The sequence below is a fragment of the Miniopterus schreibersii genome (genome assembly GCF_964146895.1).
Source record: "Miniopterus schreibersii genome assembly, chromosome: 10".
Classification (NCBI taxonomy): Eukaryota; Metazoa; Chordata; class Mammalia; order Chiroptera; family Miniopteridae; genus Miniopterus; species Miniopterus schreibersii.
Window position 1 is genome coordinate 49,687,547 of NC_138110.1, and position 64,904 is coordinate 49,752,450.

The 64,904-nt window shown below is 44.2% G+C and overlaps 2 protein-coding genes and 1 pseudogene across 6 annotated transcripts; all 3 read left to right on the forward strand.

Moving 5' to 3' along the window:
* The first annotated feature begins 1,767 nt into the window (after positions 1–1,767).
* Positions 1,768–35,904, forward strand: KBTBD12 (kelch repeat and BTB domain containing 12). Of its 4 annotated transcripts, none has more exons than XR_013999779.1 (7): positions 1,768–2,043; positions 7,187–8,368; positions 12,376–12,646; positions 13,479–13,629; positions 23,440–23,637; positions 26,389–27,010; positions 34,184–34,532. XR_013999779.1 is itself a non-coding variant. In XM_081150267.1 (7 exons), exons 2-6 carry the CDS (start codon positions 7,299–7,301, stop codon positions 26,568–26,570), a joined length of 1,872 nt encoding a protein of 623 aa, XP_081006393.1. In that variant the 5' UTR covers positions 1,768–2,043; positions 7,187–7,298; the 3' UTR covers position 26,571; positions 34,184–35,904. The 4 variants fall into 4 exon arrangements, 3 of the variants coding, with proteins under 3 accessions (XP_081006393.1, XP_081006394.1, XP_081006395.1); XM_081150267.1 differs by having other exon boundaries at positions 26,389–26,571; positions 34,184–35,904; XM_081150269.1 differs by lacking the exons at positions 23,440–23,637; positions 34,184–34,532 and having other exon boundaries at positions 1,928–2,043; positions 7,187–7,237; positions 7,324–8,368; positions 26,389–29,477.
* Positions 35,905–38,314: 2,410 nt separating this feature from the next.
* On the forward strand, positions 38,315–54,078 carry SEC61A1 (SEC61 translocon subunit alpha 1). The gene is made up of 12 exons (XM_081148564.1): positions 38,315–38,550; positions 38,801–38,868; positions 41,599–41,664; positions 41,754–41,832; positions 42,781–42,912; positions 46,029–46,138; positions 46,426–46,579; positions 48,679–48,839; positions 50,104–50,301; positions 50,577–50,768; positions 51,111–51,187; positions 51,854–54,078. Exons 1-12 carry the CDS (start codon positions 38,544–38,546, stop codon positions 52,038–52,040), a joined length of 1,431 nt encoding a protein of 476 aa, XP_081004690.1. The 5' UTR covers positions 38,315–38,543; the 3' UTR covers positions 52,041–54,078.
* On the forward strand, positions 43,209–43,862 carry LOC308562452 (chromobox protein homolog 1 pseudogene; annotated as a pseudogene). Its single transcript has one exon. The product of its transcript is annotated as a chromobox protein homolog 1 pseudogene (transcript).
* Positions 54,079–64,904: the final 10,826 nt, after the last annotated feature.

Below are 64,904 nucleotides of genomic sequence, written 5' to 3' on the forward strand. Positions count from 1 at the left end.
TTGAACATTAAGATGTGTGAAGTAAGTCATTCACATGACACTGTATGATTCCACTTATATGAGGTACCTGGAAGAGGAAAATTCACAGAGACAGAAAGTAACATGGAGGTTACCAGGTGCTGGGCTCGGAGGGGCAGGAATAACGAGTTGTTGTTTAATGGCTACGGAGCTTCTGTTTGGGATGCTGAAAAAATATCTGAAAGTGGGTAGCAATGATGGGTGCACTCTGTTGTCAATATACTTAATGCTGCTGAATTATCCACTTAAAAATGGTTAAAATGGTAAATTTTATGTTATGTATATTTTACCATAATAATAAAAAAGCGGAAGAAGGAAGCAAAAGAAAAGTTAATGTCAACGTGATGCATTGTAAGGAAGACTTAGCTCTATGTTTCTGACTTTGAAGATGGAGGAAGGGACCATGAGCTAGAAAATAAGGACAGTTAACAGAAGCTGGAAAGGGCAAGGAAACGGATTCTCCCCTAGAGGCTTCAGAAATGAATGCAGCCCTGGGACACCTTGAGTTTAGCCCAGCAAGACCCATTTTGGACTTCTGGCCTCCAGAACTATAAGAAATAAATTTGTGCAAGGTAAAGCAAATTGTCACCACCACGAAAAACAAATTTTGTTTTAAACAAGCCATTCTAATACTACTGCCTTATCCACAGAGGAGAGTGAAGATTAACAGGCAGAAACCTCATTTAAATGGGAGTTGGGAGAGCCTGCAGGGGAGCTCTCAGTCGCTATCACTCACCCTCAATTTCCACCAAACAGCAAGAGAGTGCTTTCGGTCCGCACCAGGGCGATGTTTTCCCACCCTACTGCTCCAGCAGGAAGGGAGCCCACATCTCTTCACCTCCTGGGAACCCCTGGGCCAAGAGAGACTGTTGCAACTCAGCCAATGAAAAGCCACTACACTTAGGACTCCCGGTTACCTCCAATGGACTCGTTGCTTGTAACAGCCCCTCGGCGCTCCCCGTCCGCTTTAAGAGGGTGGCGCTCCCTTTTGGCCTTGTGGGTGGCTCAGCATTAGACTACATGCCCTGAGTTGCAGTTGGTGGTTGTTCCAGAATAAACCCATTTTGCTGGAGAAATAGCTTGTTGTCTACATGTATTTGTTTAAGGTCAACAGTAGATACTCTGGTGGCACGTCCCTCAAGAAAACCATCCTTCCCTTCCCTGCACCACCCGACCCTGAACCTAGCTCACCTCCTACCTGAGGGTAAGGGCCCTGGAGCTGATGGTAGAATTGCGGGATGTAGCAAATGAAAATACAGAACCCCAAACAAACAAAAGACCTACAACCAGTTCCATGTGAACTGACCATGCGATATTTGGGACATATACTAGAACACTATGGGTTGTTTATCCAAAATTGACATTTCACTGGATGTTGGTATTTTCCCATTCAATGAGACCACACACTGGGATTTTGGGTAGTTTTGAAATTTTTTTTTTTTTTAAAGGTTAAACAGATAGATTTATCATTTTAAAAAATCCGACTTCCAGATTCTCTTTAAAAATGTGTCCTCGCCCCCTCCAGGCCCACCCTCAGCCGCCCAGACGCGCGGGCGACGCGCGCAGGTGCAGAGCGGCCTCGGAAGCCGAGCGTGGGCGTCGGGACGGGGCGCGGGAAGCCCCCGGCGGGCGGGCGGGGCGGGGCCCGGCTGGGGGGCGTGGTCCCGGCCTGGGGGCGTGGTCCTGGGCCTGGGGGCGTGGTCCCGGCCTGGGGGCGTGGTCCCGGCCTGGGGCGCGTGGTCCCTGCCTGGGGGGCGTGGTCCCCGCGCCTGGGGCGCGACGCCCGCAGCTGTCACCTCGGAGGACCTGCGGGTGCCCTCCCTCCTTCCCTGCCCTCCGCAGGTCTGGACGTGGTCCGCCGCCCTCCCCGAGCAGCCTATTTATACCGCCGGCCGCACAGGCCCATATTAGGCAGCGCGGGTCCGTGCGGCCCGCCGCCCGCCAGCCCCGCGCCCTGCGGACTCCCGAGCGTCCTGACAGCCACCGGGCCGCGTGGCCCTGCGGAGCCGGCGGGGCCAGCACTCCGTAAGTAACAGCGCCAGGGAACCGTGGGGCTCTAAAGCCTTGTCTTAGGTGCGGCACTTCCCGTGCGTGGCCCTGGGGCCAGCTCTGGCCCGCAGGGCTCAGCCCAGCAGGGGCCTCCTCCCAGAGACCATCTCCAACCGGCCGGGGCCCTCTTCCCCGCTTCCTGTCACATTTTTCAGTTTGGTAGCCTTCCTGGTGCTGTCATTCTCTGAACTATCTGACTACTTGATCGTTTGCCTCTCTTACTAGACTGTAAGCAGCAGAAAGGTAGAACCACGCCGCCTCTCTGCTCCAGGGTGTCTTGCTAGGATCCTGAACAGTGCCTGACACTTTAAAAAGTTTCTCTAAACATCCAAGTATCCCCAGGGCAACTCTCTTAACTTTAAAGCCAGGAATATAATTGCCCTGCATTCCCCCTCCCCCTCCACACTCGTGATTCTTAAGCAGAGCTAATGAGCTGTAATGCATCTTAAAGGTCTTTGAGAAGTATAAAGCATGGTGAGAATACAAAGCATTATGAACTCCTCAAGGAAAGAAAAAAGGAGCCTGTCTTATTTAGCTTTGTCATTCATACGCCGGGCCATTATTAAACACCTAGTGCGAGGGATGATTATTACTATTAAATGAATCGGGCATTTGTCCATACCAGTGGGAGACTCGGAGTGCATTTAGGGTGGTGCAAGCCATTTTCTACCAGTGTCTGCACAAGATGGTGATGCTGAAACAAATTTGGGGTATGGGGATGTAATAGTAAAAACCAGAGTTCACAAACTTAAATGGCTGTAGGATAACTAAAGGAGCAGGGATGAGAAAAGCAACAGCATAGGAAGAGTTATAAATTATAACTGATACTCAGGTCTCAGTAGGGGAAAATGGGAGCTGGGGAACATGAGATTAGATGTGCCATCTGAGAGGCGGCAACTGGCTACTCAAGTCCTGCACACTGTTGTTGCCATGGGAATTAAGGGCTCACTGTTGTCATATTGTCCATTTTTTCTTTATTTTTATTTTCATTGATTTTCAGAGAGAGGGGAAGGGAGACAGGGAGAGTAAGAGAAACATCCATGTGAGAGCAGAACATTGACCCAGCGTGCCCCCTGCAGGGGAGCCAGCGCAACCCAGGCATGTGCCCTGACTGTAATTGAACCATCAACCCTTTGGTGCAGGGGAAGAGGCCCAGCCAACTGAGCCACACTGGCCAGAGCTGTCCATTATTCTCAACAGATGCTGGAATATTTCAACTTTGCTTGTTGACAACTAATTTATAAAAAAGACACGAAAAGAAAAGTCTGTGAGCAGCTAATTTGTGATCTCTGGCTTCAGTTATTCTCTAAGAATGGAAGCCAAATTCCTGAGAGCACATGGTGGCTGGGAATTAACTTTGGGAGTAGGAGTGAGAAGTGGGTGTCACAATGCATCAAGCTATAGGCAAGGAACTCAAGTTGATGGTTCTGTATGATTTATTTAACTTGGGCAAAAGGATGGCAACTCGAAGAATCGAGCACAACTTTTAAATGTAGAAAAAAATTCTTCATAATAGCGATTTATTAACATGTATAAAATGTAAAAGAAAAAAGGTTATGATGAACTTATAATTTAGGACTTATAAATTTAGGACTAAGCAAAGCACTCATTTACTTAACAGAAACTGTATTGAGCAACTCTAATGTGCCAAGCATCATCACAGACAGATGTTAAGAATACAAAAATGAGCCCTAGCCTCCCAGCCATAGTGGTTCAGTGGTTGAGCATCAACCTATGATCCAGGAGATTGTGATTCTATTCCTGGTCAGGGCACATACCCGGGTTTGGGGCTCTATCCCCAGTGGCAGCTGATCAATGACTCTCTCTCGTCATTTATGTTTCCATCTCTCTCTCTCTTTCTCCCTTCCTCTCTCTGAAATCAGTAAAGATAAATTTTTTTAAAAAAGAAATGAAATGAAATGAGCCCTAGCCAGTTTGGCTCAGTGGTTAAAGCATTGGCCCACAGACTGAAGGGTCCTGGGTTCAATTCTGGCCAAGGGCATGTACCTCAGTTGCAGGCTCAATCCCTGGTCCTGGTTGGGGTGTGTGTAGAGGCAACCAATCAATGTGTTTCTCTCTCTCCCTCTCTCCCTTCCACTCTCTCTGAAAAGCAATGGAAAAAAATATCCTAGGCGAGGATTAAAAAAAGAATACAGAAATGATTAAGACATGAGCCCCCTACCTTCAGTGTGCTTATCATTGAAAGGGGAGGCAGCATATGCATAAATAAATAGCAACACTGCAACCACTATGGTCAAGGTAAGGCAAGAAAAGGCAGAGAAGGCTTCACTAAGGAAGCCTTTACATTTTTTCAGGTGCATGTATGCATTGTTAGTAGTTCAGTACTGCTAAAGGTTGAAAAATGTGAGGAAGGAAAGCCAGGAGATGAGGCAGGAAAGGTTAGGAGACGCCAGATTGTGAAGGGCCTAGTAATGCCTGAATGAGATGCAGTGTTGCTGAAAACAGGCTCAGGATAATTTTTTAAAATATGGGTAGTGATTTTATACTTGATAGTGTCAACTGATGGTCACTGGCTCCAATTCAATGCCAACAGGAATCCCCAATTTGGAGTGTGGTGAGGGACACTTTATTCAGGGCGAAACAGCTCAATTGTGATACAGTAGTACTGTGAAAACAGCAGGGCTGTGAGGTAGCCCTGGGGCCAGGCCCCTCTCAGGCTACACAGGCTAGACAGCTCTGCACCTTAATGCTCTGCTTGGTTCTGCTCCTCACCAGTCTACTTTGCACTGCCTTGTTCCGATGTGCTTTGGTCTGTTCCACTCTGTGCCAGCCTGCTGCCCTGTTTCAACTCAGCCAGGCAAACGAGCTCTTCAGTCTTTAGGGGAAAGGGAAAGGGAGCTCTCAGAGCCATAAGGAAGCTGGCTTATATGGATAGAAGTCCCCACCCTCCTGCAAAGGAGGACTCCAAATCCTTGCAGTTTGGTTGGTTGAAAAGGTGCTGTCATAATTGGTCAGAATAGAGCTGCTCTGGTTGGTCAAGCCACACAGCTCTGATTGGATGGGGAAAGTCTGAGTCCTGTGGGTCCAGGACTCCTTTATAAGGGCTGCCACCTGTGTTTTGATTAAAATAGCTTATTCCAAAATGTTTGACAAGGATGGTTTGGTTCCTGCCTTAAAGATATGAAATCCTAGGGGTTTGGTCATAACATCTGGGTCCTCAGCAACTCATTTCTGTCCTAGCAACATCAAGATAAACGTTTTAGGAACTATGAGTCTGAACTCCCTGCAGCATGTTAGATCTAGTGATCGTATCTGGAAGCTGACTTGGCCTTCCAGCATTGTTAGTATTGATATCCTTTGAGGAATTCTTGTATATCACTGCAATACTAAAAATTCTTAACTACTTATTTTCTTATAAGAAAGCTTTTATGCTTTTCAGTTTAAAGTAACAACTGTCATCTGTAAAGTTGATTGATGTTTTTCTGTATAATGTAGCCTACATAATATGATTTGGTCTAGTCATAAGGTGTTATAGGAGAGTTCAGAAAAATAATGACCTCTTTTAACTGGAAACCTTGCAGATAAAGTCTTAAGCTCTTAATGAAATAAAACTGAGCAATTAATGCCAGAAAATCTGGCAAGAAGGGTTTTATTCCTATTTCAAGTGTACAGATTCTGGCTAGTTGTTATAATTCCTTTTTATAGGTCTTATAGTTGCCATTATATAATTAAACATTCCTATCATGCTTAACACTTGTTTCCTGAAAAGAACTTTAATTTAGCACTGAAAAAAAAAAATGCCATGCCGTATTGAGACGTGAGATTTCTAATTCTTTACAGGATCACAGAGATTTAGAAAATGTATAACCTTTACGGCTGAAAAGGTTACATTGCATAAAATGTACTTATCATACAAATGCTTTTACATTGTTGAAATTATCACCTCCCCTTCTTTCTTAACCTCCTAGTACTGATTTTTCTTTTTTCTTTTTTTAATATGTTTTTATTGATTTTTAGAGAAAGAGGGAGAGAAATAGATAGAAACATTGATGAGAGAGAAAAACATCATAGATCAGCTGCTTCCTGCATGCCCCCCACCAGGCATTGAGCCCACAACCCAGGAACTGAACCAGTAACCTCCTGGTTCATGGGCTGATGCTTAACCACTGAGCCACACCGGCTCGGCATCCTAGAACTGACTTTTCTACCATCAACGTTTATTGTTATTGCATGCAACTTATGGCCAAGTACAAACTAGAAAGGGTGACCGATACTTAAGATCCCCTCCTCACATTAAGGTTACTGACTCTAGGAATATCCTTTATAAATCAAAAGAGCTAATTAACTTCCTTGAAACAGACTGTTTCCATTCCTCTGGGGAAGGTGAAGATGAGACATCTAGCTTAAAGAGACTTTTAATTAGACTAGTGCTTTTTAAGTTGAGAAGTGATGCAGTCTCTGCTACTATGAAATAGGGAACAAAAGGAAGCTGAGTAAGCAGGGAGGAGAGAGAAACATAATGACTTCTGTGCGTTTTCTAAGTTTAGGATGATTTAGTTGTAAGTGTCAAGTTTTGTGGAGTCTCAAGTCAGCAGACATTGGGTTGTACTTTCCAAAGCATCTGTTTTGAATTGTTTGCCCCATAGCAAAGTTTGAGCAGGACTTTAGGGGCCTTTTTTTTTTCTTTCTTTTTTTCTTTTCAGCCATACTACAAGGTCCCTGCTGTGATTCTGTGAATTGGCCATTTTAACATTTGGGTGTGTTTTGGGGGAGATGCACATGACCTTTTAGGTGATGTTGCATCGTCTCAGAGAGAATGTTACCTGATGCCTCTGTACCCTCTGCCTGCAAGGCAGCTGTACTTGGTAACTGGAAGTGGAACTGCAAAATGTGCCCATCTTATCACTTCTGTCTTATCTACCATGGGAGAGACAACTTTCCAGCCCCCTAGAAAACTCTCTGGGGCTGATTAGGAAAATAAAAATGTACTGCTCATACAATTGGCATTATTTTTATATATGAAAAAGTAGTTATCTTAAAGTTAAACTATTTTGTTTGAAATGAATAATTTGTAAATATGTCTTAAAACTAATGCTGCATTTTTAATATTATAGAGAATTGTTTCTTAGAGGAAAACGGCTTCTTTTCTCTCCCTCAGGAATGTTATAAGACATCTCTGTTGCTTTGTGAGTAATCTGACATGAAAACAGCCCCTCAAGAATCAAGCTAAATTTAAAGACGACTTACTTAGAAATACTGGAGAGTGTAACATGGAGTGCAAAATTGAGGGGAAAGAAAAATACCAACATAGCTTGAATTTACTGAATAAAATTAAGAACATGAAAGAATTAGCAGAAATGATTGATGTAGTACTCATAGCAGAAGGAGAGAAATTTCCTTGCCACAGATTGGTCCTGGCTGCTTTTAGTCCATATTTCAAAGCTATGTTCACCTGTGGACTAATTGAATGTTCTCAAAGAGAAGTCGTGCTTTATGACATCACAGCAGAAAGTGTGTCAGTTATATTAAATTACATGTACAGTGCAGCTTTGGAGGTCAATAATGCCAATGTACAAACTGTAGCTATGGCTGCCTATTTTATGCAGATGGAAGAAGTCTTTAATGTGTGTCAAAAATATATGATGGACCACATGGATGCCTCCAACTGTGTAGGTATCTATTATTTTGCAAAGCAGATTGGAGCTGAAGATTTATCTGATCAATCGAAGAAATACTTATATCAGCATTTTGCTGAGGTGAGCTTACATGAAGAAATACTAGACATTGAAGTGCACCAATTTCTGACGCTTATTAAATCAGATGACCTTAACATATCCAGAGAGGAGAGCATTCTGGACTTAGTTCTGAGATGGGTCAATCATAACCAAGAACTGCGCAAAGAGCATCTTGTTGAGCTGTTGAAGCAAGTCAGGCTGGAACTTATAAATCCATCTTTTTTAAGACAAGCCCTAAGAAGGAACACGATGCTCCTGTGTGATGCAAATTGCATTGACATAATTCAAAACACATTCAAAGCCTTCAAGACACCCCAACAACACCCTCTGCATCTTCGTTATGGCATGGAGACTACTAGTCTTTTGCTCTGCATTGGCAATAATTCTTCAGGAATCAGGTCAAGACGTAGGAACTATGGGGACGCCAGTTTTTGTTATGATCCCGCATCACGGAAGACCTACTTTATCTCATCTCCCAAGTATGGGGAGGGTTTAGGAACTGTGTGTACTGGTGTTGTCATGGAAAACAATGCCATAATTGTGGCGGGAGAAGCAAGTGCCTCTAAACTCTCTAGACAAAAGAGCAAGAATGTTGAAATCTATAGGTTTGTATCTAGCACTATATTTATGTTTGTTTTAATTACCTTGCTTTGACATTAGCAACAGTAGAAAATACTGCTAAAACAGTGATCACATCTGAAATTACATGTAGTCAAAATTATCCTGTAATTACACATTTTACATATATGTGAAACTCATAATTAAATCACCCATACTTAAAAAGTTGTTTTCTCTCTTTTTGTTAAGAACAATAGTGGAATTTGCATAAGTTAAAAGTACGTTGTGATCCCATTGTACATTTTCATTCTTTCCTTATTTATCAATAGACTTTGTTTTCTAAGAGTTTGCTATAACTTTTAACCAGAAGAAAAATTTATTTCCACTGACTCCTTTGAGCTGACTTATTTTAGTTCCTACTTGGGAGCACTAATTTTTTCTCAAACAAAAATTACTAATTATCTGTCACTTTTTATTCTGTATCCTTCATTTGTGGATCTTCCCTAAACCTCCAGCAGTACAACATGTCTGTAGCCTAAGTAAGAGTGCTTCAGTCCTAGAGTTGTTAGAGGAACAAGTGTCTGCTATGAAGTAGCATATCACCTAGGTCTTGCATGTGAGGACACGTACACTTGTTGACTATTTATTCAGCAAGTATTCGGTAAGTATTCAGCTCTTAAATCTAACTGGGTAAATAATAAATATACACATAGAAAGCTCTCCTTCAATATCTTCTCCTCCCAGTTTCCTCTTACCAAGGTTTGTTAAGACTTTTCAGTCAGAAAGTAATTCTCTGGACAGTGAAGTTGGGACAAAGAAAGAATTAAGAGGTCTGCTCTCTTTCTGCCACCTCTTAGCGTTCAGTTATCTGGTTCAAGCTATAGGCCTGTCCCATTTTCACATTCATCCTTTGCAGACATGTTTCATCTTCCCTAGTAGGGAGAGGGGAGGGAGTGCAGAGCCCTGGATGAGTGACCTGGACCTGTGCCCATCGTGGCAGAGCATGTCACTGAGCAGAAGGAGCAGCCTTCTTCAGAACTGCCAGTAAAGACTAAAGAACCAGGATATCAATTCTTAAAAGATGAGGAAGCTTTGGCTTTCCCAGCGTGATTCTTCTAGCTCCACGCTACTTGTTTTATTTGGTCTTGGTTAGATGCCCGTCTTTCCCTTTGAGAGCCTCTTACTATAAGAGCCTCTTACCTCAGGTTCTTTAAATAGCTCTTATTTCTTTCTGATCAAGATAGTCCACAGAACTGCCAGCAGAATTTATTTTTATTTAGTGTTGACAGTATTACAAATGCCCCTCTCTCTCCTCACCTTTGCCCCCCTCCACACAGCCCCTGTCCCACCCCAGGCCTTCCCCACACTGTCTGTGTCCATGGGTTATGCGGATATGCACATATGCATATATGTTCTTTTAATAAATGTCCAATCCTGTCAAAATGTGTTTCTGTTTTGATCCTCAAACATCTTACCTCTTAACTTTTTTTGAAAGCCTGCTTCCTTTCTTATTGCATCTGTCTGACCATGGACCCTTATCTATCTTGAACCAACCAGGTTCCCATCACCAACAAGCTCCCCCACAGTGGTCAGAATTAGGGTAAAAATAATAGATACCCTCCTCATTCCCTCCAATAATGAAACTGTCAGCAAGGCAAATAATGAAATTACCAGAAGCATTGCTTTGGACTTAAATGAAACTTCCAGCAGATGTCTGGATAGTTAAAATCCTACAGCACTACTGAAGGTCATTTTAGTGCCAGTTTTGTGATATGTATGAGAAATCATCATCTTGTATATTCCTGCTATATTATTTCTGTTTCTAATCCTTTTTATTTTTGCCCAGATGCTCTTCAATTTGTTTCTACTCTATAGTTCATAGATTTTCATGCAGATATATTTCTTTTTGACTTAAAAGAGGAAGTAGACTCTCTAGTTCGTCATTTCTTTTCAAAAACATATACCTTTCTATCTCCTTTACTTATTTCCCATACTTTGATATACAGCTGAGGCTATGTGTTGTTTTTAGACTGTCAACCTCTGAGAACATTGAGTGTTTTGTACTATATTTTCTTTTTTATATCTTACCCATTTTTCTTAATAAATTTTACAGGTTTTTTATTTTTATGAGTTTACTTGAGTCAAAACTGGTAATTGCCAGGAAGCAAGATCACAAATGCTCCCAAATTTTACAGCTTTATCTGGGCATTTTTTCTCCTCATTTTCAGTTCAAAATGTTAAAACAAAAATCAGATTATCAAGTTGCCCAGCAAACATGTACATCCCAACGCTCATGAGATGTATTTCATTCTTGGCCTGCTTTCTTGAATCATGTCTTGGCAACCCAAAATCTGTTTTTCAGTTCTTTGTATATATTCATTCATTGGCTTTACTTCAGTAGCCCCCAGCTGTAGATACCTAATTCTCTTTTCTCTTCTAAAATCCAGGACAGTTTAAAATGGTGAAAATATCACCCATGATTCTAGGGACTCTGGTTTCCTACCTAGCCTTACATAGAAGACAGCCTTCATGAGGTTTGATAAATTTCTGCATTCGGTTTACAAGCCAGGCATTCCCTCTTGGAAAGGAGCATAATCTTCTAACTTACCTGTCAAGCCTAAAGTAAAAAGTTGTCTCTGGGAAAGAATGAAAGAGTTGACCTAAAACAATTGAGGAAAAACTCCTATAAATATAATCAAATGTCAGTGTTTGATGCAAAATAAGTAGCCTATACTTTAAAATTGTACTCTGTATACAACACACACATAATTTCTTCTTTGTTTCCAAACAGAACAGCCTTTTATTTCTTATTTTCTATATTTTACTGTTTTTTGTTTTGTTTTAGCTTTGAATTTCAGGTATACATTCTGGATTTTCTAGGACAGATCTAATATCACATATTTTATCCCACTGTCCCCATAAGTACTTTTGTCCTTCTTAGACCGTGTCCCAAATCATGATTGACTTACCTCTGTCAAGAAGCAAGACAAAAGATAGCCACAAACTCATATATTTAGTTACTATATAATGCTGTACACACACACTCACACAAATTGTCAATTAATGTGTTGGACTTCTGGAAGTATTGAGAGATTATATATCCTAGTGTCCCTATCTCCCTAGATTCTTCTCAGACTGACATAATTATTCATGGAAGAAATTGCTGAAATTACCATATCTGGGGGACTAAAATAGATGTTAAATGCCCAACAGACACCTGCAGGTGAATTTTCATACACCTACAGATGCTCTTGATGCTGTTCTAAGCCAGTGAGAACTGCAAGAACAATCCTTAAAAGTCTACACATTTTAAATCATCCCATTACATGTCTTTGAATTGAGATATTTTCAGATTTTGTCCTCCAAAACTTATTTCTTTAATGTACTATTAAAGAGGAACTTCTAGTCCACAGAATGAGACTTTTTTGTTTTTATTTTTACTTATTATTCTCTGATGGTAAAATTACAAATGATTTGCTAAAAGACTTTCCTATTTTTTTTTTTTAATATATTTTTATTGACTCAGAGAGAAGAAGGGAGAGGAGGAGAGAGAGAGAAACATCAATGACAAGAGTTATTGATCGGCTGCCCCCTGGATGCGCCCCACTGGGGATCGAGCCTGCAACCCGGGCATGTGCCCTGACCGGAACCGAACCGTGATCTCCTGGATCCTAGGTCCACGCTCAACCGCTGAGCCATGCCAGCCGGGCTCCTATTTGTTCTTGATTTTCTTCCCTAGACTTAGGAAATGAAGGCTAGTCCTGAATAATCTGTACTTTTTCGATATATTACTTTTCCTAAAATTCTACAGGTAGGTGTGGTTGATTGGCCCTATGCACATTATGTTTTGTTCGTCAGACCTTGCAAAAAAAAACAACCCAAAAAACAAAAACCTGCAAACCTGTATCACTATCTTATATTTATGTTTTTTCCTTTCCAATTAGAAGAACCAAATCATATTGTTTTTAATTGGAAAAGAAAGTTAAGTGTGTTTCCTGGGTAAACTGTTTTCGTGTTACCTCTAATCCTGAATTCTCTCTCTGTTAATTTACAGGTATCATGATAGAGGAAACCAGTTTTGGGAAAAGTTATGCACAACTGAATTTCGAGAGCTCTATGCTCTGGGCAGTGTCCATAATGACCTCTATGTTATAGGAGGACAGATGAAAATTAAAAACCAGTATCTTATTACAAACTGTGTTGATAAGTACTCTGTAGAACGGGACAATTGGAAAAGGGTGTCTCCCCTTCCACTACAATTGGCGTGTCATGCTGTAGTGACAGTGAATAATAAACTTTATGTGATTGGAGGCTGGACCCCTCAGGTTAAGAAATTTCCTATATACCTACTTGGCATGGCTATGCTGAGCCTGGCTGCTATGTTGAAAAATGTTGTGTTGTTATGACTTACATTTTTGGTAAAATATTTTTTATTTTCTAGAATACTAAACTAGATTTAAAGTGTAAAAGCAGTTTAGGAGAATGACTTTTTAAAGTGTGTTACTCATAGACATGACCTCATTCAGGGTTCATGCTGTATTCTTCATGACCCTTCCCGTCTTGCTAATTATGAAAGATGCTTATGCTGAGGGATTATCCATAGGGAGCATCTAAGGAGGAGGCAGAGGAGCTGGGTTCTCATCCCAGTACTGTGCATAACTGCTGTGCAGCGCGAGGCAAGTAATTATTTTTAGGTCTTTTTCACATTTAAAATTCTTACTCTAAGTGGGAAACCAGAATACTCATTTCCACAAAAGTATATTGTGATTTTAAACACTTTTTGTCTTTGCTGGGCATCAGCAGATATCTCACCACTATAAAGTTTGACAAAATGAAATTATACTTTAAATACTGTTCTAGAAAGCTTGTTTTCATTTTTAAGGGGTTGCAACTGCTTCATTGTTTTTTTTAATGCTGTATTGTATTGTCTCACTACTAAGATCACCAGCACTTTAGCCCCATTATTACAGAAGATAAATTCCTCTGATATTGACAGTGTACTTATAACCCCAAGTCTTGGGATTGGTGTATTTGCGAGTTTGAGTCACTGCATTTAACCTCTGCCTCCTTGGCTTTTTGATTTGATTAATTGCATTTATGTACTCACAGAGATCTTTAAATGGTGTATTATTATATTGGTTGTCATATTTCATGCAGATGGATTTTCCTGATGAAGAGCCTGATCGATTAAGCAACAAACTGTTGCAGTATGACCCCAGCCAAGATCAATGGACAGAGCGGGCACCCATGAAGTACTCTAAGTACCGGTTCAGTACAGCTGTAGTCAACAGTGAAATTTATGTTTTAGGTAAGAAGAAGCAGGTTGCTAAAAGAGTATAACTACTTTTGTTTTTCTCAGCAGTTTGCCTCAGTAAAAGCGAAATATTCTCCCTTCCTCTTGCATTCCAGTTCAAATGTGTACATAACTAGCCAAAATTTTTCTTTTCTTTTTTGTTTTCTAGAGCACAGTCAGATCATATTAAATGAAAATCATTGACTTATTGAAAGCAAAATTAGTTTTAATGGAATTATTAAGTCCCTTGGAATGTAAGAACAGTAGTGATACATGCTTATGTAGACTACCAAGAAAAATATTTTGAAATGGGAGTAAAACTTTGGCTACCTTTAGTCAATGAAATGTAGGCTTTTGCAACCAAATGTGATTATCTGTGCGAGCAGAAGAGAAAGCCACCACAGGTAAGGCGATGCCACAGATCATGCTAATCTCTTCCTTTTGCCTCACCCACCTAATTTCTGTACAGACGTTATCAAATCCTTTTTACCTGAGTGCATTTTTTCTTATTGCTTGAATGTGTATGGTCTTATACTAGCCAGTAGGTGTTGTTGAAAGACTGGTTCATTCCCACAAAACAATCCAGGACATCAGTATATTTCCCCTATTCTCCCTCCTTGTTCTTACTCTTTTATTATTAAGTCCTTTGCTCTTCTAAGCACATTCCATTTCCCTAACGTCATCCTCCGTCACCTTCTCCCCCTCCCCTAATAAATATGGGGAAGAATTAAACTGAGATAAGGAGGCTGACGGGACTGGTAAAATGATAACTATGCCAATTTTTTATTTTGTTCTATCTGCACTGGTGGCTGAGTGGCAAAAACTTGGGGAAGAGAATGGGTATGAAAAAGATGACAAAGAAAAAACATGAAATATGAGATAAAAACAAACCAAGCATTTGAATAGTTTTGTTTTTTGTTGTTGTTTGTTTTACTTAAGAGAAGCCCCGTATACCAAAAGGTGGTGGGTTCAATTCCAGGTCAGGGCACATACACAGGTTGTGGGCTCGATCCCCGGTCGGGGCATGTACAGGAGGCAACTGATGGACTTTTCTCTCTCGCATCAATGTTTCTCTCTCTCTCCCCCTCCCCCTTCCTCTCTCTATAAATCAATGAAAACTTTTTAAAATATATATGCAGTAAAATCTAAATTTCTCATAGCAATATTTTTTTCTGATGTATCTCCTTGGGCAAGGGACACCAAAGAAAAAATAAACAAGTGGGACTACATCAAACTAAAAGTTTTTGTACAGCAAAGGAAACCATCAATAAAATGAAAAGACAACCCACTGAATGGGAGGGCATATTTGCTGATACATCTGATAAGGGGTTAATGCCCAAAATTTATTAAAAACTTATTAAACTCAGCACCAAAAAAACCCAAACAATGGGCAAAGGACCTTAATAGATACTTTTCCAAAGAGGACATACAGATGACCAAGAGACATATGAAAAGATGCCCAGTGTCACTAATCATCAGAGAGATGCAAATTAAAACCACAATGAGGTATCACCTCACACCTGTCAGAATGGCTACTATCTATAAATCAACAAACAACAAGTGCTGGCGAGGGTGTGGAGGGGAGGTAACCCTTGTGCACTGTTGGTGGGGATGCCGATTGGTGTAGCCACTGTGGAAAGCAGTATGGAGTTACCTCAAAAAATTAAAAATGGAACTGCCTTATGACCCAGCAATTCTCCTTCTGGAAATATAGCTGAAGAAACCCAAAACACTAATTCAAAAGAACATATGCACCCATATGTTCATAGCAGCGTTATTTACAACAGCCAAGATCTGGAAACAGCCCAAGTGCCCATCAGTCGAGGAGTGGATAATAAAGCCATGGTACATTTACACCATGGAGTACTACTTGGCTGTAAAAAAGAAGGAACTCTTACCCTTGGTGACAGCATGGATGGACTTGGAAATAAGTTATTTGATTTCTCTGAGCCTCTGTTTCTTCACCTGTAAACTGGGGGTACTAATCATGTCCCCATATTGCACAGGTGTTTTGAGTATGCCTTTATTTTTAATGGCCTCAGTTCATACTTAAAGGGAGTGTCTGTTGACCTGATTTCCCACCATCTTCTCCCATCAGCACACTTTTCAGACTCGGGCCCTGTGCAGATCGTGACCTGGCCTTCCATAACTGCAATATGGATTCTACTGGTTTAAGGAGATTATCACAGTGCTTTGGTTTATTTATTTATTTATTTATTTATTTTATTTTTATTTTTTCCTTTGTCTTGACTTTATTGGAGTGGCGCTGGTTAACAAAATTACACAGGTTTCAGATGCACAATTCTACAACACATCATCTGTACACTGTATTGTGTGTTCACCACCCCAAGTCGAGTCTCGTCCATCACCATTTATCCCCCCCATACCCTTCTCCACCTCCCCTGACCCCTCCTCCACCCAGCAATCACCACGCTGTTGTCCACGTCCATAAGTTTTTTCTTTTTTTTTTCTTCTCAATCCCTCCACCCCCACCCCCACACCCAGCCCTAACCCCGACAGCTATCAGCTGGCTCTCTATCCATGAGTCTGTCTCTATTTTGCTTGTTAGTGCATTTTGTTCATTAGATTCCAAATATGAGTGAAATTATATGGTACTTGTTTTTCTGACTGGCTTATTTCACTTAGCATACAGCGGGTTCCCTTTTCATTTTGTTGATGGTTTCTTTTGCTGTGCAGAAGCTTTTTAGTTTGATGTAGTCCCATTTATTTGTTTTTTCCTTTGTGTCTCTTGCCCTAGGAGATGTATTGGTGAAAATTCTGTTATGTGAGATGTCTGAGATTTTATTGCCTATGTTTTCTTCTAGGATTTTTCTGGTTTCACAACTTATTTTTAAGTCTTTTTCCATTTTGAGTTTATTCTTGTGTATGGTGTAAGTTGGTGGTCTAGTTTCACTTTTTTGCATGTACCTGTCCAGTTTTCCCAAAACCATCAATTGAAGATGCTGTCTTTACTCCACTGTATGCTCTTGCCTCCTTTGTCAAATATTATTTGACCACAATGGCTTGGGTTGATTTCTGGGTTCTCTGTTCCACTGATCTATATGTCTGTTCTTGTGCCAGTGCCAGGCTGTTTTGATTACACTGGCTTTGTAGTATAGTTTGATATCTGGTATTGAGTGAATAATGACAATTTTACTTCCTCCTTTCCAATTTGGATGCCCTTTATCTTTTCTTTTTGTCTGATCTCAGTGGGTAGGACTTCCTGTGCTCTGTTGAATAAGAGTGGTGAAAGCAGACAACCCTGTCTCTTTCCTGTTCTTAAAGGGAAATGCCTTTAGTTTTTGCCCATTGAATATGATGTTGGCTGTAGGTTTGTCGTGTATGGCCTTTATTATTTGCGGTATGATCCCCCTATTCCCACTTTGCTGAGAGTTTGTATAAAAAATGCGTGCTGGATTTTGTCAAATGCTTTTTCTGTGTCTATTATATCAAGGATGGGGAATGTCTGGTCCAAGGGCTGTATACAGCCCACAAAATCACTTGGTCTGTCCCTGCCAAGGCCTCACCAAAGAGAAGCAGTTCCAGGCATCACATTAGGGGTGAGTTAATTAAATGTTTGACCAAATACAGCAGGCTAATTATTTTTAAGTTGATAATTTTGTATGGCCCGGGAATGATGTTATAAATATCCAAATGACCCTTGGCAGAAAAAAGTTTCCCCACCCCTGGTAGGGGAATAGAACTGGCTTTTTTCATATCTGTGTTTCTTCTAAAAGCCAGCACAGGGCCTGGATTACATGATTGATGCTTAGTAAGTGTCTGTTTACTGAATTGAGTTTTCTCATCTCCGTAGCCTGTTTTCTGTCATGTAAAAAGCCACAAAAATAATCTGAGTTACAGGTCTTGTGGAGAGTTTTTTTAAGTAGGGACTTTTTATTTCCATGTGGGGAGTCTTCTGATAATAAGTCTTCCCACGCAGCTAATGACCCAAACTATCGGCGTTGTTTTCTCCAGGAGACCGCCTTGTGCCTCAGTGGCTCACTGAGAGAGCAGCACTGTGTGAGCCTAGCTCTCAGCTGGGGTTCCACTGACAGTGATGAAGGGAAAGTTACACAGAAGGTTGCAGTAGCTATCGTACATTCTTTTCAAATATCACTTTAGAGATGAATTATTTCATATGATGAAAGGACCAAGTTTCATTGTAAGATTTTGCCTTTTTTCTTCTTTTGATAAAATTCTAAGCAATTTTTTAAAAATACAGTGTTTCTCAAATTACCAAGGCTTTTTATTAAGATGGCAGATTCTTGGCCTTCACCCTTGGCAAATTCCGAGTGGTAGGTCTGAAGTAGGGCCTAGGAATCTGAATTGTAGGAAGCGTGCAGGTAGAGTGGGTGTGAATAATCATTGGACCACACTTTGAGGAATACGGGTATTGTGAGGAAAGTGAAGAGGTAATATCATGTTAATGGAGGTATCATATGCTCAAAATACTTACCGAGTATCTGTTACATAAGCCAGACCCTGGGCTAGCTTCGAGAAGAGACACAGACATGAATGAGACCAGGTCTCCCCACGGACAGCACTGTGTACTGGGGAGTATTCTAGGAAGATGGGTATGATTTTTTGATCAAAATATCCTGGCATTCATAAGTTACCAGAGCAGACTGTCGGGTATGTTCTGGTCTAATTCTAGGAGTGTTCTGGGCTTAAATATACAGTTCTCAAGCTCATGCTGAACAAGAAAAGAAATATGCTTTTACAGTGGCTAAAGAAGTCAGATGGTATTCCTGGTGCCTCCTTTTTCTGAGAAAATACTTGGATTTAGAGATTCAACAGCTGAAGTGGCTTTGAACTTAAGTGAATAGCTCATGATGTTTTTTCTGTAAGATCCATGAAATGTATTTCCAATTAATCATATGAAAGATTTTAACCTTGATTATCTGGAACCCTCAGTGGGGAACCCAGAAATAAGTAGTCTAAGAGACCAAAGTCTGCCTGTTGTTCCCAAATTGCAACTTAGCTAGAGTAATTTTTATCATTGATATCCTAAGAATTCACAGAGAGTGGATAGTTAGCAGTTGCACATTTTACTGTGACAATTAGTTATAAATTGCACCCTTTTTCAATCAGCGTATAATTATAATGCTGTAGTACATACAGTTTTGTATTTGCCTTTGATTTCTCAACAGACTGTGTCTTATGGACAAAAATAGACTCTTAAACTTGTTTTCCTCTGACATCTAGTAAAAACATGAGTGAATATCCAAAATATAGATTGCTTAAAATTAACTAGAAGCTTAAGTGGTTTTGATTCTGAAGTCAGAGGCCGTTTGGAAGCTTCTCCAGCGTGAAAGCCCCTGATGAAGGGTGATGACAGTGTTATTGAGAATAGGTGAGAAGTGCCTGAGGAGAACGTCTCAGCCTCTGATTCAGCTTTGTGTATTTGCAGTAGAGCATAATGTTGCACAGCAAAGGGTTGTGTAACTACACAGTATGTACTTTGCTTTTATGAAAAAGAGGTAAGTTGCTAAAAACCACAACAACAGCTAGGATTTGTTCAAGAAAGCAAATCTGAGGCATGTCTTCGTGCAGCCTAATGTATAGAACCATCTATATACCTCTGGCATATTATGAGAACAAGTCATGCTATTACTCATGAATCCTTAATAAAATGTTAAATTATATTCAGTAGCTTCAATTCACTAAGGCAAAAAATAATGTGATATATGTTTTCAAATATAAAAGAGGTGAAACAAAACATGTTGATGCTTTAAAGAGAAAAATACCCGAGAACCCTCTGTTAGACTAAGAAGCTAGGCTCGTGTCTTCTAGGATCTTAGGCTCCAAATCTGGAACTCTAAAATGTTAGAAAAAGTCAGAGAGCAGGAAACTCAAGCGAGAATGAAATTGTCATAAACCCCATCTTAGCAGCGAACAGACTGTATTGGACATGCCCGTCAGCCCAGAAAGTGCCCAGCAGCCCAGAGCTGGCTTCACTCCTGGAAGTGACAGAGTGCGAAATCCCTTTCTACCTTGTATGACGTCACCTGGCAACTCCTACCTCTCGCAAATGTTCATAACTAAATGGGTTCCTCTAAATCACATCAGGGAGCTTTTCTCCCCACTTGAAAGCTGAAAGGAGGGCTCAGCTTATTTCCCAGCCCTTTGACTTCCTGATTGTCTCTATCCAATCTTGAAACTTTTAAGAGAGATATGACCATAGGGTCAGTAAGTCATCAATTATAGACATAGCAAATAATCAAACTGGGAGTAAGCAAATGTAAAATTTTGACAACTTCAGTAAACACTTGTTTACTTATGCAGCGTGCTAGAACGTGAAGGAAAAAGAATTAACATTATTGAGTACCTACTATGTGCTAGCCATTTTGTTTGCATGCAGTACATGAGAATCAATAAAAGAAAATTCCTATAGGAATATTTGTGAATAGGTATACGGCGAATGTGAGTTGTTCCTCACCCCTCTCCACCTTTACATAGTTATCTAATAATTTAATCTTTGCAACAATTTATGAAATTGCTATTATTATCCTTAACTTACAGATGAGAGCACGGAGTCTTAGAGAAAGTATATGGACCAAAGTTGTCCAGCTAGGAAGTGGATACGCAGGCCTATGAACCAGGGCTGTCTGTTTCCAGAAGCTTGCATGCTTTTTCCGTGACACATGGGAACCTACAGCAGTAAATATATTTGCTAAAGCTTGTTTAGCAATATAACCAACTTTAGGAGCTCGTCAGAATGATTACAAAATCCCCCTCCTCTTTTGGATGCAGCCCAAGGGAGAAGAGAGTAAGCTTTCACCTGAAGCAACCCTCCAGGCAGAGGGCACCAACGCCAGCACCTGTCTTCGAGGCACTGTGGATGGCAAGTCCTTAGAGAATGTCAGAGAAGTACCACTCCTCCTCTGCCCTCAGCCAGCTCCCCGCCAGGTTTTGCATGGAGAGAGGTTTCCTCCCCACCTCACAGAAGGGAAAGAATCTGTAGTAGCCAAACACAAGAAGAGCTAGTCTTCATTTCTGTAGAAATCATGAGAGGAGCAGGAGACACATTCTCTCTGTAATCCCTCACACACCAAAAAACACCAAGGTATATATTTTGCATTTGAAGTCCATTTGGGTATGACTTAAAAAGGTAATTTCTATTAATTTGTCTGTTTTTTAATGAAGTTGAGCTCAGGTTCTGATAACATATAAATTAAAGATATGGGGGTATCTCATTGAAATTCTAAAGATGTGCTGATTCTACCCTAGGATTCCTGTAATCAAGAGAGTTCTCTTGCCGTGCTGGTGCTGACTTATTAATAAAGATCATGCTTTTATTTGATTATTTATCTAATCAGGATTCACCTCCAGTTTAAGCTCATTAAGTCTGCTGTTAATAATCTTGCTGAAAGTGTACTTGACTGTAGAATTACATCCAAGTGAGACAGAGAATGTATTCAGGCTTTAATGGTCAGAACAAAGACAGAATGCCTGTAAGCCCATGTTGCCCTCCAGTGGAGCGTGTGAACCGTCTGCCAACCAAATAAAAAGGGCACATATTTAGCCCTGGCTAGGTGACTCAGTTGGTTGGAACATAGTTTCATACATCAAAAGGTTGCAGGTTTGATTCCCGATCAGGGCATATACCTAGGTTGTAGGTTCTATCCCAGTTGGGGTGTGTACAGGAGGCAACCAATTGACGTTTCTCTCATATTAATGTTTCTCTCTCTCTCTTCCTTCTCTCTCTAAAAATCAATTAAAACATATCCTCAGGTGGGGATTTGAAAAAAAAAGGGCACATATTTAAAAGGTTGGTTTTGTAGAGTAAGGGTTGACATTATATTTAAATACACTTAGTAACAGAGAATCAAAATGACAAGCATTCTAGTTATCCAAAAACCAAGAGATTAATACCTATTCTTTGTATGCATTATGTTGGGGGAGCTTTTCTAATGGGCTTTTATGTGAAACTTCTGAATTACATTCAGAATGTTGGCTGCTCAATGTTTCCTGGCCTGACTCCCAGTAACTTTCATTTAACCTGTTTGCTTACACTTTTACAAGTGTAATAATAAAACAGCCTAATCATATGGTTGTAATATGAAACAGCCTAATCATATCTCTCCTGGATCTTGCAGAACAGGTAACTAAATCATCTCATTCTTACCTGATGGGTGGTTGCCAGGTTGAACTGCTACAGCTAAATCTTCTTCTTTAAGGCCACTGTGCCCCACTTTTTGGTGGACTGAGACTTCTAGCTGCCACAGTACCACACTGAAAGAGGGCCCATGAACAACAGCAGAGCTTTGCAGTTAACTAAGGAAAGCATGTCCTTGCCTTGGGAACGCTCAGACTCGGCACAATAATGGGCCAAATTATTGGGATAAATATCCGGCAAGATAAGAGAGAAAGTAGCTAAAACTTCCTGAGTTTATAGCCTCAGTCCCTAAATTTATACTGAGACAGTAAACAGGCCAGGCTCCGCCAGCAGAGAGGAAAAAAAGACTTCCTCTAAAGTCTCTTCCATCACCTCTTAGGCCTGGCATAAGTCCCAACCGTGGTGAAAATAAGCTGCTCTCGTGTGTCAGGCACTGTGAAATCTAAGATGTATAAAAAGTGACCTTTGTGTTGAATGAGCTTACAAATACATCCACTTGGACAGACTGAGAAAGCATAGGAAAAGTTAAAATTTCCCATTCATTCATTCATTCATTCATTCCAGACACACATGTCAAGTACTGTACTAGGTATTGAGGACTCGGTACTGAAGAAAGATTAAAACACAGGTGATAATGCAGATGTTTTATCTGTTTTAAGGTACCTGTCATGATCTCCATGTATTTGCATACATGGCTCTTTCCAGTCCATTAATTTCCTTTTTAAAATATTTTCTGTTTTATTAATAATATCATAAATGATAACTTTTGTAAAAGAAAACATTATTTGAATAAGTTCCTACTAATAATTTATAAGTTCTAGTTGAATGAAAACAGAGAACTTCACACCAGATGATGTCATGTGAGGGGAGTAATAACAATATCAGTAGTTAGTATTTAACTACTAACTACATGTATCATACTTCTGCATGGTGCTTATACTTTGCATTTATTTGGTTGGTTTTTTTTAAATTTATTCCTCACAGTAACCCTATAAAATTGGTAGTATGTGTAATTGTTAATGGTTTATAGATTTTTTTAGATGACAGCCCATTACTTTCTTAATGGCAAGAAACATGTCCCATTCGTCTCTCTAAACTCATCACTTAGCACATCGCCTTGCATATATCAGGCTATCAGTGAATATCTGTAGAATGAACCATATCATCCAAAAGTGGAAGATACACTGGGCATTTGAGTTTGGCGGCTTTCCTTTGACTCCCAAACCTTAAATTTACCAAATAATGGTCCCTACCTAATGAGGAAAAATTCATGCAACTTAAGAAGAGAGGAAAAGACAGGCTTGCGATGTGGAAGAATGGAAAGGACACATCCCTAGCTAGCAGGATCAGTGAAACCATTGCTGATGATAACAGGAAGGCAGACGTCAGTCAAGTGACCCTCACGTTCAAACCTGGAGCTGTCATTCTAAAGGGAGAGCTCATTGTGTCGACCAATGTTGGATACTGTAGGATATAAAGCCTGCAATACAATCAGCCTCATGCCTAAGGACAAGAAGATGGAACACTGTGAATAAAAATGACATTAAATTTGGCTACGGAGCACCTAGTTGGCATCACTGTTGCTTAGAAGTAGTGCCAGGCAAGAAAGAGAAAGCTCAGAGTCCTGTGAATCTCTGCTACACACCCCACGGCAGGAAGGGGTGTCTGTTCTGAGTCATCTCATTTCTGTGGGTCATTCCCTGTAGGTGGAATTGGCTGCGTAGGTCGAGACAGGGGCCAGGTTCGCAAGTGCCTTGATGTGGTGGAGATATATAACCCTGACGGGGACTTTTGGAGAGAGGGCCCACCTATGCCGAGCTCCCTGCTCTCTCTCCGAACCAATTCTACCAATGCCGGAGCAGTGGATGGGAAGCTTTATGTCTGCGGGGGATTCCATGGAGCAGGTACTGATACATTTTTAAATGTTTTATAACCTCCTTTGTTGTTTATTTGACCTCCTTAAGGGACCCAGTCACCAAAGAACAATCCTGGGAGCAGTATGAGCACTGGCAAAAGAATGTATTTTAGTGTTCAGTGACCTTGAGCAACTCACCAAACCTTTGAACTTGTTTTCACATCTACGAAATGGAGCTACTACCTCCAAAGGATACTGTTAGAATAAAACAAGATCTAGTTTGTAAAGTGAATATGAGGAGAAATGGGAGAGAAGGCTAATGCCTGATTGTAGGATTGAATAAGAAAGTTTTCTTTTTATTTATTTTTTATTTTTTTATTGTTGACACTGTTACAGATCCCCCAATTCCCTCCCTCCTTTTCCCACCTCCGCCCAACCCCGGCCTTCACCACACTGTGGTCTGTGTCCATGGGCTCTGCATATATATTCTTTGGCTAATCACTTCACCTTCTTTTATCCATTAACCCCTACCTCCCTCGCCTCTTATATCTGTCAGTCTGTCCCATGTATCCATGCCTCTGACTCTGTTTTGTTCCTTAGTTTATTTTGTTCATTAGATTCCACCTATTAGTGAGATCATATGGTATTTGTCTTTCTCTGACTGGCTTATTTCGTTTAGCATTATTATCTCCAGGTCCATCCATGCTTTTGCAAAAGGTAAGAGTTCCTTCTTTTTTACAGCCGCATAGTATTCCATGGTGTAAATGTCCCACAGCTTTTTTATCCACTCACCTACTGGGCTGTTGGGCACTTGGGCTGTTTCCAGATCTTGGCTATTATAAATAATATTGCTATGAACATAGGGGTGCATATATTCTTTCTGATCAGTGTTCTGGGTTTCTTAGGATATATTCCTAGAAGTGGGATCACTGGGTCAAAAGGCAGTTCCATTTTTAATCTTTTGAGGAACCTCCACACTGTTTACCACAGTGGCTGCCCCAGTCTGCATTCCCACCGGCAGGGCACTAGGGTTCCCCTTTCTCCACACCCTCGCCAGCACTTGTCGTGTGTTGATTTATTGATGGTGCCATTCTGACAGATGTGAGGTGATACCTCACTGTAGTTTTAATTTGCATCTCTCTGATGATTAGAGATGTTGACCATTTTTCATATGTCTCTTGGCCATCTGTAGGTCCTCTTTGGAAAAGTGTCTATTCAAGTCCTTTTGCCCATTTTTTAATTGGATTGTTTGTCTTCCTAGTGTTGAGTTGTATGAGTTCTTTATATATTTTGGAAATTAGCCTCTTATCAGAACATCGGCATGTTCTCCCATACAGTGGGTTCCCTTTTCATTTTGATGCTGGTTTCTTTGGCTGTGCAGAAGCTTTTTAGTTTGATGTAATCCCATTTGCTTATTTTTTTCCTTTGTTTCTCTTGCCCTTGGAGATGTATTGGTAAAAATTCTGCTAGTTTTCAAGTTGATTGTTCTATAATTTAGTTTTAATTCCAGTTTGGTCTTGGGAGGAGGTGAACTTACACCTACTCTGCAGCCATCCTGTATCCCTGATATATTTATAATTGATACGATTTATATTTACTTAATAACAGACTCAAAATGTGTACACTAAAAGTTGACAGGAGAGAAAGACAAATCCATAACCTTAGTGGGATGATTTAACACAGCTCTCTTGGCAACTGACAGAACCAGCCCACAAAAATCAGTGAATATGTAGAAGAGTAGATTAGCATGACCTAATTAACACATATGGAGTACTACACCCAACAATTTCAAAATACACATCCTTTACAAGCACACATCAGCCATTGTCAAGTATTGACCTTTATATGCCAGTACTGGGCACTTTACATATATTATCTTCCCCAATCGCAACACAATTTTGAAACAGACAGCTGGGCTGGATCTCTCATTTGCCCTTTCAGGCTCACCCTGTCCCTTCTCTGTCCTGCTCTCTGCCCTGCAACGCTAGCCTGAATGGGTTGCATTCATGGCTCCTTTCCCCTCTGGCTTCTGGTTAGGTTCAGCCATTTGGAGCCAAGAGCAGAAAGTGTTGCGTGAAAGGATAGAGTCAATTCATTTACTCTCCCTGCTCCCTCCCTGCGGGGTAGCTGCATCTGTCTTCCTCTCCCTAAATCTGCTGCTGCGAGGCAGCACTCTCCAGATAGCTGCCCTCCGCAAGTTCCAGTACCCATTCTTCCTCTGCCACCCTTGGGGTGGTAACAGCCCCTGCCGTTCTTAGTCCTGGGGTGCTATGCTGTGCCTTGTGGGTCTTCCTAAACTCTGCGCACACCTTTCCAACAGTCCCTTTGCTAAATTCTTCTAATTACCCAGTTAGAGTGCTGTCATGTTTCCTGCAAGGACCCTGGCTCTGTGTTAGCATCTCTGTCTGCATTTAAGAAAACATAAGCTCAGGGAGCTCAGCGACTCCCTCAGGTCACATGGCTCCGGCTATACCTCCTTTCACGGGTGTAGAAATAGAAGTTTCATCTCTTGCCCACAGCATTAATAAATCATTAGCATAACACGGGAACACCCTTTCAACTTTAGACAATAGTGTGCCCCGTCAATCAGTATGTCTTGAATAAATTTTGAATATCAGTTGTAACATGGCCTTTCTTAGTTTCTTAAATGTCGGAAAAACTGTGTCTTCCATTTAAAGTACCTTGATTCGTTTTTTTGTTAATTTTTGGTCTTTTAGAGAAAGTTATATAATACAGTGATTATGACCTCTGAATTTAATACCCCTGTGATATTTTGTCTTCCTACTTTGCTGTTTTTCAGACCGCCATGAGGTTATCTCCAAAGAAATATTGGAGTTGGACCCATGGGAAAATCAGTGGAATGTGGTAGCCGTCAATGTCCTCATGCATGACAGCTACGATGTCTGCCTGGTGGCCAGGATGAATCCTCGAGACCTCATCCCCCCACCTTCAGATTTGGTGGAAGAAGGCAAGGAGCACTGAGGTCAGCATTGCTATAGAACCTTCTGTTGTGTCTGCAAAGGAGGCCTTAGGAATGGAGAGAACTCATGGGCATCCATACATGTGCTTTGCATGCGTAGTGGCCCATGTGCAAAGCAGCCTGTGCTGGACACTGTGAGGGAGAGTGTGCAGAGTCCACCCTCAGGGACCTCCACTTGGTTAGGGTGGACAAGGCACTACAAGACCGAATGTGTTGATGTCACAAGAGGAGTACAGGGTGAGTGCCACAGGAGTGCAGGGGATGGAGGAATCTCATACTGCTGGGGACTCAAGGACAGCACTGCCAACAAGCAGGCCTCGGAGGATGAAAAAGAAGCAGTCCCATGTGTGCAGTTGATGGTGAGACCCTGGAAACAGCTGAGTGAAAGCCAGAGGTGGGCCAGCTTGCCTGGACCACTGCCTTTGCTATAAAGGCAAGAAAGGTAGGTTATAGCTCAATGGCCACCATTTGGAAGACCAAGGACTTGGGACCTAGTCTCTGAGCAGGCAAATGATCTCAAAAGAGTGGTATAAAGGAAGACTTATCTCTATACTCTGTTCTGGCTTCAGTCTTACAGACTGTCTGTTCTCATGCAGAATACTCCTCTGCTACAGAAACATTGTCCAAAACTGGGCTAGCAGTGGAGTGCCTACAAGTTCATAAGAGCCTAGGCACTCAAGGCCAACCACTGTGAGCAGAGGAATTCCGCCGTGGGCCCGGTCTGTGTCAGCGAAGGAGATACGGGATTCTGTAGCCATGATCCACTCTTGGGTTGGTACAGAGGGTCCTAGATTGTTCTTCCCCAAGCTTCCCTTGACTAGTTCCCAGACACACACAGCTTTCTACAGGCTGGCCCTGGCTGAACACAACTGACCTACACCACCCAGCCCAGGCACAGACCAGGCTCTGGAGTAAAGAGAGGAAGCACACCCCTTTGGAGGTCTGCTGCCCTCTTGGACCCAGTCTTTGCAATATCTTCCCAAAGGTTTAAGGGGAAGGATAGAACCTCCTGCTTCAGCCCACAGTTGAGCATAATTAGAAAGCAGCCACTCCCAAAATATATTTTAGGGAGAGCATTTAAACAACACCTGGGAAATCCATCTATTTTACTTACCATCTGTGCTAGCGAAGCACAGTGGATTCAAAGAATGCATTCTGATAGCTGATCTTCAACAACTTCTCAAGAGTTTCTACACAAGGCTCTCTTTTAAGTAGGAGTGGTCAGTAAATTCCCTAGAACTTTGCCAGAGGAAGACATTTTTAGATTAAGACAGCTCTTCCCTGGTATCGAGTTGTGTGACTGTGGTGACCTCTACTCCATGTCTCCAGGTTCTAGCTGTTAACCCAGGTAGGAGAGATGGGTCCATGGAAATGAGCCTGTTGGAAACCTGCTTCTGCCACCATGAAGGGGGGCCTAGTTAGACCCAAGGTAGGTTGTCCCCTAGTAGGCTAGACAGGGCAGGAGCCACGTCTGTCTCTCTGTTGTGGTACCCAAGTGTCCACTGCAGTACCTGGCACATATGGGTCTCTGGGTAGCCAGCAGAGAGTAGCATTTCTCAGTCTGAGGGCTGGTCTCTGAGCATGTCCAGGAGTCTGAGTTAAATGAGTTCACTCTTCTCCCTAGTGGAGGGTCTTCTAATCCATGGATTCTTTTTCTTGCTGCAAAGGCAGAGCAGTTCGTCCCGGCGGGCTGTACTAGCTGGTGGTGTCCACGGTTGAGGAGCCGCCATAGGTCTCTGCTTGCCTGACCACCTCTTAATGGAACCCCAGCACCTGCTCCACCTATTTAAACATAGAAGCTGTCACATTTCCCTGGATCAAGAAGGTCTTGCGGGCATGTCGTGACACATTTCTAAACGCATTGGGTTTCAGATCTAGGCTTTAAGCCCAACTCTACTACTTAGCTAGCTGTGTGATCTGGGGCAAGATAACCTTTCTAAAGCCTTATTTTCCTCATATACAGAAAGGAAGAAAAATGCTTTATAGGGTTGGTGTGAGGATTGAGAAAACACTGAATAAAGTGCCTGTAAGACACTAGAATAGCAAACATTTATTAGCTGCCATTATTATTATCATCATTACTATTGCACTCAGCATTTCCCGAAGCAGTGCCCGGAACAACCCAGTGCTTCAGTGCAGTCTCTTGGGATTCTAGGGAGAGATGTGCATATGGTTTGAGATAACCCTTAATTTCCCAGACCCTTCCTCTTGGCTCCTCCAGTTGGCGTGCTGAAGCAAGCAATGGTTTGCTTTAGTGTTTTCTTAAGCCCTGGTGCCGTCTGACTTTCACATGTGTAATTCAAAACTAGACACTCCTGCCTGGCTGGCGTGGCTCAGCAGTTGAGCATCGACCTAGGATCCAGGAGATCGTGGTTTGATTCCCGGTGAGGGCACAGGCCCGGGTTGCGGGCTTGATCCCCAGTGGGGGCTGTGCAGGAGGTAGCCGAGCAATGACTCTCTCATCATTGATGTTTCTCTCTCTCTCTCCCTCTCCCTTCTCTGAAATAAAAACTTTTTTTAAAAAAAAACTAGACACTTCTGCCCTCCTGTTGTTACATATTTGTAGAGATTCAGCATTGAAACAGCATTTTCCTATCAATCCTTTTTTCGCTTTGATGGGTTGCTGTCCCAGTGTCGCATGGAGGGCTCCTATCAAACTCTGGCTGTGTGCTAGTTCTTCTCATTATGAAGCGGGATTGTTTGCCACTGAGCAGTGGGACACAAAGGGAAGCGATCTGGATGCTGAGGCTGATAGAAGGCTGCAGCTGTCCGACACACGCCAGTTCAGTTTGTGTTCTTAAAGAAAGCATCGTTGTTCTCACTGATGGACTTTATAATGAGCAAATGCTTTGAATTTGAACTTATAAAATAAAATTGTACTAATAAAAGATCACTTTCCTCTTGCATTTCATATTGCAATTCCATGTCAGTTTTATTTGAAGAAGGGGCTCCGATGCCCGGGAAGTGCTGAGTGTCACCAGAGTGGGGTATGACTGGGCAGGAGATCATCAGGAGCGAGGCCCCGAGGCCAGGTTGTATGAAGCAGGTGAGGGGCAGGAGGCGGTCCCTCGTGCAGGGTGGCTGAGGCACAGGAGGATGGCAGGAAAAGGAGATGAGCCAGGCACGGAAGCCCTCAGATGCCCCACCAAGGAGGTGGCCTTTATGCCCCAGGAACATGGGCAAGGAAGCCCTTTAAGAATATCTTTCCACAGCCCCAAGTAAATGAGTGGGGTGAGAGCAGACACAGGCAGATGGGCAGGAGGCCTTGCGGGAGCTCAGGTCACAGAAGCTGACTTAGCCCAGGAGCAGAGGGAGCCATGAGAGTCCCGTGCAGTCAGGAACGAGGGTGTCAACAGTTTGCTGAATTAGTTCAGAACCAGGGAGATGACAGGAGTTTAACCACAGGAGAATGGCAGCTCAGCCAAAACCAAAGACCAGAAAATCTTTCAAGGGCTCCACCCCCTTCACCTTAAAGTGTTTCTGAAACACTTTAAGAAACACTACCCAAATGGCTCCAGCTGTTCATCCTGGGCCTGGCTGGCGGTCACCAAGAGAGAAGAGGTATTGGGGTATAGAGTCAAGTCACCCCACTTGTCAACTCTAGCTGACCCAGCTGGGTATGTGCCCATAGCCATTCCCCTATTCTGTATACCACAACTAGGACCCTGCTCCAGCTCATTGGTAAATCCTGCCTCGAATGAACCAGTCGTAGCAATCCCATTTCCTTCCCCATGGTTAGTTTAACACAGCCACGTAGCACGATCCTAGCCAGAGAGACACAGGGGTATCTACAGAGGGGCTTTGGGAAAGGTGTTCTCTTTTAAGGTGTAGAGGGAGAGATGGGCTCTTCTGCTGCTGTGTCTTTTCAAGTCTGCGAGCCCCTGGAACTGCAGTAACTGTCTTGCAGTGACGACAGACTGGAGAGAAAATGCTGCCGTTGACCCACAGAGGGAAAAAACCCAGGTCCTGGATTTGTGACTGAGCCACTGACTGAATCAGCCATGGGAATGCTTGCTAGATGCTAATTGTTGCAATAAATGTTACTTGCAGCCCAAGACTTCCTAGTTGGTACTCCAACCTTCCCCCACCAAAGCCACTCTCTCTTGGGATGACATTGATACCCCTGCCAAAGGGGAGGACTCACACGGTCCTGGATCTTGGGAAGTCTACTGAGGAGGTCATTTCATTCATTTCAGTGAGGGAAGTTCTGTATGCCTGCCAAGTGCTGATGGCTTACAACCCCAAGTCACTTCTTAACTATTTCTTAGGTATTTTTCTCTCCAAACTTCAACCTTTGTAAATAATGTTTTATTGGCACACAGTCGTGTTCATCACTTATGGATTATCCGTGAGGCTTTTGCACAGTAACAGTGGAGCTGAGGGGCTGCAATAGAGACCTCTGGCCCATAAAGCCTACAATACTTACTATCCAGCCCTTTATAGGAAAAGTTTGTCAGCTTCTAGTGTATTCCATCAAATTTTCTTGAAGAAAAATACTAAGCTAAGGAAATATGTACATTGCAAAGGAATACATATGCATATTCTTTTATTTGTACATATATAACATAGTTCTAATCCATTTGTCTCTCATTCAACAATATATCTAAAGCAGCAACATAGTATTCCATCATAAATGGAGCATAATTTCTTAAACCCCCAGAGCTGCACATTTTGTATGATTATTCCAGTCGCTATTCAAAGGGGAAGGATCTGACCCCCCACACCCCCCATTGCTCTGGGCTCTGGCACCAAACTCCAGGGTGGCGATGGTTTAGAATGTGGAATTTGCATCGCATTGAGTCTCCGTGGGAGCTTGGGAGCATTAGACACAGATGCAGGAGCCTGCCTCCTTGTGGCAGGCAGGGCTCCAAGCAACTTTAGAGGCATTTGGGTTTATTGAGAGGCATTGCAGGTAAAAAACAGTCAAGCTAGGAAACAGACCAGTCTCATGCAAAAGCTGGTCCAGGCTACACAGAGGACCCCTGGAAGGGAGTGGTCACCTGTCACTGAGCAGACAGCTGGACAACGCAGGCACAGTGGCAGCACCCAGTGGAGGCCATGCCCATCCTGCAGCATTGAGAACTCAGCAGTAGATGATCTCCGTTGGCATGGAGCACAGGGAAAATGCATGGGTCAGAAAGAGTAGCCGAAGTTTCAGGTTCCAGCCAAACATGAGGCTTTTCACCAGCAAGGACAGTTCCTTCAGGTCGAAGGCATGATTTAAGGCCCAGCAGCCCTGCTGGAAGCTTGTTTCTCTGCCTCCCTGATGCTGTGAGTCTTTAGAGCAACGTTATCAAAAGGAAGTGTGCCAGTATTGGGTCAGGGAGAGGGCAGAGGTGGAAGTGTCCCCTGTGGCATGGATCTGACAGCCCCTGCCTCCAGATAAAAGCCTCTCTCTCCTCCTTTATCTCTACTCAACACATATGGCTGCTCATCCCTCAACCAGGCACTACCAGGATACCCAGGATAAAGCAAGAGAACACCTAGCCATTGCTCAGAGAAAACACAGGCTAGAAGAAGATCACAAAGCATCAGTCAGTTGGTCAACATGTTCTGAGCACTTTTTCAGAGCCAGGCACTGCGCTGGACGGAGAGACATGATGCGAGGCCAGGCTCTTGACAAGTCCATGTTCTGGAGAAGAGACGCGCAAACACAGTGATATGACGTCTTAGGAGAGGTTAGAGTCTAAACCCACATCAGGCAAAAATGCAGTGTAATTATCACTGCATTTGTTTCCTATTGTTGCCGAAACAAATCATTACACATTTAGTGGCTTAATTACAACACAAATTTATTCTTAACTTCTATAATTCAGAAGTCTAAAATGGATCTCTGGGAGCTAAAATTGGAGTGTCTGCAGGACTGCACTCCTTTTGAGGCTCTGGGGGAGAATCTGTGTCCTTGCCTTTTTCAGTCTTGGGAGGCTGATGGCATTTCTTGACTTGTGGCCCCTTCCTCCGTCTTCAAAGCTGACAATCATGTTGCCCTGCCTTGCCCCTGCTGTCACATCTCCTCTTACTCCCTCTCCCACTTTTAAGGAGCCTGTGATTACACTGGGCTCACCCAGATATTCAGGATATTCTTCCCATCTTAAGGCAGGCTGATTAGCAACCTAATTCCCCTATGCCATGAAATTTTATATAGTTGCCCCTCGGTATCTACGTTGATTGGTTCCAGGGCCTCCCCCAAACCAAACTCTGCTGATGCTCAAGTCCCTTACATAAAGTGGATAGTATCTGCATATAACCTATGGACATCCTCTCCTTCACTTTGAAATCATCTCCAGGTTCCTTACATTACCTAATGCAATGTAAATGCTGTGTAAATAGTTGTTATACTGTATTGCTTAGGGGATAATGTCTGTACCTGTTCCGTACAGACACAACCATCACAGGGCTAACTACATAGTAACATGTCAGTAACAACAGAACATTTCCCCCCGATTATTGACCCACGGTTGGTTGACTCCGTGATGTGGAACCTGCGGATATAGGGGACTGACTGTGTATTACAGGCTCCATGGATTAGGATGCACATTCAGGGAAAACCACTTTTCTGCCTACCACATCATCTAATGTCTAAGACTACCCTTGAAGTTCATCTGTGCACAGCCTGTACAAAACTTCACATGGACACCAAAGTTTGGGCGCCACCACAGACAGCAACGGCAAGTGTAAATGCAGGTGCACAGTCAGTGACAGCCACGGTCTCTCTCGGCTCAGAGCCACCCAACCAGGCTCTCCATGCCCAGGGCTTCAGGTAGCCTGGCTCCCCAATGCCCAGCCCAGCCGAGTATGCTGGCCGTAGCTGCAGCTCAGACAGGAGCCAGCAACCAGTAGGATGTGAAACTTACTGAATTAAAGACTCCAGAGCCAAGAACACTAATTTACATCAGGATCCCTGGGGAAGGGATGTCCCGATGCCAGGATCACTTTTTGGTTCATTTAAAACCAGCAAGAATGAAGAATGATAGTATATTGAGCAGGAAAGCTCAAGAGCCACCTGGAAAATGGACTGGACCAGGTGAGTGGAGCTGGTGGCTCCAGCCCCAGCCCTGGTGCTCAGGCCGGTCAGGGATCATTGTCCCCATTGGACAAGGGCTACCTAGGAAGTCAGGCCCCAGGTGGAGAGGGCTAACTTCTCCATCGCCCACCTCTAGCGTCACCATCGCGGGGCGGGGTCTTCTGCTCCAGGTCCAGTTCCCGCCCCGACTCCCTGCGCCTTTCCCAGGAGAGGCATCATCCAGAGCCAAGGCGGTGCTGGATCCAAGCAGCTCCCCGCCCTGGCGGCTGGACCTGACGGCGCTCCTGCAGCGAGGCGGCTCACCCCTGCCACCAGGGGGCTGCTGGCATCTTGACAACATCGTCTTCTAATCTACGAACACAGACATCTTCTCATTTACTTATATATTCTTTCAGTGAAGTTTTGTAGCTTTCAGTACATCTTGCACTTCTTTTTGGTTAATGCTATTTTAAATGAAATTGTTGCTTAATTTTCAGGGTGTTTATTGCTAATTTATAGAAATACAATTGATTTTTGTATATTGATTTATATTCTGAAACCTTGCTACACCCATTTGTCAGTTTTAATTGATTGAATGTGTCTCTCTTTTAGGATTTTCCATATACAAGATAGTACATATCATTTGCAAACAGAGAATTTTGCTTCTTCCTGTCCAACCTGGAGGCCTTTTGTTTATTTTCCTTGCCTGACAACCCTGGAAAGAAGCTCCAGTGCGATGCAGAGTAGCAGTAATGAGATGGGCACCTCTGTCATGTTCCTACTCCTGAGAGGAAAGCCTGCAGTTTTTTACCATTAAGCGTGACTTAAGCTGTGGATTTTTTGTAGATGCCCTTTATCAGTTTGATGAAATTCCCTTCTATTCCTAGTTTGTTGTTTTATCATGATTTCTTTTTCCAAATGCCACTTCTGCATCTATTAAAATGATCATTTGGGTTTTGTCCTTTCTGTTTTAGGTGTATTACATTGATTGTTAGAGTTAACCAACCTGCCTTTCCAAATCCCACTTGGTTTGGTGTACAATCCTTTTTATATTGTTGAACTGAGTTTGCCAGTATTTTGTTGAGCATCTTTATATCCGTATTCATCAAAGATATTGGTCTTTTTTTCCCTTGTGATGTTTTTGTGTGGTCTTAACATCAGGGTAATACTGGCCCGCACACTGAATGGTCGCAGTCCGATTCCCGGTCAAGGGCACGTGCCTGGGTTTCAGGTTCAATCCCCAGCCCTGGTCGGGGTGCATATGGGAGGCACCAATCAATGTTTCTCTCTCACATTGGTGTTTCTCTTTTTCTCACTTTCTTTCTCTCTCCCTTCCTCTAAAACATATCCTTCGGTGAAGGTTAAAAAAGTAAAAAATAAGTAAAAGTATCTGCAATTGTTTTGAAGTAAAAAACTTTGTGAGGGCTCTCGGCCTTTAGAAAGGTACTGCGACATAATCAAAACACCCTACAATAAGAGACAGAAGACAACTAATTCAATGTGAGGCCAAGGTAGTTGGGGCAGAAGTGCTAAAGTCCCTTCCAGAATTGTGTTTCTTTTCACATGAAAAATCCAAGGAACAGCCCCATCTGACCCTGACAGAACCCTAGAAGAAACTTGTTACCACATTCAGACCATATCTACCAAGTAAATGAAATCATGTCGTTCCAAAGCCTAGAAATCTGATGCTGTGTTTGCTTCAAATTATTTGGAAGAGGTAGATGCTCCAGACTGCTTATGTTTCTGTTCCTCTCCTAGAGGCTGATAGTAAATGAGACAGCTGATGGTATTCTCAGCTCCAGGGTTCTGGTAAGCATTTTTTTATTTGGGGAGCTTGGAGGTGGTTTTCAAAAATGAAATGGTCTGTCTTCCCCCTGGGCTCCCCACCCCCACAGGAGGGCTGTAGTAATTCTGTATCTTGAGATTTTTAAATCGCCACATGTCTGTTTGTTCATGGCATTTGATGCTTAAGTAACCTTGGATATTTCCAGTACCCACCTAGCCACATACATAGTTATTACAATATTATTGACTATATTTCCTATGCTGTACTTTATATCCCTATGACTATCTTGTAATTACCAATTAGCCTCTTCACCTTTTTCACCCAGTCCCCCAACATTCCTCCCGTCAACCATCAGTCTGTTCTCTGTAGCTATGAGCCTGTTTGTTTTGTTTGTTCACTTATATTGTTCTTTAAGATTCTGCATATAAGTGAAATCATATGGTATTGCTCTTTCTCTGACTTATTTCACTTAGCATAATACCCTCTAAATCCACCCATGCTGTTGCAGATGGAAAGATTAAGCAAAATATTAAAACAGTTTTATGTGAAACAAATGAAGCTTCTTTGAGTATGATGTAAAATGTATCGCCTTGATTATGTTTTCCAAAAAGTTGTTTTCTCATTGAGATTCACCTGTTTTCTAACAAGTAGGTCCAAACCCATGGCTATATCAATATTATTCCTTTAGAAGTTCTAGTAAATATTTTTGTGGAAATGCTTAGTTATATTACATAGTGCTAAAAATTCCAACAGTACCTTCTAAGTCTTTTTGATTGCTTTACTCTCACTTTGATAACATATTGGGGCTTTTTTGTGTGTGTTTTTTAAATATATCTTTATTGATTTCAGAGAGAGGAAAGGAGAGGGAGAGAGATAGAAACATCAATGATGAGAGTCGTTGATCGAGCCCACAACCTCGGCATGTGCCCTGACCAGGAATCGAACCCCGATCACCTGGATCCCAGGTCGACGCTCAACCACTGAGCCACGCCCGGCCGGGCCATTTTTGGGTTTTAAGTTTTCAAATATTTAATATATGAAACTTTTAAATTTCTTCCAATGTGCTAACAAAATTATTGTAAGCTAGTGACTCTCCTAAAGCAATTAATGTTTTGTTAACGCATGCAACTTAGCCACAGACCCTTCATTGACACAGGCCAAACTATGTCATCAATGTTTCTCAAATGTCACTACAACAGGAGGCCCATTTACTATGGTACCATATCCTAAAACTGTTAGTACAAACCAATGTTTATATTAAAACTTATATTAACTAATTGTAATATATAGCACAATTTCTGAGGCTAATTACCATGAAGGATTTCAATATTTTCACCATCAGCATGGTGCAGGGTGTATAAATATCAGCTCTGGTTTATCTACTGAATTTAATCCAGGAGCTGCCAGTTTGACTTCAAGCCAAAACTCCATTTCATCAATGGGCTGCATTTCAGAAGCAGCTCTAGAAGAGTAGTCCATGTGTAATTTTTGTGTGGGGGATGGGTATCAAGTGAGGTCACATCTGAGCCACCTTACTGATTGAAGTTACCTACCTGCCTCCTATAGTAATTTGAATTTTCCATCCCTGGATTAGGTTTTGAAAAAAAGACTTCCACAGTATGACGGTTACCAGAGGGGAAGGGGGGGGCTTAGTAAAAGGTAAAGGGGGGCCAAATATATGGTGATGGAAGATGATTTGACTTTGGGTGGTGGGCACACAATGCAATATACAGATAATGTATCACAGAAATGTACACTTGAAACCTATATCTTATTAACCAATGTCATCCCAATAAATTTTTAAAAAACGGGAAAAACGAGAAAAGAAGAAAAAAAAGATGTTAAACCTTAAAAAAAAAAGACTTCCTGTCCTACAACTATCCTAAAAAGTGATTTACCAGTCTTGCCTACCTGCTAGAAATGGGAGGAAAGGGAAAGTAGAAAAAGCAACCCCTAAATTATTATTGGAAAAAAAAAAAAAAAAAGGCACCTTGTCACACCTGCACCTCCAACTTCTACCGGTTCAGGTCAGCATTTAGCTCCATAAAATCTTCCCTAATCTCCAGACAGAAGCGCCCACCTCCTCAAGTAATGCTCACAGCAGTCTCTTCTAGATTATTCACGTTACCCGATTACAGACGCATTGAAAATAAATCCAGACTCCCCACCTAGCATCCCTTGACCTACCCACTGGCCCACGAATACTCAATATTGTTCTCCTTCACACAGCTTTTGCCCCAGCCAAACAGGACTTCTTTGCCCACGTATCTTAAGCAGTCACACTGCCGTGTCTCCCTCACAAAGCTTTCCTGGACGGGGCGCACCCTCCTTCCCCTCTTCTCGCCGGGATCCGTCCGCCTTCGGCACAAAAGCAACTGGGCTTCTCCCGGAGGCCTTCCAGGTTTCCTAGTGAGCCAGCCACCTCCTCAGCGGCCCCCGCTCTTCTCGGACCGTCGGTCTCCCGGCGCACTCTCCCCATTCGCCCTCAGACGGCAGGGGCTGGGCAGGAGTCATCTCCGGGGCCCAGGCCAGGCCCCCAGGTTTGCTAACGAGGGTGTGGGGACCACGAGCCGAGCGCCTACTAGGTGCCGGAACTGGGGTCGGCGCTGGGACGCAAGTCGGTTCAGAGGCGCTTACAGTCTACTCACTAATTCAAAGAGTTGTAAGTGCTGTGAAAAGCAAGGAAGTGACCGGGGACTCCGCCTCGCCAGCAGAGCCGCGGGTGCAGGAGGCATCTACCGAGAGCCAGTTTCTCCACCAACCGGCACCGCTTCTGTCTCCCGAGACCCGACTCGTCCTCCCTCCCCCAAGTGCTCTCGCGTTGCCAGGTGGTTTCAGCCACACACTCCCTATCCCGGCGTTCCCCGCGCCGCGCCGCGCCGCGCCGCGCCGGCTGAGCATCCTCTTCCCGACAGGCCCCGGGGGCCCCGCTGCATGCCGGGAGTTCTGGTCTTCGCGGAGTCATCGGCGCGGCGCAGCAGTCAGTCGGCGCGTGGCAGGAAGCGGAAGCGGCCTACGGCCTGCACCGGGTCCCGGTTCTGCCCCTCCCCGCTCACCCCAGTGCTATCACTGACGTGTCTCTCGGCGGAGGTGCTGCGCGCGTAGCAGGCTGGGCCGCGGGCACCGTCGCCTCGCGCGGAGCGGAGTGGAGCCTAAGCAGTACCCGGAGCGCGAGCAGCCGCCGCCATGGCTAGTGAGTCCCTGGAGGCAGCCCTGGCTCCGCCAGAATGGATCACATCCCCCCTTCCCCTCGCCGGTCCGGGCGGGTGCCCGCCCACCAGGCCTGCCCAGATCCCAGGCCCTCGGGATCCCCACGGGTCCCGGTACTCGGCCTGCTCCCCTGCCCCCTACCCATTGCCCCAACACAACTGGGCGGAAGGCTTACCCGGGTAGCGCGAAAGGTTCTCCGAGCCCTAACTCTCCTTTTGTTTCTCCCATCAAAGTCAAATTTCTGGAAGTCATCAAGCCTTTCTGTGTCATCTTGCCGGAAATTCAGAAGCCGGAGAGAAAGGTAAGTACCCCAAATCGCTGTCAAAGGAGGCTTCGTGAAACTCTGGGTGCTTGAAGTTTACAGTACAATTAAAAATGGCTTCAACTCGCCAATGGAAACTCTCCCTCCCTTCTCTTCCCCCCTGGAGTACAGTTGTGTGTACTCCTGAGCTTTGTCAAAAGATGACCTTCTTGTGTGGGAATTTCCACCTAAAGCATGTGCTTTATTCGGAGCACCTTTTGTGGATGTTAGTCCAGTGAACAAAGCCTGGAGTTTGCCATGTCCCAGAAATTGATCCTGGCAGTGAGTAAGGCCTCAAAAGCCTCAGCATCCTAGGTTGTTACCCTTCTCCCTTCACCTCCAACAGGAGCAGATCTGGAGTTGGATTTTTTTCTAGGAGATGCTCTTTGCAGCCAGCTGCTAAAAAGAGCTAAGAGCAGTCACTTTATTCTGTACAAAAACCTTTTATGTAGGCTGCCAAATTAACTGAAACTAAAGGCATTTTGTGAACCCTGCTTTTTACAGCAGGCACATTAAAGCATGGAAAAATAGAAATGTAGACTTACATTGACTGTCAGAATTTCTGCTGCTAAATAGCTACAGGCCAGGATAGTGAGTGTTGCCAATGTAAGTAAAGCTATCAGACAATGAACAAGTTTCATTAGGTTGTTAAAGAATAGTAATATGTTTTTTGTCTTCACATTATTTTCAGACTGTTGTTCATGTACTCACATATGTGTACTTGACATCAACATGGACACTTGCATTCTTGGAGTGTCTTATTTTTGTGTGTGTTTTGTTTTGTTTTTGGACATAAAACTGTTTTGTATAAATGCCCCACATATGTACTGCCTTTGACAGGCTAATGTGCAAAGCTCTTCCCCTACTACCACCCCGAAGCATAGTAGAAAGGGCATGGCTCTGGAGGCAGGCAAGCCTGGGACCCACCCTTCGCTCAACCTTTTACTAGTTGTGTGACATTGATTGGCCTTGTAGCTTAGTGCAAGGTATAGCAGTGGCTTCAAAAGGAGTTAACTCTGGAAGATGTGGTGTCTGATGGTGGTTTTGAAGGAAGAATAGAAGTTTTCTTGAAGTGGGGGAAAGGAATTCCAGGCGTAAGGAATGTATAATGTGAAAGGCAATGAAGACTAACAGGTTGGAGTGTGTTATATATAGTTCAGTATTGACAGAACATAAAGGGTAGTAGGGAGCAATAGGAGCCAGACAGATTAGAAAATTGCTTTGAAAATAGAGGATCGGAGTGGTTTAGAGGCTTTGCAATAGCGTGGACTATGGGATTGGGTAGGAGATAAGGATGGATTTAGGGGCTGTTTAAAAAGTAGAGTAGCAAGACTTGGATAAACAGCTTTTGATGTTTTGCTGTTGAATTTGGCTATATCCATGAAAGACTTGGTTATTAACAAATGGGGAGTCTTGTAAAAATTGTCCACTCTTTCCCCATAAAGAATCATTTCAGCCCTGGCCAAGTGGCTCAGTTGGTTGGAGCGTCGCCCCGTCCCATACACCAAAAGGTTGCAGGTTCGAGTCCCAGTCGGTACATACCTAGGTTGCGGGTTCAATCCCTGGTCACTCCTAATTCCTTGGTGTGATGTGATGACAGATGGAAAAGGGAGCATTCTCAAGGGGAGGAAGAGTTCTATGAATTCACTAAACTTCACATGGAGTATCTGAACATGGAATTCACACCACCTTTGTGTGGTTGTGTTATCATGGCCTAAAGTGGTAGACAGAGGACTAGAACTTCTGACCAGAGAGCCAGGACCCTGGCTTGGTGCTTGCTTAGACTTCTCTTGCACTCAAATGAAAAAATACTTTAAGAACACAGTTTTGTTCATTTAATACTGTCACAAGGCATTTCCACATCAAGATCCTTAGTCTGCACAATATTACTGTGTTTTTTAAGCCCTTTAAAGCCATTCTTGCAGTGTAGGCAGCAAGTACTAATGAAGACACAGTTTTAGAGGCAGAAGACCCAGAAGAATTCCCACTCTACTGCTTAATACCAAAGGGGCCTTGGGCAGGGCATCTAAACTTTTCTAATGATTCTTATTAGTCATCTGTAAAATGATTCTGAAGTGTAACCTATCCTACTTACATACCTGAAAAGATGTGAAAAGTCTTAGATAGATGCTACTAATAGTGAGTAAGTTAAACTTGCAATTCTCCCTGCCCTCCTGCCCCATATTGTTTATTACATTGTTTTACCCTTAGTTCATAGAAAGTACTATGTATTAAACAATCACAAATTCCAAATTGGTTGACTCCAAAATAACAAGATTTTGTCAGTTGCAAAACCTTTCAAATTAATGATGATAGCCCATATGCTGTATAGGCTTGTCTGGTTTAGGAATCCCTTTCTGTTGTAACATTCTTTGATCTTGCATCTGATCCTAAACTGTTAATGCTAATGGTTAAAGCACATGCTTTGGACTCAAACTCATTTCAGCTGTGGGCCTTTCTAAAACTCAGTTTTCTCATTGTTAAATAAAAATAACGCTAAGTAGTGCAGGGATCAAACGAGATGATACATATGAAAGTCTTTGCATATGTACCTTGTACATAGAAAGCCTGTCGTGCATGTACTTGTATTTTGACACCTATGTCTGATACATGGTTCGAAGTGTTCAAGGCTTACTTTTCTGGTGAACAAAGGAGGTCTGATCTGAGTTCATTTCTGTTAATTTGCTTATGAAAATAACTTGTTGCCTTATTTCTTTCTCTTCTACATAGATTCAGTTTAAGGAGAAGGTGCTATGGACTGCTATCACCCTCTTTATTTTCTTGGTGTGCTGTCAAGTAAGTCCATATTTCCTGTTGTATCAAGAATGGGGGTCAGAGGGCTGGAGACAAGTGCACTGACTCCTTTTCTCTATGCTTGTTTCCAGATTCCCCTGTTTGGTATCATGTCTTCAGATTCTGCTGACCCTTTCTATTGGATAAGAGTGATCCTAGCCTCTAACAGAGGTAGAACCCTGGCTCTCTGTACCTCTTTCTGTACAATGTGGGCTTGACTGACCTCCTTTAGTTAAATTACAGACTTTGGCTTTATGTGGAGTTCAGTGAGTGTTCAGGAAAAATGTTAGTGTGCTGTGCTGAATAGCCTTAGTAAATGCCGAATTCAGCATCGAGGCATATCAGCACATTCAGAATTGCATATGAATGCAGTACAAAACCTGTAATAACAAGATTAGGTCTGTGTTGTAGAGAATAAAAAAGTGGAAAAACTAGAATTTTTTTAAGCTAAAATAATGATATTTCTACCTGTCTTTCTTGTGTTTTGATAACCTTTAGAATATGTAATTTGTTTCTCAGCTGCATCTTTTTCATATCTATAGGTTATATCTATGTGTCAAAAAAATATGTAACAGTGTTTGTATACTCTAACTAATTGCCTTAGGATTTTGAACGTTTATGTCATTATTACTTTTGATTAACCTATTTTTTAAATATAATATAGTTCAAATTAAGTTTCAAATCAGTCAGAAGTATTTTAGCATAGTGGAAGTAGAAGTAATTCACAACTAGATACAATTGTACAGGCTTCCTTTTCAGACTCTTTAAATTATTTGAATGTTATCCTTTTTATTAACCGATGAAGAGACAAACTTTTCTTATCTCTGTAAAACCAGAATGAATCTGTTTATGGTGAATTTAAATGCAGCTCTCTGTTTAAAAGCCATGTGACTTCTGAAACAGAATAAGATGTGGTCTGGCAGACCGAACAAGATGAATTGAATTCTACTGTAATCGTTGATATTTGGGGTGGGTTATTCTCTAAATTAAATGCTGCTAGCAAACAGAAGCACATTGCATTTGTATAAGGGGTACACAGTCAGATTTTGCTCATTCGTTTTCTTAATGTGTTGCTTTTCCAAGCTAATATGGGCTGTGTTTTGCTTCCCCTGTCCTCAGGCACATTGATGGAGCTGGGTATCTCTCCCATTGTCACCTCTGGCCTCATCATGCAGCTCTTGGCTGGCGCCAAAATAATTGAAGTTGGTGACACCCCAAAAGACCGAGCTCTCTTCAATGGAGCCCAAAAGTGTAAGAGATTTTGAATGATGTTCAGATGTCTATAGCTGAGAATTTGAATTTGCTATAAAGTTTGGGGCATCAAAACAGTTTTTCCTTTATACTGTGTAACTTCATGGCTCACCAGCCCTGCAGGTGCTCAGTGGTCTGTATTAGCAAGAAAATGCTTCTTGGACAGGGCCACTCACCAGGGCCTGTAGTAGGCCACTTCAGTGAGGGGCTCAACTGTGGCCATCTGGCCTCTTGCTTTCCTGGGCACCACTCCTCCAGCCTGCCCAACGCTGTGCACCATTAGTGCGGCCCCAATGCCTTTCTTGCTCTTGGGCAGTACTCTGAGCAATGTCACCCTTGTACCAGAAAGCAGGTGGGCACTATGGGGAAAAAACAAAACAAGAAGAAAGTGTAGGAGGTGCTAAAAGAGAAGGAAGAGGAATATGGTGGGAAAAGTTCTCGACCATCAAGTGGTAAAGGGCAAAGTGGAGTACATGCTAAAGTGGAAGGGGTTCTCAGATGAGGACAACACATGGGAGCCAGAAGAGAGCCTGGATTGCCCCGACCTCACTGCTGAGTTTCTACAGTCACAGAAAATAGCGTATGAGACAGTTAAATCAGATAAAGCACAAAGCTGGCTCTGATTCTGAAGCTAAGAGAGAGGAGAACAAATCGAAGAAGAGTCAGAAAAGCTACCGGGCTTTGACTGGGGTTTGGAGCCAGAGCAGATTATTGGAGCTGCAGAATCCAGCGGAGAACGCATGTTCCAGATGAAACGGAAAAACTTTGAGGAGGCTAAACTGGTCGCTTCCAAAGAAGCCAATGTCAAGTGCCTGCCCTCAGGTTGTCATATCCTTCTTTTAGGAAAGGCTGACATGGCATTCCTACCCTTCGGAAGATGATGACAAAAAAGGTGACAAAAATTATCTCTCCTGGTACCGGCCCCTGTCACATCTGACTGTGGGTTTCAAGTGGGGAGGAGAAGGAGTTCTTGTCTTCACACTGTAGAGATGGCTTGAGAAGATGTCCTTGAAGTGCCAGTATAGTTTCTGTGCCCTACAGAAGTCCTAGTGCTTTAAAGCTGTTCCATGCTATAGTTTGCACACCCATCCCAGTGGAGGGAAAGGAAGATAAGTGTTTTGAGGCAACCCATTCTGCACTTTGCTGAGAAAAGCAAAGTGCAGAATGGATTGCCATGAGATCCATCAGTTCTTGACATTATCTAGACCTGCATCTAGAACTCCATTGTAAATCTTCTTAAGCATCTGTTAGCTTTTTGTGAAAACTTTGTTTAAATGTAAACTTCATACTGCACTGTCAGTTTCTTTCTTAATAAAACTATCTGGGTTTATAATCCTTTAAAAAAGAAAGAAAGAAAGCACTTCTGGGAGAGCCATGGTATAAGGTACGTGGATAGGCTAGACAAGGCAGGGTGGGAGGATGTCCATTGTCCCCAAGGCTGTATGGTCAAGTAGAAGGAGCAGGGTGTGAAGGTCTCCCTCCACCAGCCACATGTCCTTACCACTTAGGAGATGATGTGTTGTACTTCAGAGCTATTGTAAGTATTCAGTGGGATAACGTTTGTAAAACATCTCTTAGTGCCTGGCACATAATAGGTATTTGGCTGGTGCTGTTTTTCTTCTGGAAGATTAAAAAGATTCAACTTAGGGGAAAGGTGATCCTCTCAACCCAGTTCTACTATTTATTAGCTTTATGACTTTTGGACAAAGTTAGATGACAGCTCTTATATCTCAGTTTCTTCATCTGGAAAAATGGGAATAACAATATTTGTCTTATAGCAAGTGTCACTAGTAACAATGACCAGTCATCAGAATGATCTGTGTTCAGCCTCTAACTGAACTGAAATATATTAATTAGGAAATGGTATTTACAGTTTTCTCTCCAGCCATATTTTCTTCCACATTAGCATGTGGAAGAAATTTTTTGCACTTAGATTAAATAATTAAGCAAAAAAAGACCAATCTAATTTAAACTTGTCAGTTTCAGACACAAATCAGAATTTTAAAATATATATGTGAATTATTTTTCAAAAGCACAGATTGTCTTTTTTTTCTTTGGTCTGGACAATTTTTAAATTGTCAATTTTTAAATTTTTAAATTTCTTCTGCTTTGAGAATTCAGTGTCATTGAGCAGTTTTTTATAAGTCAAGGCTTACATTTGATGGGCACTCTGGAGTACAATTTTACTTTACTAATTAGGTTTGACAAACTAATCAGAAAAGCTGAACTTGAAGCCCACACCCATACTGAGAGATACATCTAGTATTGTGGAACCAGTAAAAATGTGTCAGTTCCATTTTCCCTAACAATGAAGTATGATACAAGAAACAAAGACAGCCTACAAAAAGGGAAGTTTCTATTAGGGCAAGAGAGCTTTGTGGCAGAGGAAATGGGACAAGTGACTAAATTGATGGCATTGTGAGGTTTTTCCTTCAAAAACAGTAACACATTACATACAAACTGGGAATCCCTTTATCCCAGAGTTAATCATCTGTTCTGGACTCGGACCTGGGTGATAAGCCAGTAGAGGCGGCTCAGGCATGTAGTTCAGCTCAAGCGCTCTCCAGAACCCAAGCAACCTGATCTGAGTTTGGATGCTGTGGGTTGGTGACATCACCAAATTATGTGCCTCAGGATGCTGTCTTCAGTAGATTTTGCTCCCTGATTTGTCTTCCATAAGAACAGATTTGTTGTGTTCCAACTCTTTTCCTCTTCCCATCACTGAAAGGAAAATGAATTTCGGAGGTGAAATTAAGGAGCTCACCTGCTTCTGTTAACAGGCATTTGAGTTGTCATATACTTTGACAATGTGACTGTTGGGTGTTTCTTGAACTAAGCTCCTTGGAGGCAGTATCATTATTCTCTTTTTTATATATTTTTATTGATTTGAGGGAGAGAGAGAAACATCTATCTATTGCCTTCCTCATGCACCCCTACCTGGAATCGAACCAGTGACCTTACGGTGTATAGGACGATGCTCAACCAACTGAGCCACACCGGCCAGGGCGGCAGTGTCAGTGTTTTTCATCTTTGTACAGAGTAGGTGTTCAATAACTGTTTCCTCTGTGACTGTGTAATGTCCCACTTTGAGAACATAGTTTTCTTTTGATTTCTAGTATTTGGCATGATCATTACCATTGGCCAGTCTATTGTGTATGTGATGACGGGAATGTATGGGGACCCTTCTGAAATGGGTGCTGGAATCTGCCTGTTAATCACCATTCAGGTAATTGTTATGCTAACATTTCCCCCTTCTGAGCAGCTCCTCACACTCACTTATCCAAATAACAGACCTGAACCATGCATAAAAGAAACTTTTACTGAGAAAGAGCCAGAGCACCTGTGTTCTCCCTTCTAAACTCACCAGAGGAAGGCCCTGCTGTCTATTGTCTGCTCAGACTTCAGCATTTATATCAGAGAAGCCCCTTACTAAGGAAGGAAAGAGCCACTCCTATGGGGAGCAGGAATGCAATCTATTTGGGTTTCTTTACTTTTATTTTTTAATTTTTACAGCTCTTTGTTGCTGGTTTAATTGTTCTACTTTTGGATGAACTTCTACAAAAAGGGTACGGCCTGGGTTCTGGTATCTCCCTCTTTATTGCCACTAACATCTGTGAGACCATCGTGTGGAAAGCGTTCAGCCCCACCACTGTCAACACTGGCCGAGGTAAGGCCCTGGGCTTTTCTGGGAACAGGTCAATAAGAAGTATGGACACCTGCAAAGCAGAAGACGAAAGTTCCCCCGTTCCAAGGAAATAGTGCTCCATTTTAGGTACATTTCTTCTGATTTTTCTGTGTGCATCTGCAAAAAATTTTTAAACACAGACAGGCTTCTGCTCATAATAATATGTAACTTATATATTCCATGTCAGAGTATTTCACATTTACTGTGCCAGAATACAGAATCCTGCCTCATTTTTTCCTAGCACAGTGTTGATTTCATGGCAAGGATGAAGCAGCACTTTTTTAACCAGTCTTCTGATGGATGTGTTTCCAGTTTTGGTGGTTAATACAACAGAAACAGTGAACAGCCTCATACATTCATGTTTATGTATTTTGGCAGTTGCTCTTAGTGAATACATTTCTAAAAATGAAATCACTGAACCAACCAACGCACTTGGTCATGCAAGGAGCAACTTTGTGAAAGAGGCCTGAACTTGGAATTCACCTCTTGGCTGTTCCTATTAGTGTTTTGGGGCAAAGCCCTCTACCTCTGAGCCTTGGTTGCCGGGATGAAATGAGAAATACCGTGAAATGACGTGATGCCCAGCCCATAGTAGATGACTATAGTGTTAGTATTCTACGCTATACTCATGAAGAGTGCCAAGGACATCTTGTTTCAGAGGATGTTTTTAATAATTTCTAAACATACAGGGAAGTATGATTTACTAGGAAATGCAATTGGCATTTTTCATCACTAAATATGTTATTGTAAGAAGCCTGTGAGAAATAATCATGCACATTTGAGTGTTTCTTTGATTTGAATGCTGGAGACAGAGTCTCTGGCTCTGGAGACCACATACTCTCAGTGAAACTGAAACCAGGTCCCCGGGCATATGAAGGCCACATGTGCCAAATAGATTACTAAGAAGATAGGATAGCTATGGGTGGAGAATGTCAGAGAAGAGTGGGAAAGATGAGAATTGATTTCTCCCTGAGCACTTCCTGGAACTGTAGGAAATCCAAGGCAAATGGGAAGACTAGGGGGCAGAGGCAGGGCTTTCCAGGGTGGGTGTGAAAGGCAGGGGCATGAAGGATGGGAGCTCAGGCATATGGCAAGATCATACTATAGCTGGCCTGGGGGACATCCTGAGTTATGAGGCCATGAGGTGATGGGAACTGGCGTCTGGAGGGAAACATTCACCCCAGGCTGGAGTGGAAGACAGAACACAGTTTGGTAATTGTTCAGTTTCCAGCTTTGACAAGCCAGCCGGTCACAAGGAAAGTGCTAAGTGAGGGCATTAGGAAAAGAAAGAATGTAAGAGACGGGACAAAGGGGGCACTTTGAAGGGTGATGGAAATTGTCAGCAAACGTGGGTTGGTTTCTGGCTTTAAAGTAAAAGTGTCATGATGTCAGCTGGCAATGATTGAGAACTGGCTGGAGAAAAGGTGCCACCAGGCAAGGTGATTCTACAGCCATGTGCATGTGGGTAGTGAGTGAGGCTGTGAGACTGCCATGCTTGCTGAGGAGTGAAGGGAAAGGGAGAAGGTTAGGGTCACAAAGGTCACAGGGCTGAGAAGGCAGCTGGCAGCTACATCTGGAACTCTGCTGCAGTTTGGCTTGGCAATGGGGAAAATGCATTTTTGACTGAGACCCTTTCAGGTCTGGGAGAAGAACAATTGCTGCTTCCCTGGGTGATGGAAACAGTCCAAAATGGGATTAGGAGGGACAGCTATCCTGCTTCCTACTGCCTGGGGTTTTCCAGGGAAGTGAATGGGGCAGCTGTGAGCCTGCTCTTCAGTGTAGGACCTCTTCAGCTGGGGTTCAGCAGATTCCGCTTTTGTGATTTTATAATTGATCATCATTCCACACATCTAGTGGCCACTGATTCCCATGCCAATGAAATAACTCAGAAAAGTAGAGTAGCCCATTTCTGCAGGTTGAAATCCCTACAGAAGAAAGAGAAATGAGGGAGAAGATGCCACTGTACCCCTGTGGTTATAGCAGTAGGCACCATGAATCTTAAAACTAATTCTATTTTCCTCTTTTGGCCACTGAGAAGCTGTTTGTCTCTTTACCACATGTGCCCCCTCCTTTACCAACAGGGATGGAATTTGAAGGTGCCATCATTGCATTGTTTCATCTGCTGGCCACACGCACTGACAAGGTCCGAGCCCTTCGAGAGGCCTTCTACCGCCAGAACCTCCCCAACCTCATGAATCTCATTGCAACCATCTTTGTCTTTGCAGTGGTCATCTATTTCCAGGTGCGTCCAGACCCACCACAGATCTGATGGTCCGATTTAAGTTTTAGAACGCCCAGGGGTGGTGTACATCATAGGGTAGTACTGAAGCAGTGGGATAGCATTTGAAAGGAGGTTTCCACATGAGCTGAACAAGTGTGTCCCGTTGAGTCATAGGGACCTGCCTGAACTAAACAAAACTGAGGCAGACGTAACATTTCTGAAATTATGCTCCTTTGGGTTGGGCGTAGCAACAGATAACGAAGATACATCTTTAAGTTCTTAGTTCAAGAGAAATGAAAAGTCATCAAGCTCTAAAGCCTCATCGCCATCCTACCCAAAGTTTATAGAGTATTTGTGGGTAGTGTCATCCTAGAAAAGGCCCTTCCTCTTGAGAGCTCTTACCTTTCAAATTATTAGTCTGCGTCACTTGCTTCCAATTAAGAGACCTGAGCTGTCAGTTGCTTTTCTGTAGTTGGATTAGTCTTTGTATTTTTTTCATCAGCCACTTTGTATTCTGATATTTATTAACAAGAAGGGATGTCAGTGGAGAATACAGTTTAGTGCTTGTAGAAAGGTAATTATACCAGCCAAGTGCTTTTTCCTAGGACCAGACAGGTCTGTTCCTTCAGCTGAGATTTAATCAGATGCCTAATTAATAAGGTTTAGTGCCACCATAAGCTTGCTGGGTATTTGTAGTACGGTCATTAAAAATTTATTTTATTTTAAATCCTCTATATTCTGAGTCCTGTTGTAGGCACTGGGAGTTTGTAAAAATAATATAAAAGAAAACCTTTCTATTCTCCAAGAGTTTCAGAGGGAGAGTCTGTATTTATAGAAAAGCTTAGCTTTTCTGTTTATGATTTAAAACATCGTAAAGGGCTGCTCTGAGGTGTCAGGTGGAGGCCATGTTGGCCTTGTCTTGGGGCCATTGTAAAAGCACAGGAGAGGTAACCAGCAAAGAGAACCAGTTAGGACTTACTAGGGCATGTGTCCTTCAGACTCTCGTATATTCCACATTGATGTAGATTTAATATGATGGATTTTGGTTTGTTTTTTGTTTGTTTTTTGACAAAGATGGAATTATTCCACTGCGCTGGGCTTTGGTACATTTTTTAAGCCTGTCTTTCTGGGAACCCTCTTTGAAGTGGCCCCAAGTGCAGTGGTGGGTCAGGAGGTGCATGAGAGCCCTGGAACCAGTGTATGTCCGGCTACCCCCAGCTGGGCTGTGTCCGTGCAGACACTGGAATGAGGCACTGAGGGCGCGCTGCTCTGTTTGGCTTCTCAGGGCTTCCGAGTGGACCTGCCCATCAAGTCGGCTCGTTACCGAGGCCAGTACAACACCTACCCTATCAAGCTCTTCTACACCTCCAACATCCCCATCATCCTGCAGTCCGCCCTGGTGTCCAACCTGTACGTCATCTCCCAGATGCTGTCGGCCCGCTTCAGTGGCAACCTGCTGGTCAGCCTGCTGGGCACCTGGTCTGTAAGTACGGCTGCTTGAAGAGATGTTTTAATGCTGTGGCTGGTTGCAGTGGGTGCATCCATGTGTCTTGCTTGTGACCAAACATTTTACCCAAAGATATTTCTTAGTCATGCCTTTTACAAATTCAGCACATTAAATTTTCTTTTCAGTACGAAAACTGCACTGTGGACACTTGAGCAAAATTGTATTCCTTTTCATCTGCTCAGAACTGCTTTTGTCCTTATGCTAAGGTATAATGAAACAGCACTCACAGGCTTTCTGTGTATTCTTCCCAGGACACGTCTTCCGGGGGTCCAGCCCGTGCTTATCCAGTTGGTGGCCTTTGCTATTACCTGTCCCCTCCAGAATCTTTCGGCTCCGTGTTAGAAGACCCTGTCCATGCTGTTGTATATATAGTGTTCATGCTGGGCTCGTGTGCATTCTTCTCCAAAACGTGGATCGAGGTCTCAGGCTCCTCTGCCAAAGATGTAAGTATAAGTTACAATTTAATTAAACCAGGAAACAGGAGCTCTCACCTGTCACTGGTATAAGTGACCTGTGAACTCACACACAGCTGCTTCCTCATTAGGTCGAAGCCTTTGTGGCCATAGATGGAGCCCAGCAATAAAAGTGCTCTCCTGCGGAGCTGGAGCCAAACTAAAACTAGATTTTGTCATATGAGTTCTTTCAGCAGTTTTTAAATTATCTGTATAAATATTGTTACGATACTAAAGAAGGAAACCTGTGTTTAGTGCCACCATTAAATGTCTATCTGGCTTTCAGTTTCAAACGTAAAATTGAACATTGTCTTCTCTTCGGGCATCATGCAGGTTGCAAAGCAGCTGAAGGAGCAGCAGATGGTGATGAGGGGCCACCGAGAGACTTCCATGGTCCATGAACTCAACCGGTGAGTGCTGCCCTAGGTCCTAGTGGTATCTTATAATTGTGGTTTTCTTTTACATCAAGCATCTTGATAGGGCTTAGGGATTTCTGGTTAATTAAGTCTTGTCCTTGGTTACAGGATAGAAAAGGTCCCTGTGTCCACAAGAAAATCAGCATTGCAAATTTCAGATTGTTTTTTGATCCCTGGCAGGGGCAGTAGGCAGTTTTATTCATTCTCTTCGTGAGAATTCTCGGAAGACTCTAGATTTACCGCACATTGTTCAGAAGAAATAAAATGCAAGCCACATAAAATTTTCTAGTAGTCACATTTAAAAAGTAAAAATGTGTAATTAATGTAAGAAAAATCATTAGATATTTTATGTTCTTGTCTTCACAAATCTCGTGTGACATCTTTAATATCTCAACTTGGACTAGTCACATTTCACTAGCCACGTGTGGCTCGTGTGGCCACTTACTAGACAGCAGCCCTAGCCTAGACCATTAAGGGGTGTGAGCAGGTGAAGTTTCAAGAAGATAGCGGAGTGACCGCTATAGCAGTTAGGTTCCTAAATCAAAGGTAAGCGTGTCAGACTGACCGGCCCTGCAGGCAGGTAGCCTGAGTCAGGTGGGCCACACTGGAGCTATCTGTATCTACAGGTGGCACCTTGCTGACCCATCTCCCACTCCTCAGGTACATCCCCACTGCTGCTGCCTTCGGGGGGCTGTGTATTGGAGCCCTCTCTGTCCTGGCTGACTTCCTGGGTGCCATCGGGTCTGGAACTGGGATCCTGCTCGCGGTCACAATCATCTACCAGTACTTTGAAATCTTTGTAAAAGAGCAGAGCGAGGTCGGCAGCATGGGGGCCCTTCTGTTCTGAGCCATGTCTCCCCTGGACCAGGAAGAGGACCATGCTCTGGAATTGCCAAGGAAGGGGGACTAACGAATCCATCGTGGGATACTGCTGTGGCATGTGGACCTTTGTTTACTTTTATTTTTATTTTTTTTTGAATTTCATATTCTTTCATTCCAATTTTTAAAGGGCCAGGAATTTCCAATTTGAAATTTTACTTTTTATTCTGGCATTGGCAGAATAACTAAAGCAGTGAGGCTTTATTCAGTTGATGGCCAGAAATTGGGAGGGTAAATGACTGTCCTCAGTGTCCATGTAACCTTTGTTTTAACCTTCGCACCTTCTCAGTGCCATAGGCGGCTGCAGTGGTCTCAGCTGTTCCCCTACAAGGGAATGTCTTATTGGTTAGAAGCACAAACATTGTTGAAAGGACTACATTTCATTGTGGCAGCAGGGTGTGAGGCTGGGAGCAGACCATGTGTTTTCTGGTAGATGTGGGTGACTGGTTAGCGTGTCCCCTCATGGTCAAGGGTAGGAGCATCTACTTAAAACTTGTTCTCTGGAAGACACAATTGTCTTCTCTCTTAAAAGTAGTTTTTTAGGACAGAGCTTCTTCTAAAAGAAGGATGAATTTCCTGGCAGACACTTTTGGGCTGTTCCTTTTTTCTGCAGGTGAGGTTGGGATTCTTTTTTTTTTTTTTTTCTTTATAAACCTCACCTGAGGATATGTTTATTGATTTTTAGAGAGGGAAGAAGGGAAAGAGAGAGAAACACGCACCCTAACTGGAGATCAAAGCCACAACCTTGGTATGTGCCCTGATGGGGAATCAAACCTGCAACTTTTTTGGTGTACAGGATGATGCTCCAGCCAACTGAGCCGCCAGCCAGGGCGAGTTGGGGATTCTTTAGCTTTATAAAGTTGTTCTGGCCAAGCTAGGCAAACGTGTGGCGAACCCCTTAAGTGATGTCTATCCAGTTCTTCCAGTTGTCACTGCCACTCAGCCCTACCTAGGGGAGGCACCGTGGCAGGCACTCAGACATGGAGAGACAGTGACTCACTTGGTGTTCACAGGCCACTGCTATTTTCTAGGCTGAAAAGTTTCCACTTATATTTTCAGAACTTTTTTACTGTGCTTAGGACCAAATGTAAGTAAGGTAAATGACAAGATGCCACCTCTCTCTCAACCTCCCCAGAAGAGAAGAGCACAGGCCCGAGATCTGTGATGCCGTCGGGGTCAGAGAGCTTGTGCTTTCATTCAGTTGCTCAAATGATTGTTATAAAAAGACTCACGATTATGTTTAAAATAAGTTCTGTTCGAAATAACAGGTGATCTAGATCTTAGGAATTGGAACCTTTTCCAAGGCCTTTAGGGAGGTCCCTCTCAGGGGGCAGGTGCCTGTCAGTGTTTGGCAGCAGGGACAGCAGAGTTGGGCACTGCAAGCCTGAGGGATTCTTGCTGAGGATGGCCCAGTTCTAAGAAGGGGGCACCAGGAGTAAGTGCAGCCATGTGGAGAGCGATGTCCACAGCAGCAGGTACACAGTGGCTCCGAAGCACAGAGACGTGATCATGATTCAGGAGAAGTAACAAATTTGACACCTGAGTCAGGAGAGCTGCTAGGAGTTCTCACTGGCAGTGCTCACCAGAAAACACTGACCAAGGGACAAGAAGCAACTTGCTTAAAACCACCCAGCAAGTCAGCCACAACCAGGATGGGCCTGGCTGGTCTGTCCACCCCTAGTCCAGGGTGGACCACCATATCACACGTGGCCTTGTCAGACCCAGTCCTGAGCCGAGACCTAACCTCCCCCCATGGGAATGCTGCAACCTCTGGCAGGCAGGGCAGCCGTCCCCAGGCGCAGGGGCTGTAGTCTGGAGGGTGCTGGGCCTCATGGCGGGAGCCCTGCAGCCCTCCCTGTGGCCTGTAATCATCAGTGATGCCTCTGTGGTTAATGACCACAGTGGGTCAGGACTGACCTCAGCTTCCAGGGACTGTCACTGTGGACGCCAAAATGGCATAACTGAGATAAGGTGAAAAAGTAAATAAAGCCAACTTTTTACAAGCCATTTGCTCATGTTCTTTTGGTTTTCAGTTCCCTTCTATTCCCAAGAAGGCCAGTGAGAGAAGACGCCTGAGGTTTGGTTGGGTCCTGATTTTGTACAGGGTGCCCAAGGTCTCCCCTAGGTGCAAGTTCCTCCTCAGAAAGACATTTGGAAAACTTCCTTCTAGTGGTAGTATCAACCACATGCTCAGGTTTTTGGTAGTTTGAAACACAGGTGACTGAGCAGAAACCCTGGTACTGGGCTGGTGTGCAGGCTGCTTGAGCCCTTCCTAGGACCTCAGGAATGGACCACTGTGTCCTGGGAGGTGCAGAATCTTCCCAGCAGAAGCCTATGGCCCCATGCCTCCCCGCCCTTTCAGTGCAGGCCAAGGGGCGCTGTTGCCCGTGGCTGAGACAACAGGCATCAGTACACATCTGTTCACCGATCATGAGGTTGGCCTTGGCCAGACCTGTAGGTAAGCCAGGAGAGTCTCCACTCTGCCCTGGACCACAGCATCATGTGGACAGCTGTGGCAGGCATGTCGCTGCTTCCCTGGAATGTGCCACTCATAAAATCCTTCCAATGGTTTTCACTCGAGCCAAATGACAGACTTATGTTTCCAGAGCAGAAGGAGAAAACTTCTCACCCAGATTTCAAATAACACACTTGTCCCAGACAAGGCCTCACCCCAAGCCCTCCATCACGCCCTGCATGGTGCTTCCTCAATGACCCATGATGGAGGCACTGAGGTTGGAGCCTAGCTAAGGAGGAAGGTCCTGTCTACCTGTCACCATGCTCACTGAGGTGGTATTATCCCTGGCAAGATGTCCCTCTGGGCCACTTGAGGGACAGGTTTTGGGGCATGGCCCTACAGGAGCCACACATCAGCACTGCTGAGACTGCACCAGGACAGGATGAGCAGCCAGTCTGCCCTGTGCTCCCTCTACACTTGCCGGCCAAATGGGCGGGCTCCGAGACACGGCAGGAGCCAGCCAGGAAGCCCTGCAGAGTGCCGAGACAGGCAGGGCGCTGTGTTTGGACCTACAGAAACTCAGAAAACCTGCTTTTCCCAGGGAAGCACTATGCCTTCTGTTGCCGCCTGTGCCTGTGGCCAGACCAGCCTCACCTGGGAACAGCCAACTGAACTCACAATTGAGCAACCACATACATGGTTTGGGTGCCAGGCGCTGCCTTGGCTCACTGTGACACCAGCTGGCCCCTCTGCACCTCTCTTCCCATCTGTGTACTGGAGGTGGAGCAGTGCCTCCTGCTCTTAATGGGAATAACGCTCTTTTTCCTGTGGGACAGGCACTGTGATAGCGACCTACACATGATCTCATCCACCACTTCCATCCCCTAGCTGCTTAAAGGCCTGGGAGGAAACTGCTTGTCCTGGTTTTACAGGCACAGAAATAGAGTATGGCCAGAGGTCAGTCACACAGCCACTTAGCAGCAGAGCCAGGACAAAATGCTCAAGGCCCTCTTCCAAGATCCTGGTTAGCTGCTGGGCCTGCCTGCAGGTACCTTTGCTAGGAGCCTAGCTGGGAAAGGAATGAGGGGCGTGGAAACATGATCCACTCCTAGGAGCCTCCCCATGCTGCCTGTGGCTGGGTCCCTGCAGGGAAACTGCCCTAGCTTGTGGGCAGCCCCAGCCTCAGCTGATACCCCTGCTCCAGTCCCACCACCTTCCTCTAACTGCTAACACCCACTTCCCATGCCCCTCCCCAGCCTGCTCCTGCTGTAAGCCCTGAATGGGCTCAATTCACTGGGAAGAAGTCCTCAGGAAGCTCATGTGTGGTGGGGAAGATGGTTGAGCCTCCCATCTACACCCAAGAGGTCAGCCCAGGGAAGAGTATGGCTTCCTGACCTAAGGGCCAGGGGGCGGGTATGTGACACCATCTGAGGATCAGCAAAAGCCCTAGTGCAAAAATCTTCAACACCCACCACTGCCTGGTTCTGGAGGGTCGCAGGGGTACCCCTTAGTGGCAGTGCCCACCTCATTCCCCTCTGGAACTCCCCATCACTCTGCCCCAGAGCCTTTTGCCAGCACACCTCCACAATCACCCTCTCCAACACATTACTGAGCCTCCAGGAACAAATGGGTCAGGAGCTGATTCTACTTTCAGAAAGCTTATGTCCCTGCAATAAGGGTTCTGCAGGATCCACCAAGCCTCTGGGCCTTTTCCCAGTTCCCCTCACTCTGTCCTGCAAAGCCCAGCTCAGTGAGGCTAGAAACATCTAAATGTCTCCCAGAAGGGGACTGGCTAAATTACAGTATCTCCCTCCTTTTGAAAGGAACTAGTTGGACATTCTTTATATGCTGAGTTAGAAGACTCTCCAAAATGCACTATTGAAAAATTTAAAAGGCAAGAAGTAGAACAGTGTATGCTACTATTTGTGTTTTAAAAAGGGGGAGATAAAAAATAGACTGCATCAGGAAAAGACCTAGCATATAAAAATATATGCCTACACAGAGACTTTTACAGGAGTGTTCATTTCAGCCTATTCATAATAGCTGAGAAGTGGGAATAGCATGCGAATGGATGAGTAAATGGTCACCCATACAATGGCCTCATACCTAGCAATCGAAAAGAACAAACTATGATATACACCAGCATGCGTGAGTCTCAAGAGCATGAATCTCACTGTCGGAAGTGGATTGAAAGAAACAAATCACAACAGAGTACATATACACCATATGATTTCATTTTTATGAAGTTCCAGAGGAGAAAAACTTGATCTATGGTGAGAAAAACCAGAACACTGTTGCCTCAAGTGTGTTCAAGATTGGAATGAGGCACAAGGGAACTTTCTGGGGTGACAGTAACATCCTTGATAGGGTTTGGGTTTCATTTGTCAAAACTCATGGAGCCTGGCTGGGTATGGCTCAGTGGTTGAGCATCGACCTATGATCCAGGAGATCAAGGTTTGATTCCCAGTCAGGGCACATGCCCAGGGTTGCGGGATGAATCCCCAGTAAGGGGCATGCAAGAGGCAGCTGATCCATGACTCTCTCATCATTGATGTTTCTATCTCTCTCTCTCCCCCTCTCCCTTCCTCTCTCTGAAATCAATAAAGATATACTTAAAAACAAAAACAAACAAAACTCCCAACAAAAGTTCTGGACCAGATGGTTTCACAGGTGAATTTTACCAAACATTTAAAGAAGAATTAATATCAATTCTTCTCAAACTATTCCAAGAAATTCAAAAGGAGGGAAGGCTCCTAAGCTCGTTATATGAGGCCACCGTTATCCTGATTCCAAAACCAGACAAAGACATTGCAAAAAAAAAAATTACAGGCCATTATCTATGAGGAACATAGATGCAATAATCCTCAAAAAATATTACCAAAAAAATTCAGCAATACATTAAAAAGATCAGACACCATGATCAAGTGGGATTTATTCCTGGATTGGTTCAATATCTGCAAATCAATTAACGTGATACATCATGTAAACAAAATGAAGGATAAAAATCACATGATCATATCAATAGATGCAGAAAAAGCATCCATTAATGATTAAAAACTTGGAAAAGTGGGAATACAGGGAATATACCTCAACATAATAAAGGCCATAACAAACCTACAGCTAACATCATACTCAATGGAGGAAAAGCTAAAACTTTTCTTTAAGATCAGGAAAAAGTCAGGGTTATCCACTTAACCACTTTTATTGAACATAGTATTAGAAGTCCTAGCCACAGCAATCACAAGAAAAAAAATAAAAGGCATCCAAATTGGAAAGAAAGATGTAAAACTGTCATTATTTGCATAAAGACAGACATATAGATCAATGGAACAGAATAGAGGGCCCAGAAATAAACCCATGCTTATATGGTCAATTAATATTTAACAAAGGAGGCAAGAATATACAATGGAGTAAAGGCAGTCTCTTCAATAAATTGTGTTGAGAAAATTGGGCAAATATGTGCCAAAAAATGAAACTAGACCACCTTCTTACACTATATACAGTACAAGAATAAACTCAAAATGGATTAAAGACTTAAATGTAAGACTCAAAACCGTAACACTCCTTTAAAAAAAAACAACAAAAAAACAGGCAGTAAACTCTCTGACATTGCTCTTAGTAATATTCTGATATATTTCCTAGGGAGAGAGAAGCAAAAGAAAAACCGAAACAAATGGGACTACATCAGACTAAAAAGGTTTTGCATAGCAAAGGAAACCATCAACAAAACAAAAAACAACAACCTACTCAATGGAAGAACATATTCGCCAATGATACGTCTGATAAGGGCTTAATATCCAAAATTTATAAACAACTCATACAACTCAACATCAAAACAAACAAAAATCCAATAGAAATATGAAAAGTTGTTCAAGATCACTAATCATCAGAGAAATGTGAATTAAAACCACAGTGAGATACCACCACACCTGTTAAAATGGTTACCATCAATAAATTAGCAAACAAGTTTCAACAAGGATGAGGAGAATAGGGAACCCTCCTGCACTGTTGATGGGATTCCAATTTGGAATTTGGAATCCCAGCCACTGTAGAAAACAGTATGAAAGTTCCTCAATAAATTAAAAATAGAACGAGCTTATGACCCAGCAATTCCACTTCTGGGTATATATCCAAAGAAATCCAAAACGCTAATTTGTTAAAATATTTGCACCCATATGTTCATTGCAGTGTTATTTACCATAGCCAAGATATGCAAGCAACCCAAGTGTCCATCAGTAGATAATTGATAGATAAGAAGAAGTGGTACATATTTACAATGGAATATTACTCAGCCATAAAAAAGAATGAAATCTTACCATTTTCGACAACACAGATGGACCTAGAGGGTATTATGCTAAGTGAAATAAGTTAGACAGAGAAAGACAAATACCATATGATTTCACTTATATGTGGAATTTAAAGGACAAAATAAACAAACAAAACAGAAACAGCCTCATAAATACAGAGAACAAACTGAGTGTTGCCAGATGGGAGGAAACATACTAATTGGTAAAAAAAGTCACCAGGATGTAAAGTCAATATACTATAGGTAATATATTCAATAATATTGTAATAACTATGTATGGTGCCCAGTAGGTACTAGAATTTTTGAGGGGATCAGTTCGTAAATTATATATTTGTCGAAACACTATGCTGTACACCTGAAACTAATATAAAATAATATTGAATGTCAACTGTAATTAGAAAATAAAAAATTTAAATATCACAAATATTGCATAATTGCTTAAATACTTAGGGCTGCAGTGTATTGATATCTGCAACTTTGAAATGAATAAAAGACAATTGGATAAAAGTGGACTGATGGAGGATGTATAGTTTCTAGGCAATAGGTACACAGATTGTCACCATGCAATTCCTGCAGCTTCTCTTACGTTTGAAAATTTTCATAAACGTTGGGAATGCATGTGTATTGGCTTGCATATGCACAGGACATCCCTGGAGGGGTACACCTGCAGTATAATTCAGCTTGCTTCTGCAGAGAGAAACAGATGAGGGCAAGGAAAGGGAGATTCTTCACTGTACTTTTACGTTTTGAACCATGATGTAAATTATCCGTAACGTTTTTTTTTCTTTTTTAAAATTAAAATGCCAGCTCAGGAAGCTTTCCCTGACCGCCCTTTCCCTACAGGCTCTCCCCCGCGCTGGGAAGCGAGCTCGGGCTTTGGCTAGGACGCCGGGTGGCAGTCCAGGTTTAGCCACGCCCTCAGACGCGGAGGTGTGGCCGGGCAGGTCCCCGGACGCCGGCTCTCCCGAGCTTTGCGCCTCTTTCCGCCAGGGGGCGCTGTGGCCTCGCAGTTACCAGAGCTGTGCGTCCGCCAGGCTAGTGGGGCTGGGAGTGGGGATGGGGCGGGGAAGACGCTACCGAGACCCCCGGATTGGAACGGGCGCGGCGGTAGCCCTGGTCCTGCAGCGGATGGACACCCCTTGGTACCCCGCCGCCCGCCGCGTCCGCCCCAGCCTTGCCGCTCACCCTTCACCTCTCTTCGTCCATGACGCATCCCGTGACCCCTCGGCCCCTCGGCCCCTCGGGCTCCCCGCCAGCCCTTCCCGCCTGCTCCGGCCCCTCGCCGGGTCCTGGAGCGCGCGGCCTTCCCCGGGCTCCTGTCGCCTCTGGGAAGCCTCCTGGCCCCTCCTGTATCACCTGGCGCGAGACTTCTCCCCGTCTGTCGGTGGTGGGGCCTGTGGCTGGCTCTTCCCCAGGAGAGGCCTGGGAGAGCCGATCACCTTGCGGGCGTTTGTGTACTTTGGCGCTGGCGGATCCCACAGTTTCTCCTTCGCAGTCGCGGGGTGTCGCGCGAGCCAGCAGGCGCGTAATGGAGAGCGCCGGGCGCCAGGGACTGTGCGCTGGTGGCGGGCGAGGCTCAGGGGGCCCTGAGAGACGCGCCCCTCGGGGCTTGTGATTGGGCCCTTGGGCCCTGGGAACCTAGGAAAGGGTTTTGAGCAGGGGCCTGACTGGGTGAGATCGGGGTTTTTCAAAGATGGCTGGGGCAGTGGGGGGGGCCTGCATCGGGCGAGCAGAGGCGCGGGCCAAGCAGGGGTCCGGGTAGGGAGATATATTAGCTGTTCCCCACCGCAGCGGCCGACTGTTCACGGCCAGCCCGAGTCACGCAGGCCTTGGTGACTGCGCAAGTACGCCCGAGGACACCTTAGTGACACTTCTGTGCAAGCCGTCCGTGCACATGCCCAGCCCTCGGGCCTGTGTCCCACACACGAGCCCTGGGTACTGCCGGCCCCCGCGTGCAAATGCTGTGAGCGTATGCCCCGGACTTGCACCGGCCACTCTGCGTCCCCCGTACGCCACACGCGTAGGTTCGCGCCCGCGGCCAACACGCAGCCCCCCCCCCCCCCGGCCGACGCAGCCACGTCCCTTCCGTGCGGAGTCCGCGCGCCTCGCCCTCCCGCGCCCTCCCGGCAGCTTCCCGCGTCCCCATTAATCACGCGGCGCAGACGGCGCAGATCTGCGCACCGGCGGCGTGTCGGTAACTGCGGGTGACGGAGCGGGCAATCCGCGGGCGCTCATCGGCCCATCTTATCGCGCCCGCCCAGCCGCTGCCTGCCGTGTGCTGCCCATTGATCGCGTCGGACAGGGGCCGAGGGTCAGCACCGGCCGGGCTGGCCTGACAGCCACATCCATCGCCGCCCAGACGCACGCTGATGGCAGAACAGGCAGCGAGGCCTGGCCATTAATCACTGCACTTGCGGCGGAGTGACAGGGAGGGGCGACAGGGTCAGGCGGCTGACAGCCAGTCCTCGCCGCTGGCCCAACCCTACCCCCTCTTCCAGTCCTACTGCGAGGCTCTCGCTGCTTCCTCGGTCCCCCCATCCCCCAGGGGCCCGTCACCCTGACCTGGCCTACCTCTCATCCCAAGGGACCTGCTGTCCCAGGAATAAATGGGAGGCCGAGTGGCCCCCTACCTTAGGAGGGGGGAAGGGTGGGGAATGGAAGGAGGATCAGCAGGTGGATTGAGGTGAGCCCTGCTCTAACCTCTCAGTAGCCCTTTTTTCCAGAGACCAACTGCTTGGGGGGGAGGAGACAGCCATGTCTCCCCTCTGGCTGCACCAGCCCTGGCTGGGCTTCACTGAGGATGGGGTCTCAGGGGCCCAGTGAGGGCAGTGTCCTCTCCTCCAAAGTCAGGTGTAAACACTGCGGATAAAGCCCATGCCTTTGCAGGTTCTCTCCTTTCTGCTCCTGAGCTTGTGTGGGCCTGAGCCTGCTGTGTCCCTTGGCCTAACAGGGAAGGGTCAAGCCAAGAGGTATTTCTCTAGGCCTTTCTAGGTCTTTGCAAGGGCTATCTGTCCGGGATGGGGAAGTGTGGAGCCTAGCAGGCCTCTGGCTCCTATTGGACAAATAGTGACCTTCTCTTCCCCCAAGAGGGATAGGGGTTGGGAACTCTTCACCGAATTTCAGTATCTTGAGTGCCCGATACAGCCCCATGTCCCCTCACCATGTCCTCGCATGGATCTATGGGATGATTGCCCCCATCTTATAGATGAGGAAACCAAGGCTCAGGACCAGAAGGGACCAAGTCTCTATCTACTATGTCCCTGGAACCTGGTTGCTCCACTTTACCACCTGTCACCTCCACCCAGGGGCCCCTCAAGATCAGGGACTGCTCAGGTCCCTCCAGGCCGGTACTGGGAGGGAAAGAGGAATGCTGGTTGACCAATGTCTACTGCTTTCCCGGCAGAAAGAAGCCTGCTGGCCATGGAGTCTGAAACATGGAGGCCAAAAGGAGTGTGACTCCCACCATTGTGCAGCTAGCTCCATTTTACTAAAAAATTGGTTAAGATTTGCTAACCAGTAAGTCACTTTCTGGTGTGACACCACTATCTGTTAAGTCCTAAAAACGAAAGTATCCTATGAACCCGTGTAGAGGGTGCAACCAAAGAGGTGTGGGGGTGAGCAGGTATTTAGGCTGAGAAAATAAGAGGACATGGTGGATTCTCAGCAAGGGCCAGCAAGTCTTTCAAGGGCCCTTCTTGCTTTCATAGTGGCCCATTACACAGGATCAGGGAGCTGGGATTACATGCAACCCCTCCCTCTCCAGCCCACCCAATCAGTTTGCCCAGTGTGGGGAGGCACCAAGAGCATGGGCCCAGAGCTTGGAATATCAGCCATTCCCTATGACCAACCCCCACCCTGCCTCACTTTAATATTACAACAATTTTTCACGCCAGACCTGAAATAGTGCAAAAAATGAGGCTGCTATAATTGTTGGTAGATTGTGTGTCAGCCTGATAAGATGTAACAAATATTTCCCTCCCCACAGGGTCTGTTTCCCTCTTGGTAATGGATGGAGAAACTTCTCATAGTCAGTGAGGGATCGGTCGTAAAAACTTCGCCTGGAAGATTAATGTAATAATCACAGGCCCTGCTGGAAAAAATAGGAGGAAAATTAAAATAACCCAACCTTCCCACTTATCCAGAAACATCTCCTTCACTTTGGAGGCCAGACAAGTGAGGTGAGCCACGTCTCTGAGCACCAAGGATTCCTAAGGAACCGGTACAGGGGGCTGTGACCACACACACACACACACACACACACACACACACACACACAGGACTGCTCTGGACATCAAGGTTTCCTGAGCAGCTGGGAGGGGACTCTGTCCCAACCTGTATTTGAGAGGTTTGCCATCACTGCTGTTTCTCTACTGCTCCTCAAACACTGTGAAAGGTTTGGAGGCTGGAGGAAGAGGTCCAGGTGGGCAAGCCTGGTTCTTGTCCTCTGAGGTTTCGCCTTAGGAAAGTCACCTTTCTCATACCTGCCCCTGCTTCCCTCACCTGTCTGGGATGGAGGTCAGACCTTGAAGGTCCCTCCAACAACTCAGCACTGAGGAAGGTGTTATAGCCATAGGGGATAGGTGCACAGACTCCAACCACTCTGATTACAAACCCTCCTGGTTCTGTCTCTTACCAGCTGGGCAAGTGGCATAACTGTCACCAGTACCATAGGGCTGCTGTGAGAATGTGAAAGAAAATATGAAGCATTAACACAGGCCTTAGCCCCCAATCAGCTCTTGCTTCACTGGTATCAGAGGTATCACTATCCTTTTTCTAACGTGGCTTAAGTTGGGAGGTCAGAGACACAAGATATGAGTACCCAGAACAGGCCACGGAGCTCAGCCCTGACATCAAGAAGTATCTCTCTCTCCCCCACCCAAGACCCCCATGCTGGAATGCCCCTTCAAGGACCAGGCCGGAAGAAGGTCCATTCTGCCAGCAGGGACTAGCTGGGCCCTTCTCAGGACCTGAGGGCTCTCAGAGGGCTGGATGGACTCCCACAGCATTATCTCAGTCCTCCTGTCCCACAGTCTTCTGGACACGATCACATGACCATCATTAAAGGGAGAACAGTTGTGCTTGCTCCCCAAGGACCTCATGGTTAACTTGGATTATAGCAACAATTGGATCAAAATGGCCATCTTAGCTCAGCAGGTGTGGCTCAGCAGTTGAACACTGACCTATCATCCAGGAGATGGCAGTTTGATTCCTGGTCAGGGCACATGCCCGGGTTTCTGGCTTGGTCTCCAGCAGAGGGCATGCAGGGGGCATGCAGGAGGCAGCCGACCAATGACTCTCTCTCATCATTGATGTTTATATCTCTCTATCCCTCTCCCTTCCTCTCTCTCTGAAATAAATAAATATATATATATATTTTAAATGGCCATCTTGGTTAGTCCCCTCTCCTGCGTATACAGCAGCATGGAGATCCTGCCCGTGAGGGTGGAGAACCAAAACAACCAGCCTGTACCAAGGCACTGCTTCTGTGGCTAAGCCCCGCCTCAGGCAGCGCAGAGCTAGCAGACAGGAGCCGGCCTGGTAGAAAGAATAGGGGCTCATCCTAGGAGGTGAGAACGTTCCGGTATGGTATCTGCCAGCACTGCCATTTCTCCTTCCTCCAAAGGGGCTGAAAGTCCCACTTCAGTGAACAAAGAGATGTGACAGGGACATGTCAAAGGGACACAGAAACCAATGGAAAGAACTCTCAGTGCTCAAAGCTGGACTAATTTAAGCAACAAAATAAAGAACATAGTATTGGATTATAACCCAAGCGTGTAATAAATATCCATGCGTCCACACCGAGGTAAATGGTTGAACAAATGAACAAATGGTGAGAAGAGATCTCCTGTGCAAAAGAATTCAAGTAACTTATGTAGATGCTCAGCCCTCAAGGAGGTGGAGCAAAACTCCCCACCACTTAAGCTGGGGCTGAGCTCAGAGCCTTATTCCAGAGGACAGTGTGGGAAAGGGAAAGGGGAACTTTACAGTGGAGAAACCTGACAAATATGACCTCAGGTAGGGGAACCAGCTCAACACCAGGAGTGATCTGTTGATGGTATGTGATAAAAATG

Excerpts from the sequence above, each read along its gene's own strand:
- SEC61A1 (XM_081148564.1), top strand. Across the intron at positions 48,840-50,103 it reads CAGTGGTCATCTATTTCCAG|GGCTTCCGAGTGGACCTGCC; the intron begins GTGCGTCCAGAC and ends TTGGCTTCTCAG. Across the intron at positions 51,188-51,853 it reads ATGGTCCATGAACTCAACCG|GTACATCCCCACTGCTGCTG; the intron begins GTGAGTGCTGCC and ends CCCACTCCTCAG.
- KBTBD12 (XM_081150267.1), top strand. The coding sequence starts at position 7,299 with ATGGAGTGCAAAATTGAGGGGAAAGAAAAATACCAACATAGCTTGAAT. Across the intron at positions 8,369-12,375 it reads AAGAATGTTGAAATCTATAG|GTATCATGATAGAGGAAACC; the intron begins GTTTGTATCTAG and ends GTTAATTTACAG. Across the intron at positions 23,638-26,388 it reads CGGGGGATTCCATGGAGCAG|ACCGCCATGAGGTTATCTCC; the intron begins GTACTGATACAT and ends GCTGTTTTTCAG.